Source organism: Mus musculus, chromosome 11 (assembly GCF_000001635.26).
Source record: "Mus musculus strain C57BL/6J chromosome 11, GRCm38.p6 C57BL/6J".
Taxonomy (NCBI): Eukaryota; Metazoa; Chordata; class Mammalia; order Rodentia; family Muridae; genus Mus; species Mus musculus.
The window spans coordinates 22,638,217-22,710,305 of record NC_000077.6 but is presented as its reverse complement, the minus strand read 5'-3'; the positions used below and the strand labels follow the sequence as shown (position 1 = coordinate 22,710,305).

Sequence of the window (72,089 nt, the reverse complement as noted above, 5' to 3'; positions counted from 1 at the left end):
CTTTGGATAGCTGGATAGAGCTGTAAAAGTTTTAAGTGACCAATTAGAGTTATTATCTAGTGGGTATTGGGGACAATTTAATGGGTGAATTTGGAAGCCTTTAAGACCAGGAGGTGTCCCAGTAGGGAACCTGGAAGTAGTGGTAAAGACATTCCCATTGAGTAGGAATGGCAGCCAGGCTAGATTACCAGGTTGTTATGAGGTGAACTAGGGCCTGAGCTGTGGACCAGTGCCCGAGCTGTGGGAGAATGGTTTACCTGTGCCCAGGATTTTTCAGCAATGAGAAAGAAAGCATGTCGAGGAGAGAGAAAGATCCCTCCGAAGGGAAGAGGTCCTAAGATGAGGAGTTAGTGAGAAGAACCACTCATGGAGACTGCGAATACCTCCGTCCTCAAGAACACTAGAGGGTGGTCAGCCGTCCCTTTAGACCAGGGCTGTTTACACTGACCAGTGGTGGGGAGGCTTACCAATTCACCTGTGTTTGGATGGCGAGATCTAGCACTCTGATGGCTGAAATGTCCATGCTGTGGGGAATGTGAACCTGCAAGTTTGTAAATCTGAGTCATGGCACCAAATGATGTTTTATAAGCCAATGATATGTTTTGTAGATCACGGTATGGTGTGGTAGGAGGGGTGCTTTAGTGGGCCCATGCTGAGGCATCTCTTCCCACTGAGGTACCAGCCATATGACATGTCTAGTATAGAATAGAGTTTATTTAGGGGCATGGGAGGGGGGTTGAGAAGGGAGTAGAGGCAGAGAAAGAGAGGGGACAGAGAAGGACAGAGAAAGAAAGGGAGAAAAAGAGAAGAGAAAGAGAGGGAGGGGGAAGGGAAGGGGAAAAAGAGAGAAGCTAAGAGAGGCCAAACAGTCCTTTTTATAGCAAGCCAGGTCTACCTGGCTATTGTTAGATAACTGTTAGGCAGAGCCTAGAAGGAATGCTAAGGTGCTAACATTCCTCCATTTTGGTTTAATTTTAAAATGATAAACCAGAAAGAGGTGATTGAGGCAGGAATAGGGTTGTAGAGATCTTTAGCTATTTTCTGCTGACTTTTACTTCCTCTAGATAGTCAAGTTCAGCCGTCTTCTCAGCGCTCAACCAGGGCAATGGGCCAACTCCAGTGGGGCCAATCTGAGGGCCTCACTAAACCATCAAATCTGGAGTAGTGATGAGCAGTGCGTATAAAGGGCAGGATCTTAATCAATGTAAGCTTATGACCCACACTTACTGGGAGCTCCTCATTCATGGGGAATAATCGCAATCCTTGATCCCCATCACAAATGCAGTTCAGTGGGTTACCTGTGCCTGCTGGTGTGGGGTAGGCACACACAAAGCCAGTCAATGTAGTGTGTGTGCAGCCTTGGACAACTAAGGGCATCCCAGACTCGCTGTTGCTCAATCTTGTGTGGCTGAATGCCACTCATCCCTGTCTCAGTTTCAGTCCACTGAACAGTTAATTGGTTCAGCAATCCCTGGTCTTCCTAGCCCCTACCCATCATTACCCTTCTGACTTATGGTGTGTTTTTTTTTTTCACCCCACCCCACCCAAAATTTTACTTCAAATAACATAGACAACAGTCACTCCAATGACACCTCCCCTTAAAAAAAGAAAAAGGCAGAGTTATGGAAAAACTGGGAAGGCTGACCATATTTAGAAACTCTGGAAATTCTCCTATCTGAGAACAGTATGTGTTTCATCTACTGAGCCAATTCCTGTCCTGGAGCATGTGACCACATGAGGATTGTAACAACTAGTCACATAGCATAGAGCACAGAGTCCTCCATGCTAATGAGGTACCTAGATGAGCCCTGAGGGTTTAGCCAATAGGCTTCCCTTCCCAGACATTCCTTCCTGCAAAAGGTATTTGCTGGTCCAAGCTGAGTAAGTTGTATATCCATTTCTCCACTATCAATAAACAGTTTGGACAAGTAAGAGCTGTCTCTTATCAAGATCCACCATGGGGGGAAGGCCTTTGTCATACAGAGCTGTGCCACCTAAGATTTCCACAGAAGGCCCCTCTGCCCTACAGATGGACACTCATCCCTGAGCTAAACTGGAGATCCCCCCAGCCCTGGACTTGTCCCCAGACTGTGTCCCTTCCTGTTTTCAACTCTTTGTGCCCCCCACCCCGACCCGATCCCCCGGGCTCGTCGCCAGTCTGGTTCCCGAATCCTTCCAGTTTCCAGCAGTGTCTGGGTGTCCGGGAGTTTGGGAACCTCAGCTTTGGCCCCAGTCTGCATCGTTTCTCACTCAGACTGGGGCTCCACCTTAGGCTGTGTTCTGGCCCCCAGACCCTGATGACAGTGAGGATGGAATGCAGCCTGGTGCCTCTACATTTTGTCTGCTAGAGCGGTATTAGAGCAGTATTCACACATGCCAGCTACAAGGCAAAACACAGACCCACATCAGATTCCTGGAAAACAGGCCCTCTCACTGGAGAGACACTTGCTTTCTGGGTCATGTGACCACAGATAGTCCTATGATCTGTGAAAGCTCATCCCACTATATAACAACAGTGCCTGGCAAACACAGAAGTGGATGCTCACAGTCAGCTATTGGATGGAACACAGGGCCCCCAATGGAGGAACTAGAGAAAGTACTCAAGGAGCTGAAGGGGTCTGCAACCCTCTAGGTGGAACAACAATATGAACTAACTAGTACCCCCGGAGCTCGTGTCTCTAGCTGCATATGTAGCAGAAGATGGCCTAGTCGGCCATCATTGGAAAGGGAGGCCCCTTGGTCTTGCAAACTTTATATGCCCCCGTACAGGGGAACTCCAGGGCCAAGAAGTGGGAGTGGGTGGGTAGGGGAGTGGGGGTGGGGAGGGTATAGGGGACTTTCGGGATAGTATTTGAAATGTAAATGAAGAAAATACCTAATAAAAATTGGAAAAACAAAAAACAAAAACCAAGCCGGGCGTGGTGGCGCACGCCTTTAATCCCAGCACTCGGGAGGCAGAGGCAGGCGGATTTCTGAGTTCGAGGCCAGCTTGGTCTACAAAGTGAGTGCCAGGACAGCCAGGGCTACACACAGAGAAACCCTGTCTCGAAAAACCAAAAAAACAAACAAACAAACAAAAACCAACACATCTATGCCCATGTCCACTGGCATGACAGGCTTGTCTGGCAGATGGCAGCTGAGAATCATAATATGTCTAACAACAGTTAATCTGCCAGAACTGAGAAAGAAAGTGCAGAGTGTAGACTAGGGTCAAGATGAAATAAGCTCCCTTTCAGGGATGGTCTAAGAAAGCCTTAGACTTACTTAGAAAGCACATGAAAGAAAAACAAGATACAACCGTTCTATCATGGTGGTGGAAAATTGGGAGGAGCAATAGTCTGGTTTTCCATCCTGGAGAAGGGTTTCTCAGGACGCTGAACTGCGGGGTGGGAAGTCCCAAGGAAATTCGGGTGACTGGCTTACTCCACAGGGAAAACCCAAAAACAATAGATTTGTCTTTTAAAAAAGTAGCTTGCCTTTGAGTGTTTGCCTTGACTATGACGTCTAATATCTGTGTGCATGACTGTGAAGGCACACTGAGCCTTTTTTTTTTTTCTTTTTTCTTTTTGGTTTTTCGAGACAGGGTTTCTCTGTGTAACCCTGGCTGTCCTGGAACTCACTCTGTAGACCAGGCTGGCCTCGAACTCAGAAATGCACCTGCCTCTGCCTCCCGAGTGCTGGGATTAAAGGCGAGCACCACCACGCCCGGCTCTGCACACTGAGTCTTATTAGTGAGGGTTGGAAGAAGAGTGCAGGGTTGAGGGTGAGGCAGGATTTAAAAACTGGGTTAGAGTCAAGAAGACATATATGTAATATTTGGACCCAGCAGGGGAGTAGAGGGAGGTAAGCCTGGTGCCTGAGGGGATATTTGAGAGAATGGATGAGTAGACAGCTCATGGATTATGTGAAGAGATTTGTTAGGTCTGGAATAATTAGGGTGGTAGCAGCTGGAACCTATAGGCAGGGAGTCTATCCCCACACAGCACAATGCCATTGTTTAAAAAGTGATGCCGTGGGATTGTGGGTATCTCCTGCAAGTTGGCAGAGGAGAGCTAAGGTCTGGTCCTCATTAACTAGAGGAACAGAAAAAGGGGTTTGGCGCTACCGCTCTTTAAAAAAAAAGTAGTAAAATGACTCTGAATGGTATTCTGCTATACTCAATGACTAGTTGTCATCAGAGAAGCTTCCTCCTGACAAGAATAGACACAGAGACCCATGGCCAGACATTACATGAAGACAGTCCTTGGAACACATGGTTCTAAGTGACATCGTATCCTCACCAAATCCCTCCCCTCAGAGCTTAGGGAAATCTGTGGAAGAGGAGGCAGACAGAGTGTACGAGCCAGAGGGGATTCAGGACACCAGGAGAGCAAGGCTCTCTGAATCAAAGGAGCAAGGCTCATATGAACTCACAGAGACTGAAGAAGCAAGCACGGGGCAACACCCATCTGCAGCAGATCCATATATATCTATCTCTATCTCCATCTCTATCTCTATCTCTATCTCTATCTCTATCTCTATCTCTATCTCTATCTCTATCTCTATCTCTATCTATCTATCTATCTATCTATCTATCTATCTATATCTTATAGCTTTCAGTCTAGTATTTTCATGGGATTCCTGAGTGTCTTAGTCAGGATTTCTATTCCTACACAAAACATCCTGACCAAGAAGCAAGTTGGGGAGGAAAGGGTTTATTCAGCTTACACTTCCTCATTGCTGTTCATCACCAAAGGAAGTCAGGACTGGAACTCAAGCAGGAGCTGATGCAGAGGCCATGGAGGGATGTTACTTACTGGCTTGTTTCCCCTGGTTTGCTCAGCTTGCTTTCTTATAGAACCAAGGACTATCAGCCCAGGGATGGTACCACCCACAATGGGCCCTCCTACCCTTGATCACTAATTGAGAAAATGCCTTATAGCTGGACCTTATGGAGGCATTTCCTCAAGAGAGGCTCCTTTCTGTGATAACTCCAGTTTGTGTCAAGTTGACACACAAAACCAGCCAGTACACTGAGTGTGTGAATGAGTGTGTGTCTGACTCTGGTGCCTACTCTTGGACACTTTTCTTTCTATTAGGTTACTATGATGGTTTGCATATGCTTGGCCCAGGGAGTGGCACTATTAGAAGATGTGCCCATGTTGGAGTAGGTGTGTCACTGTGGGTGTGGGTTATAAGACCTCATCTTAGCTGCCTGGAAGGCACTAGTCTGTTAGCACCCTTCAGATGAAGATGTAGAGCTCTCAGTTCATCCTGCACCATGCCTGCCTGGATTCTGCCATGGACTGAACCTCTGGATCTGTAAGCCAGCCCCAATTAAATGTTGTCTATATAACAGCTACCTTGGTCATGGTATCTGTTCTCAGCAGTAAAACCCTAACTAAGACTGTTACTATGTCCAACTTTGGTGTGATGGTTTGAATTTTCTCTCACTATATGTTATTATTTTATGTTTGATTGTTATCTTTTAGAAAACTGTTCTTTTTCCTAATAAGAGACAGAAAGGCGATTTGGAGGAGGAAAAGGGAGGAAATGGGAGTAGATGAAACTGTGATCATATATTGTATGAGAGAAGAATCTATTTTCAATAAAAAGAAAAAATGAAAAGAAAGAGGTGTTTGATAGGGTTGGGTGGTGACAGGGTAGATGCTTTAGCTAAGGCCTGCCTGAGTGACTGAATTAATGAGGAGAGATGGAGGAGAGACTCCTCCAAAGAGCTTTCAGTAACCTCCTATGGGGGTGCTGGATAGTGAGGGAAAAGTTATGTGTTCATATGTGAGAGAAGTTGAAAGGACCTAACAGGGACAGGATCACTCTTGATGGTTGACATGGGATAGTTTAAAAGGGTCTTTATTGGTGTGTGTGTGTGTTGGAGGGGGGTTGATTGGGTCTGATGTGAAAGGGAGAGGCTGACGTAGCTCACAGTAATGTGGCATATTTGGGCTTTACCTTATGAGGTCTGGTAACCCCAGATGGCCAAGGCTTTAAGGAGAGCAATTATATGTGTCACACACTATCTTTTGAAGGACTGAATAAGAGGAGATCATCTATCTACACACTGTAAGAGGTGGCAGGGTGGAAATCCAGGCTTGAGAGATCCCATTGTAGGGCTGGCCCAAGTGTAAGAAAATGCCTTAGAAGCCATGGTGTGATGGTTTGTATATGCTTGGCCCAGGGAGTAGCACTATTTGGAGGTGTGGCCTTGTTAGAGTAGGTGTGCCACTGTGGGTGTGGGCTTAAGACCCTCACCATAGCTGTCTGGAAGTCAGTCTTTCTCTAGCAGTCTTCAGATGAAGATGTAGAACTCTCAGCTCCTCCTGCACCATGCCTGTCTGGATGCTGCCATGTTCCTGCATTGATGATACTGAACTGAACCTCTGAACCTATAAGCCAGCCCCAATTAAATGTTGTCCTTTATAAGACCTGCCTTGGTCATGGTGTCTGTTCACAGCAGTAAAACCGTAACTAAGACCATGGATAAGATTGTTCAGGTTCATTGTTGAGCAGAGAGGGTATAGAGGTCTTCCTCAGGAAAAGAGGATTTGAGATCGTGGGTGGAATAAGATTGTGGAAAAGGTGTCTTTAAGGAGTAGGGCAGTAATATGGGTCACCATCAGTGGGATGGAGGAGAGGAGGGTGTAAGGATTAGGGACAATAGGGTAGGTGGGTATGGCAGCTCAGGACCTTGCAGAGGTCTTGGACAAGGTGGAAAGTTCCTTTGGGATTTTAAAATCCAAGAATGGAGAGGCTGTGATGGGAGTTGGTAGCTATTAGATGAGCTTTCAGGAGGCAGGTGATAATAGTCTGGGATAAAGGGTATTGGTTTTGAGTAACATAGGGCAAAGGGTCCTTTAGGGTAACAATAATGGGTAATGTAGGGCAATGGATCGATATTCCAAATTCCACACAGGAGAGTTTATAGGGATAAGGGTGGATGGGGGGATGAAGCAAAGGGAAGGCTCACCAAGGTTTAATTGAAGATAAAACACTGCAGTGGCATTACATGGAGGATGGTAACAGAGGCTTCTTTTGGCTAATGTCTGAGTGTCCCATGCCCTAGGAAGGGCATGGGACACTCAGACATAACTAAAATGGAGGACATGAAAATGAGGCTTCTGAATTGGCAAGGCAAGGATGGGATATTCCTGGAAATAGATGGAATTCCCAAGACCACCATGACTGTGATCTTAGATTTGGTGGTTGGTTTTTCCCAGGATGTAGACAAGAAACTGAAGACCTTTGTCCAGGATGAAAGGGAAGTTGTGCCCAGACACCGTCTTCAGTGGATGAACTGGGATTTTCAACTGGGCTTTGTGAGCCTGGGTCCCTTCATTACAATAGTTGCAGTGGAGTAGGTTAGGATTTGGTGCCAGGGTGCTTGCTCCTGAGGGCAATCTGTCCTCCAGTGTCACCACTGACTGAGACTGTGTTAGTGCCTGGGATTAGGGCAGCCCTGAACCCACTGTCTTGGTTGTATCTGAAGCAGGTCCCAGAGAGCTTAGTCCACAGATTACTCTCTCTCTCTCTCTCTCTCTCTCTCTCTCTCTCTCTCTCTCTCTCTCTCTCTCCCTCTCTCCCTCTCTTTCTCTCTCTCTCCTCATCTTCCCTACTGTTAAATACTCTAAAGGTTATATCTAGGAGGTTCTTCTGGGGAATGCCAGGGACCTTTCCCAATTGTTTGAGTTTTTGTCTCATATCTGGAGCAAACTAGCTAATAAAATAATGTGGATCCAGAGGGTCTTGACCCCAAGTAGAGGAATCCAGAATAGAATATTTGGTAATGGCTTCAGTGAGCTTGGCCAGGAACAGGATACAGTTTCCTTGTGGGCCCATCTAATTTTCCTAGCTAGGTTATAATTAATGTAAATATGGGCAGTTTCTTGTTTGTTCATTTGTTTGCATGTCTCTAAGAAACAGTTATTCATTTGGTTGAGCAGAGAACCCCCAGATTTCCCAATTGGTAAGTGAAGTTCAGTTCACTGGTGGGAACCATTATCTGCTGCTCTGTTGTTCAGGGAAGTGGTCTGCATGGGGTCAGGCTGAGCACCAGATGCACTCTTCTGTTCTGAGACTAGGGAGACATAAAGATATACTACACATCTTCCCAGTTTAAAGGGTAAGGTTGAGTAAGGTAGAGAAATTCCTCTCTGTATTTTTTCAGAAAGAGTACCCAATTTGTCTTCTACTTGTCTTCTACTTGGCTCATATCAGAGTGAAAAAAGGGGATATGAACCCCAGTAGGGCCTTCAGGACCTACTCTCAAGGGGATCTGTGATAGTTTGTATATTCTGGGACCAGGGAGTAGCACCATTTCGAGGTGTGACCTGGTTGGAGTAGGTGTTTCACTGTGGGTGTGGGCTTAAGATCCTTACCCTAGTTGCCTGGAAGTCAGTCTTCCACTAGCATCCTTTGGATGAAGATGTAGAACTCTCAGCTCCTCCTGCACCATGCCTGCCTGGATGCTGCCATGCTCCCACCTTGGTATTAATGGACTGAACCTCTGAACCTGTAAGCCAGTCCCAATTAAATGTTGTTTTTATAAGATTTGCCTTGGTCATGGTGTCTGCTCACAGCAGTAAAACCCTAACTAAGACAGAAGTTGGTACCAGGAGTGGGGTATTCCTGTGACAACCTGACCATGTTTTGTGGTGGACTGTGGAAGGACTTTGGAACTTTGGGCCAGAAGATCCATTCGGTGTTAAGAGCTCTGTCAGATGTTGTGTAGGAGCTTGGAAGATAATGTTGAGAACACTGTAGAAAATGGAGGCCTGGCTTGCAAAATTTCAGAGAGAAGATTAAAGACTCTTTTCAGGGCCATTGCTAGTTTGGATTGTGAAGATTCTGTGGCTCTGGTTAGCTGGGGCTGAAGAATCAGCTGTGATTAACAAGATACCAGAACTACTAAAGTGAAAACTTTGCATTACTGGGACTATTGATGCTGGTTAACTGGAGCTAAGAAATTAGCGGTGATTAAGAAGAGACCAGCATCATTGAGGTGACATCTTCTGGGAAGTGTTTTCTGAGAGCACAGAGGCTGTGTTCCAGAGATAGCCAAGGTTATACCTTGTGCTGTGCCTGGACTTAGTAATATGTAAGAGTTACCCAGGTGGTACTGGTTTTGAAGGCATGAAGGGGTCACACAGAACAGCTGAGGCTCGGCACTGTGAGAGACCATGGAAGGCCATTGGTGAAGGTGCAGCCTCAGTAGCAATTGATGGCCCAGGACTGAAGGGGTCATGCAAAGGAGTTGAGGCTTGGCACCATGAAGAGAGCCTATGAGAGGCTGTTGTTGAAACCAAGTTACAGTGGAAGACAGCAGCATTTTGGAGATACCAGTACCATGAGATGACTACTAAGAACAGCAGCAACAGTGGAGTACAGGCGGCTGGAGCCTAGAAAACAAAGTGTGTGCTACAAAGGGCATGGCTGGAGAAGTGACCCAAGCCCTTGGAGGAGTTCAGAAGATTGTGAGTTGGATCCCAGACATTGGATGGTTGGAGATTGATTTTTGCTTTTGATTGTGACTGTGCCCTGATATTTTTCCCTCTTGAAGGAAGTTTTTTAGTGAAGCCCACAGTTAAGAGACTTTGAATTTTAAAGTACTTTGAATTTTAAAAGATATTGGATATTTTAAAAGAATTGAACTTTTAATATGTAAAGACTGTGGGACTTTAAAGTTGTTTAGATCTTGGGGATGAATAAGAAACTAAGGGTTGAGGCTTACTAGTGATGTGTTTTTGTATCAAGTTGACAAAGGGTCAATTGTACTGGCTAGTTTTGTGTCAACTTGACACAGGCTGAAGTTATTATGAGAAAGGAGCTTCAGTTGGGGAAATGCCTCCACGAGATCCAACTGTAAGGCATTTCCTCAATTAGTGATCAAGGCAGGAGGTCCACTTGTGGGTGGTGCCATCTCTGGGCTGGTAGTCTTAGTTCTATAAGAGAGCAGGCTGAGCAAACCAGGGGAAACAAGCCAGTAAAGAACATCCCTCCATTGCCTCTGCATCAGCTCCTGCTTCCTGACCTGCTTGAGTTCCAGTCCTGACTTCCTTTGGTGATGAACAGCAGTATGGAAGTGTAAGCTGAATAAATCCTTTCCTCCCCAACTTGCTTCTCGGTCATGATGTTTGTGCAGGAATAGAAATCCTGACTAAGACAGGACCTATGGACAGGGTTGTGGGCATTGGAGGAGGACGGTGGGCTTGGGGTTCGGTAAGAGGATAATGGGAGAGGAGTAAGTGTCATAGGTGATTGATAAGTCATGGGAGGGCTGAGGAAGTTGGTGTGAGTGTGGGTGTGGGTGTGGGGTTAGAGTTGGATATGAGCTGCTGAGGAGGATAGATGGTGGGTGGGGGAAGGGGAGGAGATAGACAAGCCACTCTCATCCTGATTTTACCCATAGACACCTTCTGTCTCAATGTCAAAGTGCTAGGCTTATGGCCTTGAGCCACCACACCTGGCTAAGTCCCACTTTCTTACCTGTAAAGTCAGGATGATGGCAGCGCTTGTACCACAGATTGTTGCCAAGGGATTGCTTGCTATTTACTGAGGTGGAGACTGTTAGGGAAGCAGGCTTAGCATTGATGCAGCTGATCTCATGGTACTTGTCTCCCACAGGTTCTGAGGTCTTAGGATGCCCATTGGCTCAGTGAACATGATCTAACTCCTCCATACTTCCTCAGACTCCCCAAGGGCACTGTGATGCCACCAGAGTGTGGAGAACTGGGCATGATGATGTCTGCAGTGAGGAGAACCACTGAAATGGCTTAGCTGCCCAGGGTGTAAGGACAGAGTGCCACTAGATTAGGCGCCTCAGTTTGGGCCTCTGTGTCCTCATCTGGAAAGAGAGAGGGAACCAGTAGCTCTTGGAGTACAAGTCAGGGTTACAGGCAGCATTGTCACATGTGGGATGAGTTAGAACACCTCTCCACCTGCCTCCGGGTCTGGGCCTGGGCTCTATGGATTTTCATTTAGAACATTTAAGTAATGCTAATAGTTGAGTGTCAGGCTTGGTGAGGTTGAGAATAGCTGAGACTTCTGGCCTCAACCAGAGCAGCTCTGCTTTAATAGGCACCATGGGAACAGTGTTCCCAGCTCACCCATTAGAGTTTAGAAGCTGCTGGGCTCGGGGAGAGCCTGCTTTCTGGCTAGTGGGGTCCAGTGCAAAATGAAACTGAAGGTCTCCTGTTTAAAAAGCAATTTAGGATTATTCCTTTGTCAGGCATATAGACCCAAGCAAGGTGAGTATGGACCCCTGGGCTCGAGTTGGCTTCTGGGATCTTCCCTACACTGCATCCAGAGTCCCATTGTGAACCTGCAGCTCACAGGGGCCCTCTGAGCTGTGGCTGGATCGTTAGTGCTGGCAGCAGTCAGGGGGCACAGGCAGACACTGGCCCTTTAATGATTGTTTCTTCCTTTCTTGGCTTCAGCCTGCACCTGAGCTGTGATCCATGTGGTGGTGCCTTTCTGTCTAATCTGTTTGGACAGCTAGGAGTGGGGGAGGAACCCACAGGACTAACCCAATTACAGAAACAGCTCTTACTCCCTGCAGCCCTGGTGAACACAAGGGCTCTATGGTGCTTTGGGATCAGCAGCCTGCCAGCACAGAAATGACTCTGGCTCCAGCATCCTGGGGTATTTTTGTTTTGTGACAAATGGTGTCTGTCATTCCTGGGCTGTGTCAATTAGGGTGATGTGAAGGGAGCTGGGTAGGTTGAACTCCTCACATCTCTCTAGTTGGCTTGTGATATTTCAGCCAGGAATAAATGTGCAGTGACTCGAGCCATGCAGAGGGATCAGGAGGCTGCCAGCTAGCATCCTCTCTCACAGAATGGCCTTGAGCAGAGCAACCGGCTTCCCACAGCCTTGGCATCTTCTATAACATAAAGAGATCACATTCTGTCAACCTTCAGCCACTCTTCCCGTTCAATGTACCGCGTGGGTAGGACTTAAAAGAGGTATTTCAGCCTAGACTGTTAATTTTACAGGAAGAGCAGTAAGAACACAGAGTGAAGCCATCTAGGCTGAAGAGTGTGATGTACTTCTATCACAAAAGGCTAAGAGTCCCTCTGTGGGGTGCAGGCATCTGTGGCTGGCATCTAATGATAGAAAGGGGCTGCAGAGAAGGCTCAGCAGCCAGGAGCAGCTGTTGCTCTTGAAGAAGACCCAGGTTCTGTTCCCAGTATCCATGCCAGGTAGTTTATAACTGCCTGTAGGTACAGCACTAGGAGATCTACTGCCCTCTAAGGTACATATAGACAAGCAGACATATATACATTCACATACTTTTTTTTTTAGAGGCAGAAAAGCATGTTCAGAGCTGAACCTTAAAAGACGGAGGTTAAGAAGGAAGCCAGTTAGTACTGCCCTGAGCAGGCAGCACCAGACAGTCTTCCACATTTAACATTTAACAGCACCTGCAGCTGGGAGAACTGTTCCTTCATGACCTCAAGTGCACTGTCAGACTTCCATGTTTTGCTGATCATGCACTTAGGAGTTGGTATTTTACACAATGTTGACCATCATTTTTCTGGCTAGCACAGTTAGACATCTTTTTGCAGGTTTGTTGGGTATTTCTTTCCTCTCCTGTGACTTTTGTGTTCATTTGCTGTGGGTTGTTGCTGTCGGCTTGTTTTTGTTTTTTGATATAGGCTCTCCATTTGTGGCTTAAGCTGGCCTTGACTTCTCCGGAGTCTCTCTCTCCTGCCTCTCAAGTGCTGGGATTATAGGTGTGAGCCATTCTGTTCTGCTCCTGTTCAGATGTTTGCATCTGCCTTTTCCTTAAGAGATTTTGTTTGTTTCATTTTGGTTTTGTTTTTCAGGACTGGGCCTCATGCATGCTAGATAAATGCTCTACCATAGAACTATATATACCCTTTGCCCTCATATATCCTTTTTCTTTTGTGGTGTGTTTGTTTTTGTGTGTGTGTACATGTATGCATGTGTGTGTGTATGTGTGTGTGTGATTGGTGTATATGTGTGTGTGTGTTTAGTGTGTGTTTGGTGTGTGTGTGTGTTTGTGTTTGGTATGTGTGTATGTGTGTGTATGGTGCATGTGTGTGTGTGTGTGTGTGTGTGTGTGTGTGTAGGCCGATGGACATCCTGAAGTGTTATCTTTAGGAGTATTGAGACAAGGCCTCTTTTTGTCCTGAAGCTCATCAATTCGGATAGACTGGCCTAAGGGACCCTCCAGCCCCTGCTACCCAGCTCTCCCTGTGGTTGGCATTTTTCTGTGAGTTCTGTGGACTAAACTCAGGTCCCCATGCTTGTATGGGAATCACTTTACTAAGCAGCTATTTCTCTAGCCCCCCTCATATTTATTTTTAAAAGTTCTCCTTATCCCTACAGGATTGGATACCCACCTTTTGTCAGTCTATGCAATACAAACATTTTTTCCCCCAGTTTATATTTTGTTTTTTAACTTTGGTAATCTTAGGTAACTGGAACACAGCTTGTCAACATTTTACATATAATTTGTTTCTGGTGTCCATGGTGGTTTGAATGAAAATGACTCTCATAGGCTCATAGGGAGTGGCATTATTAGGAGGTTTGGCCTTGTTTGCTGGACGAGGTATGTCACTGAGGGTGGGCTTTGAGGTTTCAAATTCTCAATCTGGGCCTAGTGTTTCTCTTGTTGTTGCCTTCCTAAACCTCTGAATGTAAGCAGCCCCAGTGAAAGGAGTGGTCATGGTGTCTCTTTACAGCGATAAGAAGCATTAACTAAGACAGAAGTCCATATCAGGAGTGGGGTATTGTGACAGACCTGACATGTCTTTTGGTGGAATGTAGACATTGGGATGTTAGATTCATAAAGCAGTTGAACGATTTAAGTAGGGCTAGATGGGCTATACTAGAAGGAGTGTGGAAGACAGCAGTGCTGAGAGCAATGGGGATCATGATGGCCCAGCTTCAGAGGAGAAGAATATTAGTCACTGGCATAGAGATTGTTCTTGAGATATTTTGGTAAAGAATGTGGCTGGGTTTTGCCGTTATCCAAAAATATCTGCCTGAGGCTAAATTGAAGAGTTTTGGATTAACAGCATTGGCAAAGGAGATTTCAAAAGCAGTCTAGTATTGACTGTGTTGTATGGTTATTAGTGGCCAGTCTTAAAGGGAGTAAGCTGATCAAGGAAAAAGCTGAGGAGAAAAGGGTCACCAGGAAGTATAATGGAGCCCAGTCCTGTGTTCAAGGAGATTAACAGATTAAAGAAAAGCCTGATGCTAAGTGAAATAAAGGGAGCGGTGTCTTCAGGGTGAGATCCCACACAGCTAAGCTTCCAACTTGTGCAAAGGAATAAAGAAAAGCTTAGGGCTAGTTGTGGTGGCACACACCTTTAATCCCAGCATTCTGCAGACATAGGCAGGCAGATTTCTGAATACAAGGCCAGTCTGATCTACAAAGGGAATTCCAACATAGTCAAACTTAGGCAGTAAAGGAAACCATCAAAACCAGAAAGCTGGCAAAAATGTATTTGAACAATGGGACCATGTTCCAGCCTCAGCAAGCTGCAGACCTTGACAGCTTAAGCCAGTGGTCCTGGCTTTAGACTCAAAGATACAAGAAAGGAATGGTGGAGTCTCCCCCCACAGCTAAGAGAAGCTCCTGAGGCCAGGCATCTGTCAGGCATGTCTCTGCATGGAGGCCTAGAGAGGCCATTGCATGAAGCTGTGAAGGTGAAGCGTGGATTGCCTTGGAGACCCCAAGATGTGAGATACATGCTAGGAAAACTGCTAACAGTCCAAGAGACAGAGGAGTGTGTTGCAGTCAACAAAACTGAGAGGAGTTGGAAAGCTGAAGAGGGCTTTGACATCAGACATGGAGATGCAGTTTGGAGTTTGCCCAGCTGGGTCTTGGTCTTGCTTTGTCCAGCATTTCCTCAGTATACTTCCTTTTTTCCCTTTTGGAACCATGATGCATATCCTGTGATATTGTTTGTTTAAAGTATGTGGTATTTTTTTAAAAGGGGGAATTACAGTGAAGAGACTGCCTGAGTCTCAGGAGAGACTTTGCTGAACTTTGGATTTAACAGTGCTGATGCTGTGATAGACTGTGGCTGGGAACTTTGAAGTTGGACTGAACGTGGTTTTGCGTTATGATATGCTACAAGGCTGCATAAGGGTGAGGCAAGCAAACACCAGCTCTCCAGCAGGGGTGCAAGGTCATGGCCGACTGAGCATGGAACCTTCAGGAACCTTCCTAAATTTAAACTCTATTCCCCCGCCCCACCCCCCACTTCTGCAGTGCTTCTCTCTGTGAGCCCTGTCCATAGTGGGAAGGTTATTTTTGCCCCAGATAACCCCCAACAGACATGCAACTTTTGGTCTTTTGCCCAGGAATGTGGTTTCTGACACAGTCTTTGTAGAAGAGGAGGATACTGGACCCACCTTTTCAGCTCTGACTCTACATAACAGAGTACATTCATCTCAGGAGGCCAGAGAGATGCCTCTGGGAGACGGGAACCTTGTGCCCTAGCCTGCCGTGCCAGTAGAGTCTTCCCAGGACTAGAAGGATCCCGTGCTGAGCAGAAGGCTGGAACACCGTGCTGTCATGAGTGGAGCCCTCTGGCCTGGCACTTGTGGCCTCCCTTTCCTGCCTTCTTCACAGAATGTGAGAGGTCCTCAGAGATGTCTAGAAGCTTTAAGTCTTCCAAAGACACAGAATTGGATGATACAGAAAAGTTTAGCCATGCAATTCTTGAAACTGACCAAACCATGCAGATACAATCTGTTTTTTTTTTTTTTTTAATTCATTTGCTTGGTATGTAAAAGTCACATTGTGTGTCTATTTGGTTAAAGAGATGTAGAAAAGGTGCTTTTAAAATTTATTTTTTGAGTTGCTTAACATCTTTATTTTTTACAATGAACATGTTAGTTATATAATCAGAATTGCTATAATACATATATACATATCTAAGGATATATATACACATATATAGGTAAAATATATACACATATATACATATCTAAAGGAATATTAAATGAATAATAATGCAACAATTATATATTTGTCAATATCTTGACCAAAGTTAGGACACTTAACTCAGATACTGATGTCTTGTGGGATGCAGGTGCTTATATTTGGGAACCTGTGAGGAATGGGGTGAAGCCTGCTGCGCCCCCACATGGGGAAGCAGGAGAACTAACCTCATGTCCTGGGAAACTCTGGCAGTGCCCTCGGAGACAGGCCCTTGTAATTTTAGTCTTGTCCAGAAGGTTCCATTTTAGAGTCTGAGGTTTCTTTCTTTTAAACTGGGGTCATCCAATGAGCTTTGCTTAGTTTCTGTGGCATGAGGTCTTTGTGCTGTTGTGTATCCCTGACCCAGGTTGGGTAGGCAACACAGAAGGAACATCCTAGGATCTTGATGTCTCTGATTTGGGAGAGCTACAACTGAGCTGACATCCTCTCTCAGTGGACCATTGCTAGGTACCAAGTTCATGGTGCTGACTTTCCCACAGGGAGGCCGTAATTGGACAGAAGTCCTGGTGGAAAGGAGTCCTGATGTGTAGGAACCCTGGGCTCACTGTCTTCAGAAGACTTTCCCAAATCATACTCAAGTTACCTACTAACTGTAGTAGGGCCAGCCATCACTAGCAAAATTCATTTCTTTCCTTAGGGGCTGATTCACCCGCCATTCTTCACACTTTGATTCCTGTCTTGGTTGTCTGATGTGGTGCAGCAGTAGATTGGGCAACAACGTGTACCCATCATGCAGTGCTAGGGGCACAGTTCCTAAGAAGTGAGTCTGTGGTTAGGCAGTTATGAAGAGGGATATACAGAGGATCAGGCTGCCACAGCATAGGCAGAGCAGGGGTGGTGTGTGGGGGTCAGAGGCAAGTGGGAAACATTTGACTCAGACACAAGGAAACCAATTCTAGGTGACAAGAGGTAGATAAGTGGAGGGACAGTGAGCTCTGCTGAGACAGTCCTTACCTTTCATCCCTAAGGTAGCTGGAGAAGAAAGCACAGAATTGGACAGTTGCCAGACTCAGATCCTGGAGGCTCTTCCAGAACAGGGCATCTCAGTTGAGTACAATTCTGCCCTCTAGGGACATCCAGCAGAGTGTCATAAGGCTGTGTGGGGTCTGGGTGAGTCACTCTAAGGAAATAAAGTCTCAGCAATGCACAGGAAAGCCCTTGACCACAAAGGACGACCTGGCTCAGAGCATTGTCAGAGTTGAGGTTGAAAAACCCTCTTCTGAGACTTTCTTTTTTCCCTTTTCTAAAGCATGGGGGAATCATGAAGGGGCTTTACCCAGGAGAGTGTTGGGTTAGTGTTATATTTATAACCAAGTGTAGCTCCTCTGAGAAAGTTCTGTGGCTCAGCTGTGGTGTTTACAGTCATTTTCTTTCATGGTTCCAAAGCTGTGCTTCAGATGGGAGTTTCCAGCTATGATATTGCCACCCTAGTATTTACCCTTTGGCTGGCCTTATCGGGTCATCTCCCCAGGGCAGAGACCCGATTCAGAGCTAAGCAGCACAAGGGCTTTTTTTCTGAGCTACACAACAAAAGTCACCACACTAGGGCTTGGTAACTATTTCAGCATCTGAAATAGCAGGCAGAAAAATACCTTGGAGATGTCCATGATGCTAATCTCCCAGATCTGTGAATATGTCATGTTACACGCAAAGGAGGCTTTTGCAGATGTGATTAGTTATGGATTTTGAGATGTGAGAAGATTATACTGGATTACATGAGCAAACTCAGTGTCAACAAAAAGGTTCTTAGGAGAGGAAAGCAGGCTCACGCATGAGCAGAAGGGGGTGGGCACGCTGTAGGGTTGGGGTTGGGTCAGATTCAGATGATGGAAACAGGCCAGAGACAGATCGGAAAATGATATGTTGACAACTTTGAAGATGGAGGAACTGTCACTGTCACCCTGTGTTGACACCTGGCCATAGAAACTGGATTCTAAAAAGAGATGTTTGTGACCCTTCCTTCTACTTTCAAACTATTAAACCAGTTGACCACAAAGAATTAAAATTTCTCTACACTAGTAAAAGAGTTACAGCTCTTGGGTCAGGCAGGGGAAAGACTTGCCTCACATGAGGGGATTCCACACAATTCCTAGGCAAAGCTCACAGCTAACTTAGCATTAGTACATTTATAGATTTTATTTAGTCTTTTCTCTAAAATTATAACATGTACCAGAAAGGCAGGGAGAGACCAGGAGTCTGTCTACTGTTTGGACAAAGTGTAAATAAGTTCTTGTGATTATTATTTATTAATTTCCATTTTTTAAATTTATTCTGAAATGCAGAAAACTTTTGGGCTAGAGAAATGGCTCGTTGATAAAGAGTATTGGATGCTTTTTCTAGAGTACTGGGGTTCGATTCCCAGCACCTACACCATGACTCACAAACACCTAGAACTCTAGTTCCAGGGAACCTGACACCATCTTCAGGCCTCTGTGGGTACTAGGCATGCACATGGTACAAAGACATGCATGCAGACAAAACAATTAAACATAAAAAAATAGGTTAAGTAATTTTAAAAATTAAAATGCATAAATGTGTGCAATAGGTTTGTGAATCTAATTGCTCTGTCATAGGGCCCAAGTTATGAGATAATAAATCTATATAGTGCTAACCTCTGGCCAAGTTGTTATTCAGCAATGAGAACCTAACTTGAGAGGAAAACTGGAAACTAGAAGTTAATGTATGTTGTTTATTTTAAAACTTTTTAAAAATCATACTTAATAAATAAAAAAACAATAAGAATAATACATCCAGGAGTGGTATTACATGCCTGTAATACTAGCACATAAGGGAGGCAGGAGGATCATGAGTTCAAGCTCAGCCTGGCAGCATAGAGAGATCCTGGTTAAAAAACCAACGCAACAACAACAACAACAACAACAACAGAACAAAACCAAAACCAAAGAAGAATGAGCTGGGTATGGCGGCAACTTTAGTTCCAGCACTTGGGAGGCAGAGGCAGATGGATCTCCAGGTCCTATTAACAAGCTGCTGTGTTAATACAGAATTGTTGGATAGAATCATGAAAGTATTTTGGAAAGAATGTCTTAAGAACCTGATGAAACATCTGTCCCAACACTACCAGGAGTAACTTGGTCGAGAGGGATCCAGGGATGCAGGAACCCTGCCCAACCAGTCTGAGTCAGAGCCATAAGCAGACCTTGGGCATGAACTCTGCAGCCAGTCCCACAACACCCAGAGGAGGCTCCACTCCCAGGGTCTCTAACACACCCAGGATCATAGATAGGATCAGGGGTGAGGAAGGCACAACATCTATCTCAACACCACCAGAAGTAACTGGGAACAATGGGATCCAGGAATGCATGAACACCGCCCGACCAGTGGCATGGGTTCCTTCTGGTCTGGGTTAGTGCCCTGAGTAGACCTTGGGCCCTAACTCTGCAGCCAGTTCCACAACACCCAGAGGAGCTCCACTCCCAGGCGCTCTAATGCCCAGGATCATAGGATTCCAGGATCCCAGGCTCCCAGGAGCTTGGTCACATCAGGATCTCAGGGGCCCAGAGGCAGCTTTACTCCAAGGAGCTCTGACATACCCAGGATCTCAGGATCATAGGATCCCAGAATCATAGGATCAGAGAGATAGCTGGGCTCTGAGGAGTTCTGACACCACCAGGATCACAGGAAGGACAGGGTCTAGTGAGATATAGTAAGGGCAGGTAGCACTAGTGATAACGAGATGGTGGGAGGCAAGCACAAGAACATAAGCAACAGAAACCAAGGTTACCTAGCATCATCAGAACCCAATTCTCCCAACACAGCAAGTCCTGGATACACCATCACATTGGAAAAACAAGATTCAGATCTAAAATCACTTCTCATGATGATGATAGAGAACTTTAAGAAGGACATAAATAAGTCCCTTAAAGAAATACAGAAGAACACAGGTAAATGGGTAGAAACCCTTAGAGACGAAACACAAAAATCCTTAAAAGAATTACAGGAAAACACAATCAAACAGGCTAAGGAAATGAACAAAATCATCAAGATCTAAAAATGAAAATAGAAACAATAAAGAAATCACAAAGGGAGACAACCCTGGAATAAGAAAACCTAGGAAAGAGATCAGGAGTCATAGATGCAAGCATCACCAACAGAATATAAGAGATAGAAGAGAAAATCTCAGGTGCAGAAGATACCATAGAAAACATTGACACAACAGTCAAAGAAAATGCAAAAGGCAAAAAGCTCCTAGCCCAAAATATCCAGGAAATCCAGGACACAATGAGAAGACCAAACCTAAGGATAATAGGTATAGAACAGAGTGAAGATTTCCAACGAAAAGGGCCAGTAAATGTCTTCAACAAAATTATAGAAGAAAACTTCCCTAACCTAAAGAAAGAGATTCACATGAACATACAAGAAGCTTACAGAACTCCAAATAGACTGGACCAGAAAAGAAATTCCTCCCGACACATAATAATCAGAACACCAAATTCATTAAACAAAGAAAAATATTAAAAGCAGTAAGGGAAAAAGGTCAAGTAACATAAAGGCAGATCTATCAGAATTATACCAGGCTTCTCATCAGAAACTATGAAAGCTAGAAGATCCTGGGCAGATGTCATACAGACCCTAAGAGAACACAAATGCCAGCCCAGGCTACTATACCCAGCAAAACTCTCAACTACCATAGATGGAGAAAAAAGATATTCCACAACAAAACCAATTTACACAATATCTTTCTGCAAATGCAGCCCTACAAAGGATAATAGATGGAAAACACCAACACAAGGAGGGAAACAACACCCTAGAAAAAACAAGAAAATTTTCAACAAATCCAAAAGAAGATAGCCACACAAACATAATTCTACCTCTAACAACAAAAATAACAATCACTTTTTCTTAATATCTCTTAACATCAATGGACTCAACTCCTCAATAAAAAGACATAGACTAACAGACTGGCTATGTATACAGGATACAGCATTTTGCTGCATACAGGAAATGCACCTCAGTGACAAAGACAGACACTACTTTTTTCAGAGTAAAAAGTTGGAAAACAATTTTCCAAGCAAATGGTCCCAAGAAACAAGCTGGAGAAGCCATTCTAATATCGAACAAAAATAGACTTTCAACTAACACACACAACTTTATGATTTATATGAGAAGAAACTGATTTAGCAAGAGATGCATGGTTTTAACAAATAAGTATGTGTAAGAAGAAGCCAAGAAGGATGGGTTCCACATGAACACAGAACCAGTAACATAGGCAACCTGAAGAAATGAAAACAGAACCAAATACTTCAGACTATTCACCTCAGTATGTCAAATGACCCCTCCACAAAATGGTGTTCAAGTGGAAAAAACATGATATCAATCTGCATTTAGGTGCAACAGATATCAGTCAAAACATTCCAGGTCTCAAGTAATTTTGGAAACCTGAGTGTATAATGCCCTTCCCCCAGCCTTGAGCAGGCTAAACAGACCTTAATTGTTTGCCACAGTTAGTCTTCCGCTGACCCAGCCCACTTAGGGTGGAGTGTTTTGACCTAGGTGAAAGTCTTCAGACCTAGGTGGAAGTCTTCTGCCTTGCCGCACCTGTAGTTTCCTGCAGGAGCAGACTGCCTCATGAGCTTGCTTAGCAACATAATCCAGCTGAAACAAAGGATGGGGCTGTGGGTTTTTCCCTATAAAAATGCAGAGCTGAAAATTAAACTTTGAGCCTTGATCAGAAACCTTTGTCTTGGCTTCATCCTTCTCTTGCCCGCCCATCCTTTTTCATTTCCAGCCCCCCTTTCAGGTATACCCAGTTCTCCATGGCTGTTGGACAGCTACACATGTGAGCCAGGGGCCATGTTCATAGCTCTGTGTGAGCCAGGGACTGTGTATAGCTCCATGTGAGCCAGGGCCTGTGTGCATAGCTCCATGTGAGCCAGGGCCATGCACATAGTTATGTGTGTTGTTGAATATATCTATCATTGCATGCTGTGTGTTTTCTTAATGTAGCTTACCTTTTGTGTCTAATGTGCTTTGAGAATCATTTCTATTGACCCTGTGACAGCTCTACGTTACCCTTGTGTATGAACACATTACATCTCCTTCTCCCAGTGGATGACTTGGGGCTCTCGTTTGGGGGGGCGGTTCTTAAGCAATGTGTCTGTGACCACGTGTATCTTCTCACCATGTGTATCTTCTCACAAATTGCGATTTCTTGCATCTTTCTCTATAGGACTAGGTTTCTGTTTCTTACTGGTCTATAGCAAGTCTTTGTATTAGTTTAGACACTGCTCCTTTATATCTGCACGTGTTGTAAACATTTCCCATTTGTGACTTGTCTTGTCATGAAGATACAGTGTGTTGTTCAGATTTTTGCCATTTTGACTAAATACCCAGTAAAGATAGTTTTTGGAATATGAATTCAAAGGTTCAACTACACTGGTTTGGTCCTGAAAATCAGTGGCTGCAAAGCTGAGCACATCATGGGAGTAGGGGATGTTGGGGTTAAAACACACATTCCCAATGACCCACTTGCTCCACATAGGTTCCTAACAGCCCTGAAAGGAATAAAGATATTCTAGAGCATATACCTCTCTCTTTGAATATTGAATTATTCAAACAACAGATCCCAAGAAATTATAATGTCCCTAGGACTTTCACCTCCCAGAAAGAGACTTCACACTGTTTTGACATACCACCTCACAGGACCATCTAGAGTAGAGAATGGCGTGCAGGACCACACTTTGACCAGGACCTCTTAGCCATGTAGGTCGAGTGCTGCCTATTTAAATTAAAGCCTTATGTGAGAAACACAGCTATGGACTGGACCTCTCTGTTCTTCTTGACTGTTCTCTTTATGTTTTCTATTATTTGAGTTTTTAATTGTGCTCTTGAGGAGAGAGACCAAAAGAGACCAGGCTTTTAGGGCTGCCAAGGCTCAGGCTTTAACCACAACAATGCCATTATCCAAAAAGCCTATTAAGGTATGAATTTATAAGTGGATTCACATCCCAAAAGTCCTATACCTCAACACTACTGCATTGGGATCCAAGACTTCAATCCATCAATTTTGGTGAGATACTTAAGATTCAAGCCAAAGCATTTCACTTAATCCCCAAAGGCTCATGACTGTCTCAGAATACAAAATGTTTCTAGTCATCTCCAAGAACTCCTGTCATATTAACAGTTTCAGCACAGCATAAAAGTCCATGTCCAAAGTTTTGTCTGAGACTCCCAGAAAATTCAGCAGCAAGGACCTTGTAAAAACCAAGTTACATATTTCCAAGATATAAATGGTTTATAGTATTCATTCCCTCTCCAAAAGAGAAAAGCAGGAAAATACCAAGGAAAACCCAGACCAATGCAAGCCTGAAACCCCCAAACAAACTAAATCATGTAGCTGTGGCTAATAGTGGACACACAGAGCTCCATCAGGCCTGGGTGGTCCCACCCTCCAGCCTTGATGACTGAAGGCTATGAGGTCATTCTCTTGACTGACTCTCCTTGTTACTTGAGGCATGCCCACTCTCCTGAGGTCTCCATCTTGGCTTTGGCTTCACTTGGACTTTGTCAGGTATCATCCTCACAGTGGATCCTTGTAGGGAATTTGATCTTGCTGCACAGTGGCTGGCCTTCAAGCTTTTCCTTGAAACATTGGTCTTACACGCGTTCGCGCGACCGGCCAGGAAGAACGCAACAAACCGGAATCTTCTGCGGCAAAAGCTTTATTGCTTACATCTTCAGGAGCCAGAGCGCAAGAGCAAGAGCAAGAGCAAGAGCAAGAGAGCAAGAGCGAGAGCAAGAGCGCAAGAGCGCAAGAGCTTTATTGCTTACATCTTTAGGAGCCAGAGAGCAAGAGAAAGAACAAGAACAAGAAAGCAAGAGCAAGAAAAAGAACAAGAAAGCAAGAGAGAGAAAGCAAGAGAGAGAATGGCAAAACCCCGTCCCTTTTAAGGAGAATTATCCTCCGCCTAGGACGTATTACTCCCTGATTGACTGCAGCCCATCGGCCCAGTTGTCATCACGGGAAAGGCAGAACACATGGCGGGAAAACTGCCCCTGCACGTGTGCAGATTATGTTTACTACTTAGAACACAGCTGTCAGCGCCATCTTGTAATGGCAAATGTGAGGGCGGCTCCTCACACATTGGGATGCTTCTGTGACCCTATGGGTCTTGTGCATGCCTGCAAAGTCAGCACCACATGGATAGCAGAATATGGACCCTTTGATCAAGGCTAGAGTGACTTCTGAGTGTCTGAATGCAGTGGAACAAAGTCCAGGAGACAATGTGATCTTGTGGAAGCACAGGATTTAGACTGTTGTACTTTGAGGCCACAGGGCTAGAATCCTGCTAATGTTAGGTCTACTGTGTCTCATCAAGTTCAGGCTGACTCCAAACTCATTATATATCTGAGTATGATCTTACACTGCAATCCAACCTCCTTGGCTTCGCTTCCAGAGTGCTGGGGATCATACCCAGGGCCTCAAGCATGCTCTGCAAACAACCAACTGAATGGTCTTTCTAATGGCACTAATCTCTTTCACAACTATGTCCACTTTGGTCCCACTTTGCATGCATTGCTTTTTTGGGAAAAAATTCAAATCTTTCTGTTTTCATTTTTGTTTCTGGTTCCCATTGTAAATTGAATACAAGTCTGAATGTTGTTCTGCTTAAATTTTTCTCCACCAAATAATTAGACAATCAATTTTAAATTTGACCTTGCATAAAGTCTCAGACAGAATGCAGACAAGTTCTGTGGTGGTTGGTTTATGTCAACTTGACACAAACCTAGACATATTTGGGAAGAAGAAATTTTAGTTGAGAAAATGCCTCCATAAGATTGGTTATAGATAAGTTTATGAGTATTTTCTTGATTAATGATTGATATAGAAGGACCCAGTCCACTGTGGGAGGTGCCATCCTTAGAAATGTGGTCCTGAGGTATATAAGGAAGCCAGGTGTGGTGGCACATGCGTTTAATCCCAACACGCAGGAGGCAGAGGCAGGCAGAGTTTGAGGACAGCCAGGGCTACACAGAGACCCTGTCTCAAGAGAGAGAGAGAGAGAGAGAGAGAGAGAGAGGAAGAAGGAAGAAGGAAGGAAGAAAGAGAGAAAGGAAGAAAGAAAGATGGAAGGAAGAGAGAGACAGAAAGCAAGAAAGCAAGAAGGAAGGAAGGAAGGAAGGAAGGAAGGAAGGAAGGAAGGAAGGAAGGAAGGAAAGAAGGAAAAAAGAAAGTTAAGCAAGCCTGGGGAGTGAGCAAGCCAGTTTGCAGTTTTCCTCCATGGCCTCTCCTTCAGTTCCCTCTAACCAGTTCCTGCCTTGGCTTCCCTTAAAGGGCAGTGACTCAGGACATGTGAGCCAAATAAACCCTATCTTTACCAAATTGCCTTTGATGGTGGTATTTTATCCCAGCAATAGAAACTCTAATCAGGACAAGATCTTTGCCAGACTGTAACATGAATAACCTCTAGTTCTTGTCTTAACAGCCCTCATTTTTCTCTGACGCCTCGCTGGCCTGGCCTTTACTGCCCATGTTCCTGCCAGCATCTGGTCTTCTGACATTGACCTAGAATTGCCCACTGAGCTCTACTCATGACTGTATGCGCTTGTCTACTTTGCTTCTCCAAACTCTGTGAACTCTTCTGCATACTGGTTCCCAAGGCTTCTGAACACATGGCAGGCAACCTTGCTTCTCCGTGCCAGTTTTCCTAGTCACTCAGGGCCACCTTTCTGTCACTACAACAAAACTCTGGAGATGAACAATTTAAAAGAAGAAAGCTTATCTTGCCTCTTGGTTTCTTTCCTTAGGATCTTGGCCCACTGCTATTCCTAGGGTATATTTTATGATGGGGAGACTAGAGCACAAAGGCCCTCCTTTATCTCATGGTGCCAATGAAGTACTGAAGGAGAAAGGACAGGGCAATATGTTCTTCATAGGCCTACTCCATCCTAATAGACTCCACCTCATACGGTTCCCATTGGCTCCAAAGGTCCCACCAAGAAACACTGATGGTCTGGATACCATGCTTCAACTCATGAACTTTAGGGGGACATCTAAGCTCTAATCCATGGCACATACTATTTTTTACTGTTGTTACCAATTTTTGTTTGGTTGGTTTTTTTTGTTTAAACAAACAAACTCTCAGCTGGGCAGGGTTAAAAATAAACTTAGCTGGGTGGTGGTGCCACACACCTTTAATCCCAGCACTCAGGAGGCTGACAGGCAGATCTCTGGGTTTGAGGACAGCCTGGTCTACAGAGCAAGTTCCAGGATAGATAGGGCTATACAGGGAAACCCTGTCTTGATAAAAACAATAACACACAAAACCAAACAACCAATCAAGATGAACCAATCTAAGAAGACGAACCAATCAAACAAATAGCAACAACAAAAACCAAACTCTCAGTTCATAGTCAGTACACTCCAGGATGATTCTGAATTTATTATGCAGCCAGGGCTGGCCTCAAATTCTCAATCCTCCTGCCTCAACCTCTTAAGTCTGGGATTGCAAGAATGTGCTACCATGGCCAGTGTTGCCATCCACATCCCCAAAAGTATCAGCTAGCATATCATCAGAACTGCCATCTATAGTAGGCCCTCTAAGTGCCACCTGTGTTTTATGTAGGAGGCATTCTGCTAATTAATAGGCTACGGATCAGAAACGGACTTTTTTTTTCTGGTGTAATTGATGGCTTTGTGGTTAACATGATAATTGAAATGACTCTCACTGATGAAATTAAAGACAGTTGAGGCATGCAGATGGGCATATTATTTCAGAATATCTCCAAATGCACATTGGAACAGTATAGCAGAGTGTATTGAGAGCAGAGTGTGGTGGCTCTTGCTGTGATCCCAGCACTAGGGAGACTGAAACAGGAGAATGGTGAGTTCAAGGCCAGCCTGGAAACTTGGTTTTTAAAAAAGAAAGAGAGGGCTATGCACATACTTGCAAAAATGATGTTATCTCTCTCTCTTTCTCTCCCTCTCTCTCTCTCTTCCTCTCTCTCTTTTATTAGATACTTTATTTACATTTCAAATGTTATCCCCTTCCCTAGTTTCTTCTCTGAAAATCCCCTATCCCCTCCCCTCTCCCCTTGCTCCCCAACCCACCCACTCCCGCTTCCTGGCCCTGCATTCCCCTATACTGGGGCATAGAAGCTTCACAAGACCAAGGGCCTCTCCTCCCATTGATGACCAATTAGGCCATCCTTTGCTCATATGCAGCTAGAGACATGAGTCCCACCATATGTTTTTTTTGATTCATGGTTTAGTCCCAGGGAACTCTTGGGGGTACTGGTTAGTTCATATTGTTGGTCCTCCTTCAGCTCCTTGGATACTTTCTCTAGCTCCTTCATTGGGGACCCTGTGCTCCGTCCAATGTCTGACTGTGAGCATCCACTTCTGTTTTACCCAGGCACTGGCAGAGCCTCTCAGGAGACCACTGTATCAGGCTCCTGTCAGCAAGATCTTGTTGGCATCTGCAATAGTATCTAGGTTTGATGGTTGTTTATGGGATGGATCCCCAGGTGGGGCATTCTCTGGATGGTCATTCCTTCAGTCTCTGCTCCAAACTTTTTCTCTGCAACTCCTTCCATAGATATTTTGCTCCCTTTTCTAAGAAGAATCAAAGTACCCACACTTTGGTATTCCTTCTTCTTGAGTTTCATGTGTTTTGCAAATTGTATCTTGGGTATTCTGAGTTTCTGGGCTAATATCCACTTATCAGCGAGTACATATCATGTGTGTTCTTTTGTGATTGGGCTACCGAACTCAGGATGATATCCTCCAGATCCATCCATTTGCCTATGAATTTTACAAATTCATTGTTTTTAATAGTTGTGTAGTACCACATTTCCTGTATCCATTCCTCTGTTGAGGGATATTTGGGTTCTTTCCAGCTTCTGTCTATTATAAATATGGCTGCTATGAACATAGTGGAGCATGTGTCCTTATTATAAGTTGGAGCATCTTCTGGGTATATGCCCAGGAGTTGTATTGTTGGATCTTCCAGTAGTACCATGTCCAATTTTCTGAGGAACCGCCAAACTGATTTCCAGAGTGGTTGTACCAGCTTTCAATCCCACCAGCAATGGAAGAGTGTTCCTCTTTCTCCATATCCTTGCCAGCATCTGCTGTCATCTGGGTTTTTGATCTTAGCTATTCTGACTGGTGTGAGGTGGAATCTCAGGGTTGTTTTGATTTGCATTTCCCTGATGATTAAGGATGGTGAACATTTTTTTAGGTGCTTCTCCACCATTTGGTATTCTTTGTGATTCTCCATCAGGGGAGAATTCTTTGTTTAGCTCTGTACCTCATTTCTAAATAGGGTTATTTGATTTTCTGGAGTCCAACTTCTTGAGTTCTTTATATATTAGATATTAGCCCCCTGTCAGATTCCAATCTGTTGGTTGCCTTTTTGTCTTATTGACAGTGTCCTTTGCCTTATAGAAGAAGCTTTGCAGTTTTATGAGATCCCATTTGTTGATTCTTGAGCTTACAGAACAAGCCATTGGTGTTCTGTTCAGGAATTTTCCCCCTGTGCCCATATCTTCGAAGTTCTTCCCCACTTTCTCCTCTATAAGTTTCAGTGTCTCTGGTTGTATGTGGAGTTTCTTGATTCGCTTAGACTTGAGCTTTGTACAAGGAGATAAAAATTGATCAATTCACATTCTTCTACATGCTAACTGCCAGTTGAGCCAGCACCATTTGTTGAAAATGCTGTCTTTTTTCCACTGGATGGTTTTAGCTCCTTTGTCAAAGATCAAGTGGCCATAGGTATATGGGTTCATTTCTGGGTCTTCAATTCTATTCCATTGATTTACCTGTTTGTCACTGTACCAGTACCATGCAGTTTTTATCACAAATGCTCTGTAGTACAGTTTTAGGTCAGGCATGGTGATTCCACCAGAGGTTCTTTTATCCTTGAGAAGAGTTTTTGCTATCCTAGGTTTTTTGTTATTCCAGATGAATTTGCAAATTGCCATTTCTAACTCTTTGAAGAATTGAGTTGGAATTTTGATGGTGATTGCATTGAGTCTGTAGATTGCTTTTGGTAAGATAGCCATTTTTACTATATTAATCCTGCCAATCCATGAGCATGGGAAATATTTCCATGTTCAGAGATCTTCTTCAATTTCTTTCTTCAGAAACTTGAAGTTCTTATCATACAGATCTTTCACTTCCTTAGAGTCACACCAAGGTATTTATATTATTTGTGACTATTGTGAAGGGTGTTGTTTCCCTAATTTCTTTCTCAGCCTGTTTATCCTTTGTATAGAGAAAGGCCACTGATTTGTTTGACCTAATTTTATATCCAGCTACTTCACTGAAGTTGTTTATCAGGTTTAGGAGTTCTCTGGTGGAATTTTGGGGGTCACTTATGTATACTATCACTGCAAATAGTGATCTTTTGACTTCTTCCTTTCCAATTTGTATCCCCTTGATCTCCTTTTGTTGTCTAATTGCTTTGGCTAGGAATTCAAGTACTATATTGAATAGGTAGGGAGAGACTGGGCAGCCTTGTCTAGTCCCTGATTTTAGTGGGATTGCTTCAAGTTTCTCTCCATTTAGTTTGATGTTGGCTACTGGTTTACTGTATATTGCTTTTATTATGTTTAGGTATGAGCCTTGATTTCCTGATCTTTCCAAGACTTTTATCATGAATGGGTGTTGGATTTTGTCAAATGCTTTCTCTGCATCTAATGATATGATCATGTGGTTTTTGTCTTTGAGTTTGTTTATATAGTGGATTATGTTGATGGATTTCCGTATATTGAACCATCCCTGCATCCCTGGAATGAAGCCTACTTGATCGTGATGGATGATTGTTTTGATGTGTTCTTAAATTCAGTTTGTGAGAATTTGATTGAATATTTTTGCATCAATATTCATAAGGGAAATTAGCCTGAAGTTCCCTTTCTTTTTTGGGTCTTTGTGTGGTTTAGGTATTAGAGTAATTGTAGCTTCATAGAAAGAGTTGGGTAGAGTACTTTCTGTTTCTATTTTGTGAAATAGTTTGAGGAGAGTTGGAATTAGGTCTTCTTTGAAGGTCTGATAGAACTCTGCACTAAACCCATCTGGTCCTGGGATTTTTTTGGTTGAGAGACTATTAATGACTGCTTCTATTTCTTTAGGGGATATGGGACTGTTTAGATCATTAATCTGATCCTGATTTAACTTTGGTACCTGGTATCTGTCTAGGAAATTGTCCAGTTCATTCATGTTTTCAAGTTGTGTTGATTATAGTCTTTTGTAGTAGGACCTGATTATTATTATTATTATTATTATTATTATTATTATGGATTTCTTCAGATTCTGGTGTTATGTTTGCCTTTTCATTTCTGATTTTGTTAATTAGAATACTGTCTCTGTGCCCTCTAGTTAGTCTGGCTAAGGGTTTATCTATCTTGTTGATTTTCTCAAAGAACCAGCTCCTGGTTTGGTTGATTCTTTGTATAGTTCTTTCTGTTTCCACTTGGTTGATTTCAGCCCTGAGGTTGATTATTTCCTACCATCTACTCCTCTTGGGTGAATTTGCTTTCTTTTGTTCTAGAGCTTCTAGGTGTGCTGTCAGGCTCCTAGTGTATGCTCTCTCTAGTTTCTTTTTAAGGCATTCAGAGTAATGAGTTTTCCTCCTAGGACTGCTTTCATTGTGTCCCATAAGTTTGGGTATGTTGTGGCTTCATTTCATTAAACTCTAAAATCTCTTTAATTTCTTTCTTTATTTCTTCCTTGACCAAGTTATTACTGAGTAGAGTGTTGTTTAACTTCCACGTATATGTTGTCTTTCTATTATTTATGTTGTTATTGATGGTCAGCCTTAGTCTGTGGTGATCTGATAGGATGCATGGGACAATTTTGATATTTTTGTATCTGTTGAGGCCTGTTTTGCAACTGATTATATATTCAATTTTGGAGAAGGTACCATGAGGTGGTGAGAAGAAGTATATCCTTTATTTTAGGATAAAATGTTCTATAGATATCTGCTAAATCCATTTGTTTCATAACTTCTGTTAGTTTTTACTGTATCTTTGTTTAGTTTCTGTTTCCAGGATCTGTCTCATGATGAGAGTGGGGTGTTCAAGTCTCCCACTACTATTGTGTGCGATGCAATGTGTGTTTTGAGCTTTACTAAAGTTTCTTTAATGAATATGGCTGCCCTTGCATATGGAGCATAGATATTCAGAATTGAGAGTTCATCTTGGTAGATTTTTACCTTTGATGAGTATGAAGTGTCCCTCCTTGTCTTTTTTGATAACTTTAGGTTGAAACTCGATTTTATTCGATATTAGAATGGCTATTTCAGCTTATTTCTTGGGACCATTTGCTTGGAAAATTGTTTTCCAGCCTTTTACTCTGAGGTAGTGTCTGTCTTTGTCCCTGAAGTGGGTTTCCTGTATGCAGCAAAATGTTGGGTCCTGTTTATGTAACCAGTAAATTATTAGTTTATGTCTTTTATTGGGGAATTGAGTCCATTGATATTAAGAGATATTAAGGAAAAGTAATTGTTGCTTTCTGTTATTTTTGTTGTTAGAGTTGGGATTCTATTCTTGTGCCTACCTCCTTTTAGGTTTGTTGAAGGATTACTCTCTTGTTTTTTCTAGGGCGTAATTTCCCTCCTTGTGTTGCAGTTTTCCCTTTGTTATCTTTTGAAGGGCTGGATTCATGGAAAGATTTTGTGTGAATTTGTTTTTGTCGTGGAATACTTTGGTTTCTCCATCTATGGTAATTGAGAGTTTTGCTGGGTATAGTAGCCTGGGCTGGCATTTGTGTTCTCTGAGGGTCTGTATAACATCTGTCCAGGATCTTCTGGCTTTCATAGTCTCTGGTGAGAAGTCTGGTGTAATTCTAGTAGGTCTGCCTTTATTTGTTACTTGACCTTTTTTCCTTACAGCTTTTAATATTCTACCTTTATTTAGAACATTTGGTGTTTTGATTATTATGTGTTGGGAGAAATTTCTTTTCTGGTCCAGTCTATTTGGAGTTCTGTAGGCTTCTTGTACACTCATGTGGATCTCTTTCTTTAGGTTAGGGAAGTTTTCTTCTATAATTTTGTTGAAGATATTTACTGGCCTTTTAAGTTGATAATCTTCATTTTCATCTATGCCTATTATCCTTAGGTTTGGTCTTCTCATTGTGTCCTGGATTTCCTGGATGTTTGGATTAGGATCTTTTTGCATTTTGCATTTTTTTGATTGTTGTGTCCATGCTTTCTACAGAATCTTCTGCACCTGAGATTCTCTCTTCCATCGCTTGTGTTCTGTTAGTGATTCTTGTATCTATGGCTCCTGATTTCTTTCCTAGGATTTCTTTCTCCAGAGTTTTCTTCCTTTGTGATTTCTTTATTGTTTCTACTTCCATTTTTAGATCCTGGATGGTTTTTTTTTTTCCCCTTCACCTGTTTGGTTGTGGTTTCCTGTAATTCTTTAAGGGATTTTTGATTTTGTGTTTCTTTAAGGACTTCTACCTGTTTAGCTATGTTCTCCTGAATTTCTTTAAGGGAGTTATTAATGTCCTTTTTAATATCCTCTACCAGCATCATGAGATATGATTTTAAATCCAATCTTGCTTTTCTGGTATGTTGGGGTATCTAGGACTTGCTGTGTTGGGCATATTGGGCTTTGATGTTGCCAAGTAGTCTTGGTTTCTGTTGGTAACATTCTTATGTTTGCCTTTCACCATCTGGTAACCTCTGATGTTACATGTTCTAGCTGTCACTGGCTGGAGCTTGTTCCTTCTGTGAGTCTGTTAGCCTGTATCAGCACTCCTGAGAGACCAGCTCTCTCCTGGCAAGACCAGTGCACTGAGGGTTGTGGAACAGCCCCACCTCCTGGCTGCAGATGTAGGCATGTAGGACCTGTCCTAGAAGCTCTGCTGCCTGTGCTCTCCTGCACAGACCCGCCTCAGAGAGACATCAGAGAGAAAATGGCGATCTCACCTGAGTTCTAGGGTCAGAACCCTCCCTGGAGGCAAGCTCTCCTCTGGCAGGGAAGCTGCACAGAGGACTGAGGATCAGCTCCACCTCCTGGCTGAGGATGAGGGCCCCATAGGATTGTGTCCAAGAAGCTGTGTTGCTTCTTCAGCCTGAGCACTCCTGTGCAGACCTGCCTCAGAGAGACCCCGGAGAGAAAAATCAGTATGTTACTTTTAATCCTAAATTCAACTGTCACCCTGGGCATCATATCTATATAAGGTTTCTGGTGCGATGACTGACATGTTTGAATGTGCCCTCTAAGACTTCATGTGTTAGAGGCTTGGGCTTTTGTATAGCAATTTTTAAATTTTAGATTTATTTTTATTTTATGTGAATGAGTGCTTTGCATGCATACATGTATATTCACCACATGCATGCCTGGTGCCTACCGAGGACAGAAGACAGTGTTGGTTTCTCTGGAACTGGAGTTACAGTCAGTTGTGTGTCATTATGTGGGTGCTGGAAACCTATTCTAGGCCCTTGGCAATAGCTACACATGCTCTTAATCACTGAGTCATCACTTTAGCCCCTTATATAGCAATCTTGTGAGCCGGTATGGGCCTTTAAGGAGTGGAGTTTAGTAGGGGGTGTTGTCACTGGGAACATGCCCTCAGGAGAGATCACAGGACACTATGTTCCGTAGCTTCCTGTTTGGTGATATGATCTTGCCCTCCTGCATATACACGTGCCACCTGCCATGGATTCCACATCAGAGCCAAGCAGATGCCAGCATCTTAACCTGGAATTGTCTGACATATAAGTGAATCTCTCTCTCTCTCTCTCTCTCTCTCTCTCTCTCTCTCTCTCAAATAATGTCAGCCTATCACATGTATATTAATGAAGCAATAGGAGAACATACTGATACACTGATATGGACCATAAAGATAACAAAATACAGCCTCTAATATGTTGACTCCTCTTCAGTGGGCCATTCATGTTACGTAATAGTTGATCACTTAAAAGAACACAAAGTAAGACGTCACAGAGCCCACAAAGTGGATCTTTTAATTTTCTGTTCTTGACTGCTCATAAACTTTTATCTAATAAATGACAAGAATGTGTGTGTGTGTGTGTGTGTGCGCGTGTGTGTGCATGGGTGTGTGCAAGTATGAATTTTCTTTTTCTATAAAGTATGATTTATTTACTTTTTTAGTAATTCAGAAATACGTTTACAAGTTCTTTGATACTTACCACTTCAAAGTGGAACCAAATCCCCCCTAGAGAATGAGAGTGAGCTGTCTTTTTCATAGCATAGTTTGTGGAAGAATTAACAACATTTTCCTTTAGGACTCTCAAAACTGTCCTGGAAGGCTTTTTCTGCTTTCTCTTTTGCTTACTTGCTGGGGAAATGGAGCAGGGGTGGGGAAAACAGCAGTTGTCATGTGAGGATACCCAAGCAGTTCCTTGGGGAGGTCTGTGTGGCAAGGAACTGAGACCTTCTGTCAAAACCCATGTGGGTGAACCATCTTGGAAAGAAGTCTTCTGATGACAGCAACCTCAGCTGACTTTCTGGGTGCAGAAAAGATCTAGCTGAGCAGTCACTCAGCTAAATCACTGCTTGACTGGGACCATGAGGTAGCAATGCAGGGGCGTTGGTGTCCTTCTTGCTGACTTGTTACACAGTAGTAACATAATTATCCTTTGAGTAAAACCATTCTTGCTGGTGATTTGTTACAGATTATCCTTTGAGCAATGCTTACCTTTGAGGGATTTTTGAGAATTTGATAGAAATTATAGACCTCTTTAGGAAAAACATCACAAACATATCAGCATGTAACTCAATAGTTTCTGGGAAACCATAATGCTGTGTAAAGGCTCATTCAGTGGTCTTATATTTAAAGCTCCATCCTGAAATATGAGAACATTCCAAGGATGACCCCTCCCTGAGGATTACTAACAAAACATTTATATAATCCTGAGTTCGGTTTGTTTTTCTTTGACATGGAAGAAGCGGTTAAGAGGCACTGGCTTCCCCTCCTTGGCCCAGGTTCTTGCCACCAGCTCATCTCAGAGGGCAAAGGAGTCAAACTAGCTTTTCCCATGGTTCTATTTTATGACAGTTCTTGTGGAAAGAGAATCAGGGTAACTGGTGGTGTTTCCAGGGAAGACTGAAATAGTGGTTACTAGAAATACAGGAAGGAAGTGTGCTCTTAAAGATTAAAACTCCAAAGCAGACTGCGCAATGAGTTGGCTTCATTTATGTTCTCAGAGCACATGAGAAAATTTGGGGGAGCTCTGACTGAACTCAGTCTTTAGAACCCTGTGCTCTTCTGCTCTTCCCACCCAAGGTCAGCATCATAGATTCAAAGGAGAAGCGTCATTTCTCTGTTTTCTATTTGGGGGGACAAAGACTTCTGAGAGGACAGAGTCTGAAAGGGAGAGCAGTTAGATTTCCTCTCTAAGTCCAGTGTCTTCTGAATCTCTTGACACCATGATTTCCAAGCAAATCTAGAAAGTCTTATAAGGCTAGGGTCCGCTTCCTCTTCAGGAACCCCCAGGGTGATATCACAGTGTGATATCTGTTAGGACCATTACCCTGGGACTGCATCAGACAGGAAATATAACCCAGACAGAGAAACAGAGCTTAATAACAAGACAGTGGCTTCAATTTGGAGCAAATCTACTTTGAGGAAAGTCTATCTATTTATTTCCAGCCCCACACACCTCAGAGCTGTGACCTGAAGCATTGAACTTGGGCTTGGTATGTGCCAGGCGTGTGCTTTACTGCTGAGCTACGCCCCCAGCCCTGGTTTGGAGAAACTTTGAAGATCTATTGTTCTGGGATTCAGAATGAGGTTTAGATGTGGTAACATTTGAAAGCAAAAATATGAGAGTAAAAGTCCTTGTTGCTAAGGATGGTCTACTCTAAACTCAGGACTGGGGAAGTAAAGCTCATCAAAGAATGGAGGAAAATGATAGAGCTGGTGACAGATAGACAGGTGTGAGAGAAGAGCACAGGGGACAGACAGATAGGCAGGTGTGAGAGAAGAGCACAGGGGACAGACAGACAGGTGTGAGAGAAGAGCGCAGGGGACAGACAGAGAGACAGGTGTGAGGGAAGAGCACAGGGCAGATGGCTGTGAGCAAGATGAACAGTGTTTAAACACAAAGCCAGTAATTTTTACATGTGAACATAAGCAGAGGCACAGAGAACTGACAATTTGTTTGTTTTTCCAACACAGCCTTTCTCTGTGCAGCCCTGGCTGCTCTAGAGCTCACTCTCTATAGACCAGGTTGTCCTCAAAGTCAGAGGTCCGCCTGCCTCTGCCTCCCAGGTGCCGGGATTAAAGGTGATCGCCACCACAGCTGGCTGAAACCTGTCACTTATTCACTGTGGTTTGGGTGGTCTGGTAAAGAACATGTGAATGGGATAGGGCTAGCAGAAGCCTGATTCAAGCAGGCTGAGGAGTAAGCTGAAGAGATTCACACAGAAATGACTGAGCAGGGCTGGAATGGTGGCTCAACTGCATAAGCATGGGGACCTGAGGTAGCATCCCCAGCATTCATAGGAAGGCCAGGCATGGTGTGAGTGTCTGTAAAACCAGCACCGGGGAGGCAGAGGCAGCAAAGCCCTGGAGCTCAGTGATCAGTCAGTCTAGCTGAAATGGTGAGCTTCAGGCTCTGTAAGAGACTCTGCCTCACAGAATAAAGTAGAACGTAATGGAGGAAGATGCCCAGTATTGACCTCTGGCCTCCATATATGTGCACAGATCTCACACACACACACACACACACACACACACACACACATACACGTATGCACACACGCGCATATGTGTGCACATGTGCACTCCAATAAAGAAAAGATGACTGGGCTGGTGAGATGGCTCAGTGGGTAAGAGCACCCGACTGCTCTTCCAAAGGTTGGAAGTTCAAATCCCAGCAACCACATGGTGGCTCACAACCATCCAACCAACAAGATCTGACTCCCTCTTCTGAAGTGTCTGAGGACAGCTACAGTGTACTTACATATAATAAATAAATAAATAAATAAATAAATAAAAAAAAGAAAAGATGACTACACATAGCACACACAGTTGACAACAGTGTAGGGTAGAAACTCATCAGCTTCCATGGGGAACTAGGAGACAACTGGACCTGTGAGAAGAAAGCAGAATGTTCATTTTGCTACCTGCTTGCCATCTGCTTTCAGTGAATGCATGAAATAACATTAAAATTATTATGGTGTGTGTGTGTGTATACATGTGTGTTGAAGGCCAACATGATCTTTACTTTTTGCCCTCTATTACAGTGAAGGAAGTGTTCTTGCTTTTATCCAACCCATGCATCAGACCTCTATCTCTGGTCTATCCACAGGCTCGTCTCCCTCTGCTCTCTGAACCAGGTGCTACTGTGGGCACCTAAGTCATCACATAGGGTCAGGGGTTGAACTCGGGTTGTTAGCCTTTATCTGTTAGGCTATCTTGCAGGCCCAAGTAACATTTAACTTTTTTTTTTTTTTTTTTTTTTTTTTTTTTTTTTTTTTTTTTTTTTGAGGCAAGATCTCACTATATAGTTCTTGTTGGCCTGGAGCTTGCTATGCAGAGCAGCCTGGTCTTGAACTCAAGAGAGATCTGCCTGCCATCTTCCTAGTGCTGAGATTAAAGGTGTATACCACTAGAAACAGCACCTCCCCTCCCCAGGAAATTCTTATAGAGATGTGTCCTTGGCGTGTAGAAGTTAACATAAAGAGAGCATGCATAATCTAGAGGTCGTGGCAGCAGATGTGTAGAATATGCCCTCTGTGTGTCTAAATAGGTGTGGCCACAGAGACCATAAGCTCCCAATGGCAGGTGTATTAGAAAAGATGAAATGTAACTGACAATTCTAGGACTTAGATTCTGAACCTTGGAAAACATAACTCGCAAAGTTTCATTTGAAATAAATTGATTTCTTGTGGATTTTCAAGAATAATTTTCTGTACATTTAATATTAGCCTTTTTGACACAAAATAGTGAATACAGACAGTATTTTCCAAGAAGGATCGCAGGCTGCCAGCAGGTACTGTTTTTATAGTTCCTGCTGAGTCCCCTGTGCTCCACATTTGTGGATAGCCTGCCACCTGCCTCTAATACTGTGTTACTATGACAACCTGCCTGGTGATTCTGTCCCTGGGAGACATGTGATCCTCAGGCCTGTGGCAGAGCCTATAGGCTGCACCCACTAGGCCCTCATTTAGGCTTGGATTCTATTTATTTTTAGTGCTAGGGCTTTTTCCCATTTTCCCATTAAAGTACAGAAAGAATAGAAGAGATGTGTTTCCTGTTGATAGAGGAAGAGAACACAAAGAGGAACTAAAAATAAGCACATATCAGCTATATGCACTGGATGCCTTTCCTATGGGAAAAACTGGCTTGAAGGAAGCAACAGAGAACTTGGTCATGTGGCTGTGTTCTCAGGGACGTGGCATAAGACATCCCCTTGGTTGGGGACCAAGAAACGTGTGCTCAACCTCCTGTTGTGAGTGTGCTGGCTGCTTTTATGTAACAGTAAAGCTAATGCTGGACTAGACTCAAGTTATACAGGCTCTGACGCATTCTGCTGACCTGGGGGCCATCTGGCTTCTTCAGGGATTGAGTGTGACTGGGTAAAGTTGTTAATACGTGTAGTGGCACCTGCATTTGAGGGAGTTTTCTGCCACAACAGTGTGAAGCCTCCCACAGGGAAAGGTCTTCATGGATCACACATTTACATTGTATCAGCTCTCGGTGAGGTCTGCTCACCGCATCAGCTGGCATTTCACAGCACCAGAACCAGCGTTTTGACTTTTGATGCTGCGGAGTCACAGTAATCCTTCACTGATGCATCATGTTCCTTATGTTTCTGTTTATCACCAAGGATCTTATTTTAATTTGTGTGGGTGACTTCCAATCAATCAGCTCTAGTGTAGTCCAGAAGAGAACATGTAATCTAATAAAAACTTGGCTAACTGATACTAGCCATTTGTCTTGTCATGATTACATTGTGATTTTCCCAATTAAATATTTATTCAGAGAAGTCAAATCAATAAGACTGTGGATTTGATCTAAGAGATTAAGCACATCTATTGTTCTCCATAAAAAAATTTCTATTTGCTATTACACGTCTTTTGTTTGATCTAAGAAGCCCCCAATTATTCTCTTCCACAAGCTTTGAAAGCAAATAACTTAAAATTAATTATAATCATATCATTGATAGTAATATGCATCCTTGGGTTCTCAGTTGATAAAATTACTTTAATTCAATTATTTCCCTTCCATTTTATTTTTCCACTCATCAACAGCAGTCCTAGAAATTCTTCACCCTTTATGTCTTTATGAAACAGACTCAAGCAACACATAGGAATGTATTTAGTTTCAGACAAAGTTCCATGTCTCTCCTACAATTCAACTACAGATCTTTTTGATCTCCTGTGTTTGATCCTCATTCTTTCTCTACTAGTATTCTTTCCTGCACCCAGGAGAGCCAGGCGGTCTTGAGAAATCCCCTTCACATGCTACCCCACGGTAGGCTATGTCATCATTGCCTAAGCATTTTTGCCCTTATATTTCCTATTAATATCCTACCATCTTACCATCTCACCTACCTCGTGTTTCCAGACACTTCTGATATTCTGACTGCTCAGCCAATGCCTGGCCTGATGCCTAGCAGGTGATCGCCACCCTGACATGGATAGAGGCCAGTCATCAAACTGACCTTCATCGCCAGTGGACACATTGCCTCAGCCTTCTGCTTCCCCCTGTTTCCATCCTAATTCTTCTTCTAAATTCTCTAAAATACCTAATTGATGATCCCTCATAGCACAGCAAACACATGGGTCTTGTAAGCCAAAAAACGGAGACTCAGTCTTGCTGGGACAAACAGGAGAAGCATCAATCCTGCCATCAGAACCCAAGCTGATATTCTAGTTTAAACCAGTTCCTGATTTCTGTTCTTGAGATCCATATTTATTTCTTTTTTAAAAAAAAATATTTGCCGGGCATAGTGGCACATGCCTTTAGTCCCAGCACTTGGGAGGCAGAGGCAGGTGGATTTCTGAGTTCGAGGCCAGCCTGGTCTACAGAGTGAGTTCCAGGACAGCCAGGGCTATACAGAGAAACCCTGTCTCGAAAAACCAAAAGAAAACAAAAAAAAAAAAAAACCAAAACAAACAGAAAACATCTTTTACATTTATATTTTAAAAATATTTTTGTTTAATTTTTATCTTATGTGTGTGCATGTTTTGTCTACATGTATGTCTGTACACCGTGTGCTGTATGTGTAGTGCCTGCAAAGGCCAGGAAAGGGGTGTCAGGTCCCCTAGAACTGGAGTTAGAGACAACTGTGAGATGCTGTGTGGATGCTGGGAATTGAACCCAGATTGTCTGTTAGAGCAGCCAGTGCTCTGATGAGCCTTCTCGAGCCCCTGGTTTTTATTTCTCAAGTGCAATGTCAGTATCTAAAAAAGTATTTCCTAAACTGTATTAACATACATATGTTGTACTTTGTGTGCTTGATCCCAATTATGTAATATTTACATTACATTGTACATTGAACATATGCACATATTAACATGCATTAAGTGCATGACCCTATGTAAATAAACAAGTACAGTAAACTTTATTATATAAAGCCTTACTGTATTAATCTTCAAAAATTACTTACAACATGAATATCCCTTTCAAATTAAACCTTTGATTTTACCCATGGCATATTAGCCACTCATACATGGTATGATCAACAAAATCAACATCAGCATATTACCTCAGCTCGGCCTGCTCCTCGGGAGAAAAGCTTGTCAATGTGAACACTGCCTTCCAGATTTGTCTTTTGATTTTGTCTCTAGAAATTGTAGCTGTCTCGTGAAATCCTCTCGTTTCATTCCAAGCCTCTGGTACTTGGGGATTTCTGATATGAAACTGTACCTGACACCTGGTTCTTGCCTCAGGACTGTGGCATTAGAGTTGCTTATTTGTTCAAGATGTCTTGTGACCACACATGACTCAATATTTGGTTTTAGTATATGACTCAACATGGCACTTAAGGCTCTGACACAGTTATCATGTGGCTGGGCCTTTAATATTGTTTTCACATATAAATCAGGAGGTGCTAATTTTTTTCATGTTGTTGGCCATAATAAATATGAACACACATTTATGAAAAAGCCAGTGTAGGTGTGTGTACATCTGCTTCTGGGTAATACATCCCATGACTGTGTAGACAAGCCCACCTCCCGTATCTCCTCTTTCACCTCAATTATTTGTCTCTAGTAAAATCAGATCACACATAGCCTAACTCTTGTTAATCCCCGACAGTCCACATACAAAGAGTTTAACCCTTACCCAGCTGTGTTTAGTGTGCCTCTCAATTAGATGACTGCGTAATGTTCTATTAAGATTCTTTGCTTGCTGAATTAAAGCTTCATTTCTTTATAAGGTGCTGAATTATGCCCCCAACACCAGCATAGCACTTCAGATCAGCCGATTCCTCAAGAGAAAGGCTTTTGTTTTAAATTCCTAACACAACTACCAACTCAACAGTCATTCGTGTAACTTACTGAATTTCTAAATCAAATCCCTGGAAGTGCTTAGCTGGGCCATACAGTCTTATAAGTGCCAAAGGTTCCATCCTGGATCCTTTATTAACATTTGAAAAATGTATACACTCAAGTATCCTCACTCCAGAGAGCACATGCTCTAGATCATAATTATTATTTTTAATTTCATTGCATGTACTTGATTATTTTGTATGTGAGAGTTGTGCATGATATGATGGCTTGTGAAGGCCAGAGTACAACTTGTGGGAGTTGGTTCTTCCTTTTACCATGTGGGTCTGGGGGATCAAATGTAGGCTTGGGGACAAGTGCCTTTATCTGCTGAGCATTTCACAGTCCCTGAGTCTTTATTCCTTTAAAACATTTACACATACTTGCTTATCTATCTATTTGTTTGATGTGTGTGCATGCTCACTGGAGTAGAGGTCAAAGGAAAGTCGAGGAAGCTGGTTCTCCATTCCATCACGTGGGTCCCAGGGATGGAGTCAGGGCACCAGGCTTAGAGGCATGCACCTCCTCCTGCTGAGTCATCTTGAGGGTTGTACATCATAATTCTTAAGAGGATCAGAGGAGCAGCCATCAATTTCACTAATATGTACCTTGAAATGCTTTGCCACAGCCACAGGTAAAAAATCAAGCAATATGCTCCAGCAAGATGCTCAGCTGGTAAAGGTGCTTGCTGACTGATGCACAGAACCACACAAAGGTGGAAGGAAAGAACCCACCTAGAGTCGTCCTCTGGCCTCCCCATGTGAACCTCACCCCCACGTCATGTATATTCGTGTGCTCAATACACGCATGTACTCAGACACAAGAAGTCTTTTAATTAAAAAAAATCAAGCAATAAGCAAAAGTTTACTTTATTTATTATAACTTTCATAAGTTATATTTGTAGTTGGTAAATGTCATTCCAGCCACTATAGCAACATGAGTAGCTATAATGAATGATGCTCCTGGCACCCTTCCACTCACTGTAAAGTATGTTTAAGGACAAATTTCAACAAGATTAAAATTCAACTAAGCTGTAAAACAATGAAAGTAATTTAAGATTGTCTAAATATGTGGCATCTCAGACTCAAACTTTGATCAGATATCACAGTATGCATAGAAAATTATACAGTAAAATTGTGCACAGAACACCACTAGCTACTGTTCAAAACACCAAAGGCCTGATAGTGCTTTAGTTAGACTCTCCAACAGGATTCTGTTCTGTGTGAATAAACCCTGTCCGCCTCACCATTCCTGCACACTTAGCCGGTATACGCCATCCTCAGCAATGCTAGCAAGGGCAGAGAGAAAGCCCAAGTCTAAATTTTATAATGTTAAGCTAAGGCGTGCCCAGGGGATAGGAAACCATGAGCTAGACTCTTCTTTATTTTTTTTAAACATACATTTATTTTGGGGCATTTGGAGAGAGGTACACCACAATTTACATGTAGAGGTCAGAGGACAACTTATGGGAATCAGTTCTCTTTTACCAGGTGGGTCCTGGGGACTGAACTCAGGTCTCCACACTTTGCAGCAAGTGCCTTAATCCCTTGAGCCATCTCATCAGCCCCAGATTTTCCTGATGAAGAGTATTCATGATGGTGCTTATGAAACTTAAGAGTAAAAGGATTCTAGTAAATTAAGATCAGAGAAGCTAATTGAATTGGTCAATGCAGTATGTTTATAAGTCATTACCAGAAGTAATAACCACATATGGCAGGATAGGATGCTAGAGAAAGAAAGCCTTTCCAGGTAAAGGGCTAAACAAACTGTTCATCTAAGGGAAAAACACACCCAAAGAGTGCTTCCTGTATTATACCATTTAATAGCATCTTGTTATGTTTTTTATTTAGATATGACATTCTTGAAATAAAATTAACCAAAAGCAGATTCATATAGTTGGGAAGATGGGTCAGTGGGCAAGAATGCCCCCTTTGCAACCACAAAGACTTGAGTTTAAATACCCAGCTCCCATGTAAATAGGAGCTCATAACCTCAGCACTGGGGCCAGAGTGGGCAGATCTGGAGAGCTTGCTGGCCAGCCAGTCTAGCCAAATGGTGAGCTTCTTGTTCAGTGAGACAGTGTCTCAAAGCAATCAGATAGGGGCAGAGGTGCAGTAAACACAAAAGCCTACTCTGGAGTACCACATGGGCCTCTCTGTACACCCACTTGTATCTCTCATATGGGCATGTGCACCCACACCCATATCAAACAATAACATCTCTCTCCTAAAACCAACAATCACAGTACTGGTTACAAGAGGTAAGGCATCGATGGGAGCAGGATGAAATGGTTGTGGCTGTGAAAGTGTGACAAGAGGGCTCTGGTGGGGGCGCTATCTGTGTACTGACTACAATGTGCATATCTTGGTTTTTTGGTTTTTTTTTTTTTTTTTTTGTGATCTTTCGTGGCGTTTACAGTTCTGGAGATTGAACCCAGAGCCACGAGACTGTTAAGCATGTGCACACCTGTAGACCCAGTCTCTCCCAGCCAACAGGAAGGGCTTGCCCATGTTAGGAACCTGTTCTTGGGCAGCCCTCCCTGGCATTGCTTCTCTGCTCATCCCCTTAACCCTGAGTCCACGTCTCCTGTCAGAACGGCCTGTATGTGAGGTTACAAAGGTTGAAGGGAAGTCCCGGCAACAGATTTCAGGAAGTAGAGATCTAAAGCCACATCATTCTGTAGTGTGCTCAGCTTTATGCAATCCAGCTGTCTGCATGCTGGGCTCAAAAACTCCTGCTTCCTGGCAAAATGACAGGAAGAGAAGTAACCATATATGTATTTCCTGCCCACTACCTGGAACAGACAGACAAGAAAAGAGGAACTGTAAAATTTGAACACTATAACCATTATGTAGCCACGTGCCTCTTCCCTTCACTCCTCTTCCCTGTCCTCCTCCCCTTTCCTCTCCCTCTCCCCCCCTTCCTTCATCTTTCATTCCTTCCCTCCCCTCTCCTATTCTCTCCTCCCCTCTCCTCCTCTCCCCTTTCCTCCTCTTCCCTTTCCCTTCCTTCTTCCTCTCCCCTCCCTTCTTCCCCCCTTTCCGTCTTCCCATTCCCTCCCCTCCTTTTCCCTCTCCCCTCCCCTCCCCTTTCCACACCTTCCCTTCCTTCCCTCCTCTCTCTTATTCTCTCCTCCCCTCTCCTCCTCCTCTCCCCTCTCCCTCTTCTCTTTCCCTCCCTGCCCCTCTTCCCTTCCCCTTCCCTCTTTCCCTTCCCTCTTCCTCTTTCCTCCCCTTTTCTTTCCCCTTTTCTCACCATCTCCTTTTCTTTCTAGCTTCTCATGTAGCTCAGGATACTCTCACACTCACTATGTAATGCAGGAAGACCTTAAAATTCTAATCCTCCTGTCTCAACCTCAATCTCCTAGATGCTGGGAAGACAGTATGTTTCACCATGTCTGGCTTATACTAAATTTTCTCAAAAGTTAGCAACTCTGCCTCTTTCTTCTGACCTTGGAGACTGTGTGGATCTTCAGGGGTCAAGTGTGACTGTTATTGAGTGGATGAGGTGACACCTGTAGTTAAAGGACACTTCTGTCACAACTTGGTGGGATAGAAGCCTGGTGAGAACATTCTCCTGACAATGCTGACGTCTTTTGTTTGCTGCCACAGCATCCCCAACCCTGCCTCCAACCCCTGGACTGGCTCCCTTATAGTACCGAATGTGCCTCCTAATGAGAGGGGATAGATAGGGGAAGGGGGCAGGGGGAAGGGGAGGGAAAGGGGAAGAGGGAAAGGGAGAGAGAGAGAGAATGGATTTTTTGTAGGTGTGTTCGAAGCAACAAAGGGTTCAAGTATACAGAATTGTATAACAAAGTTGAAAAACCCTCTCCTCTAAGTCCCCGTGCCCCCAGGTAACCCTGGTCGGTGTTTGAAGCAGGACGTAGGACTCCATAGGTAGGAGAAATACAAGTTTGCAAAACTAGGATCATATTCTGAATGTCGATTTCCATGAAAAAAGCAGTATTTTTTTTACTTGAATAGAACAGTAGAAAAAGAATCAAAGCAAAACTTAGAATTATCAAGCCTGCTGCCTCTTCAAATCAAGATATAATTGCTCTTTAAAGATGAATTATTCTAGAATTAAGACCAGTGACAGTTTAAAATATCCACTAGGAAGTTTAATTTGCTATTTTTCCAAACTCAGCTTCAATGTGAAGCTGTTTTCCACATTTCTCTTGTCACAATGCCTCACTGTGCTGACCAGGCTCCACTGCTGATGCCTAAGCCTTGCCTCAGTTTTCTGTTGTTGTTGTTGCTTTTTTTTTTTTTTTTAAGATTTATTTATTTATTATATGTAAATACACTGTAGCTGTCTTCAGACATTCCAGAAGAGGGAGTCAGATCTCATTACAGATGGTTGTGAGCCACCATGTGGTTGCTGGGATTTGAACTCTGGACCTTCGGAAGAGCAGTCGGGTGCTCTTACCCACTGAGCCATCTCACCAGCCCTGTTGTTGCTTTTTTAACTGTGCTTCCTGCTGCTATGTTCTGGACTCAGTGTATCTGTGTTATCTCAGAATTATGGATTGAATTGTATCTTTCTCTGGAGGGGAGAGAAAGAGTGTGTTGTTCTCAAAATAGGTCTTACTTGGAAATAAGATTGTTAAAGAGGTAATCAAGTTAAAATGAGGTAATTCGAGTGGGCCCTATTATAAATAATATTATTAAAAGGGGATATCTGGACACAGGCATGTAAAGAGCAAGAGAGGGTGAAGTCTGTTAGCATTTTGTCTAGGCTCCGCCCCACAGCTACCTGGCAATAGCCAGGTTGGCCTGCCTCACTATAAAATGGGCTGCTTGACCCCTCCTCTTTCTCCTGCCTTCTTGCTCTCCCTCAGTCCTCTCCCTCCTGCTTCGCCTCTCTCCCCATTCCCTTCTCCCTTCTCTCTCCATGTGCTCATGGCCTGCCTCTATTCCTTCTCTCTCTCTCTCTCTCTCTCTCTCTTTCTCTCTCTCTCTCTCTTTCTCTGTTTGCCTCTCTGTCTCTACTACCCTCTCAACTCCACTCCCCATCCCTGAATAAACTCTGTACTATACCATCATGTGGCTGGTCCCTGGGGGGGAGGGGGGGAAGGGATGCCTCAGCATGGGCTGGTTGAAGCATCCCTTTCTTTCCCCATACCCGACTGCACATCCACCAAACATATTCCTCCCCTTTCTAACTTTTTATAAAACACAACATTTGGTGCTGTAACTCAGACTTAGAAATTCTGCAGGTTCATATCCCCCCTGCTACCACATGAAGAGCCATCACCCACTAGCCCACTTTGGAAAACAGGTAAGCTCCACTCCCCCACTGGTCAGAGTAAATGTCCCCATGGTCCCAGGGGAGAGTTCTTGAGCTCAAAGCCACTTCTGTGCTGCCCTTGAGGATGGAGACATTCAGTCTTTATGATTGGTCTTTTCACTGACCCTCATTCTAGGACTTCTAATCCTTGAGTGACTCCTTCCCCCTCCCCACCCCCACACCCCCCCACCCCCCCCACCCCCCCACCCCCACCCCGGCTTGGAGACCATTTTCTCCTGCTGCCATAGACAAATTCCTAAGCTTAGGTGGGTCACTTTCTCCACTGAGTCCGGATCAACATAGCATCCAAGTTCAGCACATGACGACCTGGTGATCTGGCCTGGCTGCACATTTATATTTTGCTATTAAATTTCATTCTTGGGATGCCGGTAGGAATATTTTTAATAACTTCCACATCCATTGGGTTGGTCTTTGCCACCTTGTCCCTACTTACTGGGGTGTTTCTAGGTCTAATTCACAGTACCCAGCAAGCAATATCTCTACATGGCTACTAAACTAGCATTTTAAAACAACTCTCTCACTAGTGATCCGTAGTGTAGGCTTCCTCCTCCCTGGTCCATCATACTCTCACCATTTGCTCTGCTCCCAGTTCACTTCCAGGTGCGGGGAGGGGGAGCAGCTCTCACCCCAACCTTTGCATCTAGCCTGGGACACTGTTTGCTGAGACACTGCACTTCCCTGTGGCCACCTGCCCCTGTGCTCTTTCACGTGTGCTTTCTCTTTCTCTCCCTCTCCCTCTCCCTCTCCCTCTCCCTCTCCCTCTCCCTCTCCCTCTCCCTCTCCCTCTCCCTCTCCCTCTCCCTCTCCCTCTCCCCCCCTGCTCCCCCCCCACAGCTGATACTGCCCCTGCCCAAATATTTTGTGGCATGGGCACAAGCTCTGCATCACAGCAGGGGGGAAAAAAAGTTATTACCCTGCTCCTCCCTTGCTTTTGTTCTGGTGTCTTCCCCTGCCTCTATCCCTGCCTGGGCATGAATTTTGCTGATGATCACCCTGCCCTGCTTGCTTGCCACTCTTACTGCCTTTCCTTGATCCTGCCACAGCACTCCAAGGCCACCAGCTTCGCCCATGACCCGAAGCAGGCCCCGTGCACGCCACAGCATTACCCTGACCCCTTGAATCTGTTGCAGCAGAGGGCAGCAGGTGGGGGTGGTGGTGAACAAAGCCAGGGGCCCTGCCTTGCCCAGGACTACTGCGGGCACGCTTTCAAGTCCAGTGTCTCTCACTTCAGTTCTCAGCCCCTGCCCACTGTACTCCACCATACGTTTGGCATTTAGTGACAGAGATCTGTCACACCACTTGGGTGAAGTTGCTAGGAGACAGAAATCTACTGGTGCTTCTGGCTGCTAGGAGGAAGCCCCACCCTGCTTGCTGGTTCCACAAGGCCTGGTGTGTGTCTGTCTCTATCTCCTGCTCTCCCTTCCTTGTGCAACTCTGCTGCTACCATCCAGTCCTTCCCCCCCCGCCACCCCCCCCCCCCCGCTACCACTGCACAGGTGCGCCTGGTGTCTCCACAGTGCACTGTCTCCCAGAGCAGACATCTCCCCAGTCCCCCTGTCGGATGTTCTCTGTTACATTCTCAGTTCTTCCCCCCACCCAGGGGGTGGTCAGCACTACTTGTCCATAGTATGAAGCCCAGAGCCAGTGCCACTTGGTACTCCCATGCCCCTGTCCTGTTCCCACAATTTACATCCCCTACCCCCACTAGCTCAGTTCGTGGTACATGGATATACTCACTTTCTGTTGCCATGGTCTCATGCCACTGCTGTCAGCTTTCTGGTTTCTGTCCATTCTGGTCCACATTAACTCTAAGCCAAGGGTACACTAGACAATTTTGTCTCTATGTGTGTCTCTCTTCATGTAATTTTCTCTGCTAATACAGCCTGTCAAAGTTATCTAACAATTAAGATTTCTGTTCCATCATGCCTTGACAAATAATGATTTTTGCTACTGCCACTAAGTTATAGTGTACTCTATTGTCTAACTCAAATATGACAAATAGATACTACTTGTCAGAAGTCTGCTAATATATTAGTATTCAAACTTATGACAGAGATTTGCAAAGCCTAACAGTTAACCCCCAAGGTCTCAGAAAATAATGGAGACAGCTACAATAGACTGCCTGGATTGTGGTATAAAAACCACTGAAAAACGTTGCCATTGCCCTGCCCAGGTTTGGTCTACACTGTGGACAAAACTGGATACACTGAGAGTCAAATGCCTCATATTGTGTAAGTAAAGGTGAGTCATTTCTCATTTCACACGAATCTATTCCACAGAGGAAAAGCTCTTCATCTTCTGGGCTTGACAACTTGGGTCTGACTCTGCCCACGTTGCCATGGAGACCACAGCAACCTGGGAACTGTTTAGGTAGTGGACTATAGACGAACCCTGTTATTTTTTAATTAATACATGACTCATAGATTATAATTTACTCTTCCCCAGATTTCTGACTACATTGATAGCTAAGGTAACTTTAGCTGTTTGACAGGAAGAAAACAGACTTAGCGCCTTAACCCTAAGGTAATCCACCACTATATTTGCTTATTAATAAATTTGTTAACTAAGACTGCCAGATTTCTTACAGACTTCATGATAAATGAGACACAAGTTCAGATATAAGCTTTCACAGATGTAATCTGCTACTTCCTTACCTAAACTGTTTCCAGCAACTAAATGTTTCATATTTCCTTTTCTTGCTATGCCACTGTCCTAACATTATTCCAGTTCTTATAAATTTGCCTAACCCTCATAAAATATTTCATTATATGATCCAATTGTACAGTCACAAATTAAATTTTAAGTTTTCTTTGATTGTCTTTTAACTAAATTTAAAGTGTTTCTAGTGCTGAATCTACACTATAAGCTATCATACTCAAATACACGTTTCATTTGATTGTACTTTAACTATAGACTTAAGGTCTTTCTCTTGCTATATATATGTTCAACTATATTCGTAAGGTCAAGCTTTTAAGTTTCCCTTGACTCTCAATTATAAACTTAAAATTGTTTCTCATTATGTATACTCAGTCTCCTAGACAGAAGGAAAAAGCTCTTCTTGTTCCTCTGCTCTATGAAAGGCTCATCTTTTTTAAAATATATTTTTATTAGGTATTTTCCTCATTTACATTTTCAATGCTATCCCAAAAGTCCCCCATACTCCCCTACCCACCCACTCCCCCTTTTTATGCCCTGTACTGGTGCATATAATGTTTGCATGTCCAATGGGCCTCTCTTTCCAGTGATGGCCGACTAGGCCATCTTTTGATACATATGCAGCTAGAGTCAAGAGCTCCGGGGTACTGGTTAGTTCATAATGTTGTTCCACCTATAGGGTTGCAGATCCCTTTAGCTCCTTGGGTACTTTCTCTAGCTCTTCCATTGGGGGCCCTGTGATCCATCCAATAGCTGACTGTGAGCTTCTATTTCTGTATTTGCTAGGCCCCGGCATAGTCTCACAAGAGACAGCTATATCAGGGTTGAAAGGCTCATCTTAAAGGCTGTTCATGTAGTTAACTCATGTTATCACTTTTGTAAACTTATAAGCTACAGGAAACCCACTCAGATCTACCTCTCATGGACCAAATAGACTCCATCCAGATAAGTACATCTGCTAATCAATAGCCAAAAGTTCCCACTCACTACCTATCCCAGAGGGTGGGATTCCTCTTCCTGTTCCTGGGATTGGGACTCACCTCTCCCCCAACCACCAAGACCTAAGGGTTTCAAATGTATTTTCAAATGCACACCTAAACTTCCAAATGTACACCTAAGAAAAACTTTTCTCCCAAATGTACTTTAACCTTATTCTCTACCTAGTGTGTGTGTGTGTGTGTGTGTGTGTGTGTGTGTGTGTGTGTGTGTGTGTGTGTTTCAGCATCTTACCAAGTCCAGGCATTTACTACACCCAAGACTCCAGAGAAGCAACCCCCAGCTGCTCTAATCGACTCTCACAGGCACAGATGGTTCTACGGACCTGTTATTTCTGATCTATCCACGGATGGTTTACAGACCCTGAACAGCAAGCAAACAGCCAACTCTCTTAAAATTGGACCAGCATCCCCATACCCATTTTCTTAGGTTTCCTAGAGACACATTACCCCAAGTCTGCAGGAAGTAGTTAGAGATCACAATGACCCTATTCCTGCTCCACCATCACCCCTTTCTAATTTTTCTTTTTTAATTAAACCAAAATGAGGAAATGCTAGCATTTAGTCTAGGCTCCACCCCAGTTACCTGGCAACAGATATAGTGAGTGTGCCTGACTCACTATAAAAGGGGCTGCTTGCCCCCTCTTCACTCTCTTGCTTCTTGCTCTCCCTCTGTCCTCTTGTCCCATTTCCCCTCTCCGTACTCCCCTCCTACCTCTCTCCCTATGCTAATGGCCAGCCTCTCTCCCTCTCCCTCCCCCCTCTTTTTCTCTCTGTTTCTCTCTGTCTCTCTCTGCCTCTGCCTCTGTCTCTGTCTCTCTCTGTCTGGCTGTCTGTCTCTCTCTCTCTCTCTCTCTCTCTGTCTCTACTACCCTCTCAACTCCCCTCCCCATGCCCTGAATAAACTCTATTCCATGGTCCCTCATAGGGAAGGGATGTCTCAGCAGGGCCTCTGGAGGCACCTTCCCCCCCCCACCACCACCACCTTACCGCACTTCCACCAAACATATTCTCTCACCCCTTTATCTTTTTATAAAACACAACATTCTGAAAACTGGAGGTATCCTGATGCAATCAAACAGCATCTGAGCCCATGAGAGTTGGGAGAGGCATAAAGTCCTTCCCAGAGCCTTCTAAGGGAGCTCGGCCCTGATTCATACTTCTAGGTCCATGACGGACACAGTACATTTATTTTGTTTCGAGCTATTGTGACTTGACATGAAATGTTCCCCTGGGGCTCATGTTTTGAACACTGACCTCCTGGCTGGTTGTCCTGTTTTGGAAGATGTAGAGCCTGTAGGAGGCAGGGTTTGGTTGATGGAAGTGATCACTGGGGCTGGGCATTTGAAGGTTGTAGACAAGCTCCAGTCTGGATCTACTTTCAGCATCCAGGTTTGCTGTGATATGAGCCATTTTTCTTATCTTTGGCATTACATAACTTTGTAGGAATACATCGTTGTTGAATTTCTTATGCATATTTTCCTAGAATAAATATGATTTTTTGATTAGCAGATTCAAATCATCTTTATTTCAGTAAAGCTCTCTCATGTTTATTCTTTAAATTATTGTATTTGTCTTGCACAAGGAGGTAGAATATGCATAGTTAGTATAACAAAAGTTATATTTTATTATGCTGTGAGTCATCACACAAGGTTCACACTCTACATTCCCACCTACCATCCTAAGCCTATTTTCCCAAGCTGCTCACCTGTGGGACATATCTTAGCTGGAGGTCAGGTCCAGTCTCTAACAGAAGTCTCTGAATTGAGGGTCAGGATCTTGAGGGAGATTCTCCATCCACAGGGTTTATCTAGGTGTTTTCTTTCCAGATGTGCAGAGCATTGCTTTTAGTTTCTGCTTATGCACTGTCCAGTGGGTGACTATGTCTGGTTCTCCTGAGTGAGGGATATCTCTGGGTTCTGGTACAGCCTTGTCTGTAGTGGGGTTCCTGACTAAGCTGTTTTTCCAGGTCTGAAAGGCATTTCTTCCTATGCTCATACAGTATTCCTTAGTTCCCCTCCCACGTGGCTATTCTTCAGAAAAGCTGGGGGTCTTTTTTTTTTTTTTAAACATTTTTTCCAGGCTTATCAGTGAGTCCTGGGACTGTTGTTTGTTTCCTGCTGTGTGATTTCCTGGTCTGCTGGTCATGTGCTGAGTTAGTGTTGTTTATATCCTGTGTTCAGCTAGAATCAGTAGATTCCAGCCATACATGGATGTTTTTTTCTGTTTTTATCCTAGCTTTCTTTCTACCTTTTTCTGCCCTCTGAAAACTTATCTATAATTTCTTATTTTTTGTCTTTGGGATTATTTTCTAGAAAGAGTGTTGTATGAAAATTAATTAACAACACAGTATCTTGAACATCTCTTCTGTAGGTAATTCCTTCTTTGTGGTTGATTATTTTTAATCGGTGTGTGTGTATATGTGTGTGTGTATGTGTGTGTGTGTGTGTGTGTGTGTGTGTGTGTGTGTGTGTGTTCTTCATATCTAAGCTTCAATCCCAGCTGAATCTTTTGACTTATTACTTACCTTCCATGGGCTCTCCTGACAGGTGCAGTGTGGAGAAGGAGGTGAGATGGGAGAGAATCTGTGATCTCCTTCAGTTTTCATGAGCTCCATTGTCCCAAATACCCTTGCTGCTGTTTCCTTTGCTTTGGGGATCCCCCACCCCTACACTATTCAGTGTCTAGAAGGCCAATGTGACCTAGAGTCTTACTCCCTCCTGGCAGCCCGTTCTTACATCCCCCTTTTTGGGAGGGGGATAAGCAATTGATTTTGAAAGCCCCCCTTTCCCTGATACCCTGTATTGCCGATGATCTCTAAAGGATTCTCGGTCTCTGGGAGATGAGCCTGTGCCACCACAATATCTAGATGAAGAGGAAGATGAAGCACCATGATCTAAATTTCAGACTGTATTGGGCTGATCTTATCCTAGGTCCAGGATAGCAGCTGGTAACTCTGGCTGCTTCTAGTTCCCACCTTGTGGTACCCAGCAGGTTTGTTTCTGGGGTGCTGGTGGGGACTCTAGCAGCTTCTTCACCTCATTGAAAATAAAGCCCTCATATTTTTCATTTGAGCTACTATAATCTGTAGTTTTCATAACAGGAGAAGGAAGTAAGTATTTTAACAGGAAGTATTTTGTTTTCAAAAAATCCTCTAGTGTTATATAATAAGCTATTTATAGCTTGGGGGAATTTGTCTTTTATTATATTTATATGCAAATGTACTATAAATTATAAATAGGAACATGGTCTATTTTCCATGTGTTTATTTTCTATTTCTTATAACTTAGCAATGGCTTGGAGGTCTGGAGCTGGAAATTGAGCCTGGGCCTTATGGGCACTGATTCTGCCACTAAGCCTGGTTTTAAAATATCCTCAGCTCCTAACTTAGATGTAAAAGTGTCCTTATCATCATGGCAACATTCCTTAGATTCCATTTCTATTCAAACTAAAGATATCTTTATTACCTTTTAGTTAGAAAATAGTGCTTATTATAAAACATTAAACAATGCTAAAAAAAGAAAATCACCTGAAATCCTGGCATCTTTATAAATCTGCTATGAGGCTTATGCAATTACCTTGTGAGTTATTTTCTACACATAAACAAATATATCTGCAAGTAAGCACAATGGGAGTGCACGTGCAGGGTTGTAAAGTTTTCTTACATCCTTCATGCAGTGCCCAAACAGAGATTTCCACCTCCCTCTCTCACCTCCCTCTGCTCTTCTAGGAAAGCACAAAAGCCCATATTTCTGGGGCATTTTCTATTGATTACATGAGTAACTATAAGTGCATAGACTTTTAAAGACACTAATTAACAAAGAATATGACCGAAATGTTCATTCCATGTCTTTTTTCCAGTTGCTAGTATGAAAGGAACCTTCTTTTTATTTAAAAGTTCTTATCAGTTTAAAGGAATCATGCTGCATTTTGAATGCACACTGAATCATATATCCACTTACTTTACCCAACTGTTTTATGTTTTACCAGCTTTTGTAAATTATGGTTCATGCTTATGGATTTCTTCGCTTATTGAGTTATTTGAGAGGTGAGAGAGGGTCTCACCTGTTGCTCTGGCTGCCTTGTAACGACTCACTGTGTAGAACATATTGGCCTTGAACTTGTGATGATCTTTCTGCCTCTGTCTCCCAAATTCTGGCAATACAACACCATGCCCTACTTTTTCAGGCGTTGTTGCTTGTTTTTGTTTTATTTTAATATATTTATTTTGAGACAGGGTCTAACAGTGTAGTCCTGGATGTTCCAGAACTCAGTGTATAGACCAGGCTAGACTGGAACTCAAAGAAATCCACTTGTCTCACCTCCTGTGTGTTGTGATTAGACATTTCATGTAACCTTCTAGGACTTCAAACTCACTATGTAGCCAAGAATGACCTTGAACTCTTGGTCTGCCTGTCTTCACCTTTCAAATGCTGGGATTATAGGTATATGTTACCATGCTGACTTGCTTTTCGTTTTTCTAAGTTCTTGATTATGTTTGTAGTGTATATTTGTGTACTTAGAGTAACAGCTCTCCAGTCCCATTTTAAGCAATGGAGGCAATGTAGAGAAAGAGTTCTTAACTTTCCAACTCCTACAGCATTTGCTGTGGCTACATCTAAAAAAAAAGGTTTTAATATATATACACACATGCATATATATATATATACATACACATATATATATGTATATATATGCATGTGTGTGTAATATTTATAATGTATAGGGTACATATAACACACACATATATAAAACATACACATATATATGGGATATGCAAGTAAAGCATATATACATATATATATGGAACAAAGCTGGAGGCTAATAGACCTGACTTCACACTTTCATACAATGACACAAATCAAGATACTATTGCCCTGATGTAAAGAGAGATGGATATCTCTGCAGCCAAGGTCATTGATATTTGGTGGAGCATTCAAGGCCATTCTGCTAGAGAAAGGATACTCTTTCAGCAAAGGGTGCTGGAACAACTGGCAATTCATATGAGAGAACAAAACTGAAAAAGATCTTGCTGTTTACCTCACAGTGTATATAAAATGAAGGTGTCAGGACTGCCATAGACTATAGGAGACAGAGGAGACCCAACAGTTGGAGGCAAATTGTTCCAGAGCAGAAGTACATTAAGAAGAAATATGGTAAATTTTATTTATTTATTATATGTGTGAACTCAAGTAGTCATACTTATTGGCAAGTGCCTTACCTGATGAACTATATACCTGTTCCCCAAACTGGTAGACTTAAATAAGGTCTATAACTTCGTAAATTTTCTAGTTGTGTATGTTAACCAGATTAGCCTTGAACTCATGATACTTCTCTCTCTGAAATTACAGGCATGGTCCACCAAACTTACTGGATTCTACTACTACTACTACTGCTGCTACTACTACTACTACTACTAATTTAAACTGGATGATATTTTAGAAGAAGCGGTAATGGAAAAATCTCAGTAGTCTTAGGCTTGACAGGTTTCTAAAGTATGATGAATAATCATAAGCATTAAAAGAAAGCACCAGTAAACAGGACTTCATCAAGTACTGCTGCAAAAATTAAAAGATAAGGCAAACATTGTGAGAAAATATTTGCAGAACATATATCTGATGAAAGACTTGTATCTAGAATACATGGCTAGCTCACAACTCAATGAGATAAGTAGCTTAACAAAAAGTGGGTCCCGTGTCCAAACAGATAACTTACCAGAAAAGGTGTGCAGATGGCAAATGAGCACAGAAGATACTAGGGTTTTAGGCATTAGGGATATACAAATGAAGGCTATACTTTCCACAGCATATCCATTAGAATGGCTATGATCCCGACGCTGACAAAGACATGAACAGGAATTGGAGGGCTGCAACACAGAACAGTGGCTTTGGAAAACCAAGACTTTGGCTCAAGACTGAAGAGTTGTCTCAGGAGTTAAAAGCACTTGCCGCTCTTGCAGAAGACCCAGGTTCAGTTCTCAGCACACACATGGTGGCTCACAACTGTCTCAGGGCTCTAGCGGATCCAGTGACCTCTTTGGGCACAGCATACACATGATGCACATACATACTTGCAGGCAAAACACTCATACACATAAAATAGAAACAAGCAAATGCTTTTAAAAGATATTAACTTTATTGTATGTATATATGTGTATGCCTGTGTTGTGTTGATTTTTTTTTGGCCGCTCTGCTTTGAGCTCCTGGGGAATTAAAAGCATGCACTTGCCTAGGAGCTATCTTAGATCCACGAATGGAAACCATACACACACGCCAATTAATCTTAAAATGCCTTGGCTAACTCAATGACTGGGCACTCCTAAACCTTCCCCTGCTACTCCAGGCTTAATTGGGGAAGTGGCCAGTAGCCACTTACCTGAAAACTCACACGGCTGGCTGACTTTATCAACTTCATTCCCTTCTTCTCCTAGAGTCCTGGCGATTCTCTCTGTGTCTTACCCTCACAACTCTAAGTGTCCCACCCAGTCCCAGCCATTGGCTGCTGGCATCTTTATTGATAAATCAAAACCAATTGGGGACAATGAACTTCAGTGTTAGTACACACAGATTCCCAATTAAGTCAAAACATCAGAACAACTCCCCTACATGCCTGCGTGTATGTTTTTGCATCCTGTGTCTCATGCAGGAGCCCACTAAGGTCAGATGAGAACTGGACTTACAGGCAGTTGTGAGCCGACATATGGGTTCTGAGAACTGAACCTGGGTCTTCTGCAAGAGCAGCAAGTGCTTTTAACTGCTGAGTCATCTGTCCAGATCCTAAAATAGAAATAGAAGCCAAAAAGGAAACAGAGTTTTCAGTTTCTCTCAAAGATAAACTTGTACTCACCACTGGCTCTGCTTCTGTTTAGCAAACAGAAATGGAAACATGTGAACAAAGACTTGTGCACAAATGCTGGCTGCTTCTTTATTTCTAATATCCTCTAGTGGGAAATAATCCGAGGGTATGGGAATAGTTAAAAACAAATATTTATGTCTATATCATGGAACACTGGCTATGAAAATATCACTAACATGAGATTTATTATTCTCACGTGTAGAAGACTGCAAAGTATAAAAGTTGTAAACTGCACTATAGTGCTCAATCAATGTTCCCAGTGTTCCCTTGGAGTGTGGGAGAGAAGGAGAGACAGATGATGAAGGAGGGAGGGGACAGGGGAAACTCAAGGAATGATGAACATCTGCATCATCTTGACTATGCGGTGATTTCACAGCGGTATATTATACACATACTAAAGGTAACCAAATTGTATACTTTAAATGTTGTAGCGTTGTTTTGAGCTGTACAAAAGAAAAAATACAAAGACAAAGAACCCCTTCAGCCCCCATCACCCAGCTTGTTGCAAAGCCCACTGGGTCAGCAACCGTGGTTTTTTGGTAGGTCTGGGTAGGGTCGATAATTTACACTGCTAAGATCTCTAGAGGATATGGACAGTGTGTCCCACACACTGAAGACCATTGGTGCACAGGATGTGGCAAACAGCTCTGTCATGAGTTTCTTCTGTCTATGTGGCACCCCAATACCTGCCTTCCCATGATGGACTCACATACTGTACAGCGGGTGTCCACCTCCCACCCAAGGCTATAGTTCTGCTATATTCTGGTTGCTGGCAATTCACTGGGGGTCTGTGACTCAAGGTTGAAGAGACACCTCTGTTTCTATTTTCACTGTGGATGACTGTATAGGTGTTCAGACCTAAAGGGGTCTTGGGGCGTACCGCAGAGTAGACAGGTGTGACAATCCACCACCGGGGGCTCATTGTGGGTGTGGGACATGTTCTTTCTCTGTTGATGACCTCTGGAAGGGTGAGGTTGGCAGTTCCCCAGACATCGTCTTGGCTGAGTTTCCTCCCTTGGTCTTTTCTCCTGGCCCTGCTACTGATGCTGTGAGCTGTTGCTAGGTTACCTGTCAGGAGCTGACTTCTGTGCCCAGATAATTGTATGTTAAAACCTCAAGTCTCAGTACTTAAGAATGTGACCTCATTTGGAAACAAGGCCATTGCAGATGAGATTGGATTCAGAGACCCAGAAGATTACTGAGCTCTGAATGTGTGTGCTCCATTCCAGTCCCTATGCTGAAATCCTAGCCTCGAATCTGACTGTACTGAGACTGACTGTAAGGCCTTTTCAAAGCAATAGGGTCAAAGGGTAGAGGAAGCCCCGAGTGCGTGAAGGCCTGAGAGGAGGTGTGTTATTGATGTGAGCTGGTCATGCCAAGGACTGTCACCTCAGAAATGGCAAAGCCTTCTGGTCCATGTGCAGATGTTGGTAGTGTTTTCAGAAAATGTCTACCATAGCTTTCTCCTCTTGGATGCTTATGGGTTAGAGATTACTCCTACTGGGATTGGCCAAACATGCCCTCTTGTGTGGGGCAGTGAGCTGTGCACAGACAGCCTGGTCCCCAGTCCAGCACAGGCCTGGAACCTCTTAAGGGATGGTAGGTGTTTGGCCACACCTCCTGGGACCCTGGCTCCTGTCACAGCTACAGCCTCCCACGTCCCCCTGAAGAGAAGTGTGTGGCTATCAGTCATGTAGGTAATGCCCAAGCTCCTGGTATTTTGTCTGGACTCCACCATTACCTGCCAACAGCCAGCATGGCACAGCCCACTCTAAAAGGAGCTGCTTGCCCCCTCCTCACTCTCTTACCTCTTATTCTGTTCTTACACTTCCTCCCTTCCTCCCCTTCTCTCTGCCTTCCCTTCCCACCTCCCCCGCCGCACCCCCCCCCCCCCCACCCATGGCCATGGCTGGCTTCTACCTCCCTCTTCTCTTTCTCTCTCTGCCTTTCTACAATAAATGCCTTAAAACCATGGACTGCCTCTTCTCATCGGACCCGCTGTGCTGGAGCAATGGAGCAGGTTTCCCTCCAAAGAGCCGTGTGTCTAACCTCCCGCCAGGAAGCCTCCCTGCACTCCAGCCACTGCCACCACCAACCCAAGCCGCCTGCCTGAGCAAGCCAAAGACTCTTGCCCCCGTGGTAACCCGCCAGAGCTCTCGTCTCCTACCCTCTGCCCATGGGTCCCCACCCATTCTCAGCTCTTCCATGACATACAGCAGCATCTGGGATGTCCTAGAGAGAGAGAACCTGACGTCCCTGGCCTCAGTGCAGCCCAGAGACCCCAGAACCAGGTCTTCCACGGTACCCAGCGGAGTCTTTGATGCCTGGGAGAAGTCATGGATGGAATCGTTGTCTGTATTGGTTTCTCTTCTTTCACTACAACCAAAGACTTGACAGCAACAACTGGCAGGAGCAAAGGCCTGTTTTATTTAGTTTTGGAGGGCTCAGTCCATTGTGGCAGGAGGGCCTGGAGAAACAGACAGGAAGAGGCCAGGATGAGATAAAGCTCCTGGAGTGTATACCCACAGTAGCCCAATTCCTCCAAACAAGGTTCCCATTCCACAGTCCTACCACTTCCCAATAGTCTATTGAAAGGTTGAAAGCATTGGCAGAGCAAACCATTTATTATGATGAAGCCCTGGTGATCAGATCCTCTCTGTAAATTCTCTCACAGACTCCAACACGGGGTTTATTACTTTTGTATGCTGTTCTCAATCCAGTTAATTTAACCATCAAGATTAACCATCAATGTCCTTAGAAAAGGTCCTAGGGGCTTCCTTACATTTTCTGACATCCCAGAACACAACAAGAAGTGATCTGCAAGCTGGAAGAAGACTTTTAAGACACAATCCACTGGCACCTTGATCTCTGTCTCTTCAGCTTCTAGAAGTAATAGAAACATGCTATTTCAACAACTCATTCTACTCTATTTCAGCAGAGTGGCCTGATGGAGACACTTGGAATGCTTGGCTTCTGGGATTCAGTAGCTGTGCACAAGATGCCCCTATTAACGTGGACCTTGCTCACTGCACACAAGGAGAGTAGAAGGCTGTCTATTGTGGAGCAGGAGAATGAGGCCTCCCCACAGCTGCAGGGGCCCCTGAGCTTGTCAAGAGGGCAGGGAAGAAGTAGCTGGCCTATTGGTCTTGCTATGTTCCTGTCTTAAATGACTGTGTATGCTTTGTATAAAGGTAAACAATGTTTTTAAGACATTCTAGTTGGCTACTATATCTCAATCTCTTTTTTAAATATGAGAAATGGCTTGTCCATCCCCTATAGAAGCCATCTCATTGTCATTTTTAAATTCAGTGATGGGGGTGATATTTCGTTACTATTAACTGTTGTCTTTGTGTTAACCCCTTCAGTCATTCTCTCTGTTCTTGGAACAGTGCATCCTGGCATGTGAAATCCATCTTGTGTATTCTGGTAAGAGGTTTGAAAGTGGCTTATTATGTACATATGTAAGGATTCCCCAGATCAGTGGTTTTAAATCTTTTAAAAAATATTGCCTCTCTAACAAACCTTTTTTTTCTTTTTCTCCCCCTCCTGCCCCCTGGTATTTTTGAGAAAGGATCTCATATAACCTGACATTAAAATAATTATGTAGCTGAGGTTGGTCTTGAACTCCTAATCTTCCCACTGGAATTACAGGTATGTACCACACAACCAGCTCCCCAATAGGTCTTTTTTCTCAGTTGTTCCTCAATTTAGTTTCTCTCTCTCTCTCTCTCTCTCTCTCTCTCTCTCTCTCTCTCTCTCTCTCTCTCTCTCTCTCTCTCCATATACATATATATGTACACACACACATATATGTGTGTGTGTGTGTGTGTGAGCAAGCATGTGTGCCTGCACATATCCTTGGAAGCTCGAAGAGGAGGGCTCTGGATCCCCTGAAGCCAAAGCTGTCAGTTGGGTGCTGAGAACTGAGCCCAGGTGCACTGTAAGAGTGGTAAGTGCTCTTGATTGTGGAGCCATCTCTCCATTTAGTTTTAGCAACTCAGAGATGCTACATTGTATCTGTGTGCTATGTGTGCAGCTTCCCTTTCTATACACCTTGAGTGTTTTAGCCCCTTCAAAAGCCAAATTTGACTCCTTGGAAGCGTTATCTCTTTATGGAGAACATGTGGCTTGGAATATTCTTCTTTTTTTTCTTTTTCTTTCTTTTTTTTTTTTCTGACACAGGGTTTCTCTGTGTAGCCCTGGCTATCCTGGAACTCATGCTGTAGACCAGGCTGGCCTCAAACTCAGAAATCTGCCTGCCTCTGACTCCCAAGTGCTGGGATTAAAGGCATGTGCCACCACTGCCCAGCTTAGAATATTCTTTATTTGTGTATTCCTGATATTAATCTATAGGGTCAAGGCATAATTTACATTTTAGAATGAACTGTTTGACAGGCCATTCCTTTCAAAGTTTGGAAACGATTCATAGAAATGTATAGATTTAATCAAACAAGAATTTGTTTTCTTGGCTCCTCTCTGGCCACCCTCTAAAATGCACCAACATTTGACCTTCTAGTTCCTGTTCACTGCTTCTCCAGAACTTTGCCCAGGTTGTTCCCCTCTCTGGCCAACCATGGTAGTGATTAACTCAAACACATGAGCCCCACCCCAGCTCACTCCACCCCCTATAGATTCTTCGCAGTTTCTGCTTTGGCCTCTAAGCCTGTCCCAGCCTCAAAGAGCACTTTAGAGACAGAATGGGTGGCTACCTTACATACGTGAAAGTTTCATTGGTGCATGGCAGTGAACCCCATGGTCTCACATATTACTTGCTAAGTCGCTAACATAATTACGGTCAGTTCTAAAAGGGGACATAGTGTGCTACATTCTCCGAGGAACATAGGATGTGGAATAAAATCACAACAAAACAAAAATAAACCAGCTACTTGGAAATTTAAAAGCACTCATTGAATCAACAAGTGATCTGGGAGGGAAATCCAGAGCAGAGAAGTTTACTCAGAAAATAACGATGGTTAGAACACACTGCCATGGCCTCCGGAACGTCCGCGTGAATAGCGACCACAGTGGACTGGACATGTAACCCCACCTCCTACAAAGTGAGCATTCATCAAGGGATGGAACATTTAGATCAAGTCAACCTTCCCCACGCCATACTCAAGGCAGCCGCAGCAACCACTGCACTGCCTGGGCTGGACTTCTGCTTCTACATTATTCTGCATATCTCAACTTCACTGCCTCTCACTGTTTTGGGGAGCTGTAGGGGTGGCTGGGGGTGGGACCGTGAAAGGTAGCTTGGTTCCCCCGTTGAGCTAAGGCTTGAAACCCCGGAGACCCTGAAGGGCCGATAGGTGCTTCACCTGTTCCAGGCACCAGGCCCCTGTCACTAGCCTCAACTCTCCCATAGATTTGTGGCCATCAGACATGCAAGGGCAACACCCCAAGCCCCTCCATATGTAGAGGGTGTGACCTGTGGTCACATGGGCTTAAGACAGATCTCCATACTAATGAGATAACTACCTGGAGGCATTAGCCAGATAAGCTTCCCTTCCCAGACACTCCTCCCTGCAAAAGGTATTGAACCTCAGGCCCGCCCTGAGAAGTGGGGTTTGGTTTTATTCACCCACTTTCCACCATGACAATAAATATCTTAAAAACATGGACTGTCCCTTTTCACTGGGATCTGCCATGGGGACCCATGGAGACCTTTGTCTATAGAGCTACAGTCTAACCTCCTGTAGAAGGTCTCTCTGTGCTCCCAGCCACGGCCACCATCCCCACCCCACTTCTTCCCCTGTCCCCAGGGCTAGATCCAGCCTGCAGGCCTCCACTCAGTCCTCAGCTCTTCCAAGGCTCCCAGCGGCCCCTGGATGTCCGAGAGTCTGAGAACCAGACCGCCCGGCCTAGTCAAAGGCCTAGGGAACCCCAGACCAGATCCAGCTGTCCCGCACCTCAGGTTGTGCTTCCCTGCCCCCCGGAATGGTGTTCGGGGCTTCCTTACAGCCTGACACCCGCCTGATGACAGGGCGGGGTAAGCGTGGTCAACTCTCTGCGTCCTGCCTTCCCGAGTGGCAGAGCCCTGTAGCAGAGCAGATGCGGGACCCATAACCTTACAGTTGGGGGGATGGAGGTTGTTCCTGGCTGATTTTTCTTAGTCTGCTCTAACATGTAGGCAAAGATGGGGTTGAACAATGGACATTTATTTCTCCCTGGTTTTTACAGGGTGTGAAGACCAATGTTAAGGTGCTGGCTGATGTGGGAATTTGTGTAGAGTCCCACCTCCTGGCTTGGGGGTTTGTGTAGGGCCTCACTTTCTGACTTGTGAGGTTTGTATAGGGTCTCACTTCCTGGCTTGTGGGGTTGTGGAGGATCCCACTTCCTGGCTTGTGGGGTTGTTGAGGGTTCCACTTCCTGGCTTGTGGGGTTGTGGAGGATCCCACTTTCTGGCTTTGTGGGGTTGTGGAGGGTCCTTCTTCCTGGCTTATCAACAGCTACTTTCTTGCTATGCATGTTTATGTGGCACGCTCATAAAGAAAGATCTCTTTCTTTTCCTCTTAATAATGCCACCAAACCCAACATGAGAATCCTACCCATGTGTCCCCAAGTAAACCCAGTTTCCTCTAAAAGGCCCCATCTCCAAATGGCATCACATGAGGATTAGGGAGGGCTTCCATAGGAAGGTGGTAGGCGGCAGGAGGCATCGAGCCACAGCGTTAGCTTACTGACCTGTGGGGGGAGGGGCTGCTCAGTTACCTCTTATAGTCAGGCGGTTTCTAATTTTGTGCAGGATGGATATGCACTCAGCTAAAACCAAATAAGCAAACATCTTACAGCCATGAGTGGCCATAAGGCATAGCTGAGGCCTAACAAGACCTGAAAGGGAGGAGGATATTGGGTGGCGTTTCCTGAAATGCTGTTGCATGTGAGTTCTTTCAGCATTTTGCTTGTGCCTAGAATGCAAAATGAATGCTTGGGAACATAGCAGCCATCTGGTGAAAAGAGACTAAGGAGAGCACCGCTCGCTCTAGGAGTCTGAGCCCCTGTTGTCCTCTGCAGCCCTCCCCTGGAGGCCTCCTGCTAGACTTCCTGTGGTGCAGGAGAGACTCTTCAGACTCACCTTCTGTATTTGGGTTTCTGTTACCATGCAGATGAATACTAGCTGCAATGAGGAAGGGACATTAACATTTCTTACTATGGGGTCCAGCTAGACGGCTCAGCTTGTAGGATGCTTTCATACAAGCTTGAAACAATAGGAGTTTGATCCCAAGATGGAAAGAGAGAACCAGGTTCTGAAATTTGACCTCTGACCTCCATACATTCTTTATGGTACACACACACACACACACACACACACACACACACACACACAGGTCATAGATGCACACTAACAAAAAGTTTTATATTTTGTTCTTCTAAAATGTAAACCTCCTTGTGATTGTACCCCACCTCCTCTTTCTCAGTTCAAAGGATGAGCCGAAGGCCTTGAGCATGCTAGGACACTGCTGTACCACTGAACTACCTCACCCTCCAGTGGACTGTGTGCATTTTGCAGCTATATGAAAGGTGGTATATGTTTAAAGTTCTTAATACTTACTTTTAATAATAATGTATTTTCCATGATCTTTTAACATTCATTTGAATATTCTTAGCCTTTTTTGGGTAGACAGGGCAACACCCTTTCTCCTCCTAGAAGAGAACTGATTGTTATTATTCAGGGCTAAATATAGAAAAAAAAAGTCTGTTGCTTGTTTTAGGATAATTGTGTGTTAGTGCTGAAAATACAAGATATGAATAAGCAAAAGGGACAATGGAAAAGATGCCAAAACATGAAAATTAAAATAAAACACAAAATCAGGAAATGATTAACAAAATAACAAACAAATATAGTAAAAGTTGTTCTGCTAAAAACATATGCCCCCCAGTTTAGTCAAACATACACTCCCAGTTCAAATGAACATTCACCCCCAGTTCAGAATGAAACTTGAAATCTGTTACAAGTTAACCAGGAGCTTTACCCAGCATCTTTTCTCTTTTGTAAAGGACAAACCCAGAATGTCAACTCTCTATCCCTGTGTTAGCCATTCAGAGAACCCAGTGACATGTTCTGGACTGAGTAGATAGCTCAGCAGGAAAAGGCACAAGCCATCCAGGATGTGAACCTGTCAACTGAGCTTGAATGTGCACACCCACACGTGGAAGGAGAGAACTGACTTCCACATTATTCTCTGACCTCCATACATGAACACAGCAACCCTACCAAACAAATGAATGCAATTAAACACACAGAACCTTAAGAGCTCCCGACTTTACAAAGGAAATGATGAATCTGGGCTTTGGTTTAAGATAACAGGGACCAGAGAAGTGGTGGGCACAATGAGAAAATTGGCTCTTGTGGATCATGTTGAAACATCGGGACCAGGTATCAAGAGGTTCCTTATATATACCCTGCTTATTTTTAAACATGTTTTATGCTTTCCATAACACTATTTTAAAAGAGAGCTTCCAAATAAAATTTCATTGGGTCTTTTGTGAAGGATTCAAAAACATTAGGCCATATTGCAATAACCAGCTGAGAGGTGCTCCTGTCAGGCCTGACTGAGTGGGTGTCCATAGGTTGTAGCCTGGCTTGCCCTTGACCCTGTGTGTACCTGCCTCAGCCCTCCTGACAGAGCTTTTCCTGCTTCTCACATCCTCCATCATCCAGCTGGCCATGGTTATACAAGCAGGGCTAGGCAAAGGGAGCTGCCTGCTCTTCGTTTCTTATGGATGATGCTTTTCTTCTAGACCCTTTTCTATACTGTAAATCCTTTTTGGTTCCAGTCCAGGATTTTGAAATTCAAGAGCTAGAAAGAATCACATTTCCCGAGTCTTGTTTCTGCTGCTGTACTGATTCTCAGAAGGCAGTGAGAGCAGGACACACTGACACCATTGTGTACATATGTGTGACCTAATGAGTCATGAGTAAGAGTCTGTTGGCAGGAGCACAGGCCTATTACCATGGCTACACCATATACAACGGAAAAAAAGAAAGCATCATCAATAAATGTTGCTGGTCTAACTGGCAGTCTGTATGTAGAAAAATGAAAATAGATCCATATTTGTCACCTTGCACAAAGCTCAAGTCCAAGTGGATCAAGGACCTCAACATAAAAGCAGAAACACTGGATGTAATAGAAGTGAAAGTAGGAAAGAGCCTTGAACTCATTGTCAAAGGCAGGGGGGTGGGGATATTTTCCTAAACAGAACTCCAATGGCTCAGGCTCTAAGATCAAGAATTGATAAATGGGACCTCGTGAGAGTAGAAAGCTTTTGTAAGGCAAAGGACATAGTCAATAGGACAAATTGACAACCTACAGATTGGGAAAGAAAAAATCTTTACTAACCCCAAATCTGATAGAGGGCTACCATCCAAAATATATAAAGAACTTAAGAAGCTAACCACCAAAAACCACCCTAATTTTTTTAAAAAAAATGGAATATAGAACTAAATAGAGACTTTATAACAGAGGAATGTTGAAGGCCTGAGAGGCACTTAAAGAAATGTTTAAAGACCTTAGTGATCAGGGAAATGGAAATTAAAATGACCCTGACACCAATCAGAATGGCTAAGATTAAAAACTCAGGTGACAGCAATACTGGCAAGGATGTGGAGAAAGAAGAACACTCCTCTATTGCTGGTGGTATTGCAAACTGGTATAACCACTCTGGAAATCAATCTGGAGGTTCCTCAGAAAATTGGAAGTAGATCTACCTGAAGACCCAGCTATTCCATCTTGGGTATATACCCAAAAGATGCCCCACCATGCCACAGGGGCATGTGTTCACGGTGTTCATAGTGGCTTATTTGTGATAGCCAGAAGCTGGAAACAACCCAGATATTCCACAATAGAAGAATGTGGTTCATTTATACAATGGAATACTTTACTACTCAGCTATTAAGAAGGAGGACATCATGAGTTTTGCAGGCAAATGGATGGAAATAGAAAAATATCATCCTGAGTGAGGTAACTCAGACCCAAAAGAACTTGCATGGTATGTACTTACTAATAAGTGGATATTAGCCAAAAAAGTATAGAATACATAGGACACAACCTAAATACATAGGACTTTAAACATTTCTTTAAGTGCCTCTCAGGCCTTCAACATTCCTCTGTTGTGAAGTTTCTATTTAGTACTATATTCCATTTCTTGACCCATTCCATTTGTCAAGAAGGTTAACAAGCTGAAGGACTCAATTGAGGATGCCTCAATCCTACTTGGGAAGGAGAAGAAAGCAGTCACGGTGCGGGAGTTGGGGGGGCAGAGGGAAGAAAGGTCCTGGGTGGGAGAGGGTACAGGGAGGGGAAGGAGGGAACATGATGAGGTATTGGTAGGGAGGTGACAGGACTGAAGCCCTGAGGGCCAGGAGAAAAAAAAATGGAAACAGGCAACCTCAAGAGGTAGAAGGTGAGGGACCTTCTAGAATATACCAGAGACCTGTGAGGTGAGAAACTCTCAGGTTTCAAAGGGAGGGACCTTAGATGAAATGCCCAACAGTGGGGAGAGGGAACTTGTAGAGTCTGCCTCCAGTGGAAGGACAGGATATCAAGTGGAGGGATGGGGTTGCTATCCCACAGCCAAAACTGACCCAGAATTGCTCCTGTCTGAAGGAACTACAGGGACAAAATGGAGAAGAGCATGAGAGAAAGGAGGTCCAGTGACAGGCCCAAATTGGGATCCAGCTCAAGCAGAGGCTCAGGGCCCTGACACTGTTACTGATGCTGTGGTGTGCTTGCAGACAGAAGCCTAGCATGGCTGCCCTCTGAGAAGCTCAACAAACAGCTGAAATAGTCAGAGGCAGATACTTACACCGAACCAATGGACAGAAGCCCAGGACTCCAGTGGTTGAATTGGGGAAAAGCTGGAAGAAGCTGAGGAGGAGGGTAGTCCCATGGGAAGACGAGCAGTCTCAACTAACCTAGACCCCCCAAATCAGACACTGGACCACCAATCAGGCAGGATCCACCAGCTAATATGAGGTTCCCAACACATATACACAGAGGACTACATTCAGTGAGAGAAGATTCACTAACCCTCAAGAGACTGGAGGCCCCAGCGAATGGGGAGGGATGGAGGGGTGGGGGTGGGGACATCCTCATGGATGGGAGCCAGGTATAGGATGGGGAGTGGTTGGGGGCAGCCTATGAAGGGAATGACATCTGGACTGTAAGAAAGGATTAAAGATTAAAAAAAAAAAAAAAAAAAAAAGAGTTGCCTTGGTCATGGTGTCTGTTCACAGCAGTAAAACCCTAACGAAGACAGGCACATCATATCCATTTGACAGCACAAAAGCAGTAACTTCTCCACTAGGATCTATGATCTCTCCAACTGCAGAGCTGCAGGTTGACCCTGTGTGCAGTAATACCAACCAGCTAGGCAAGAAGAACATACTGGTGTAATAGTGGTGTAATACTGGTGTAATAGTGGTGTAATACTGGTGTAATAGTGGTGTAATACTGGTGTAATAGTGGTTGGTGTGCTGAGGGGTAACTTCTTCCTGATTGGATTTGAGGCCTGCCTCACTGTAGAGAATTCATATCTGAGAATGCAAACCTGATTAAAAGCCTACAACCAAGACCAACACACCAACACTATGAACCAGGAAGTCACCAGCAGGAAGAATGGAGAGAACTCAGGAGCATTTGTTTAAGATGTGGGTGCAGTTATATTCCACTGGCAGATGCTTAAAAGCTGACCAAAATCCCTGGAAGAGATGAAGATCACATCCTCTCTGGGAACTAATGATATAGCCACATCTCACTCCACTGCACTTGTGCCATCCCTGAGACTTGGCCAGGCTCAACAAGACGAGGGGAGTCTGTAACGCAGAGTCATTGTAGTGTGAATGGAAACATCTAGAAACATATTAATAGGAGCGTGGGTGGATAAAATGCTATCTAAAAACGATGAAAGTCACACTTCTTCTTACATGATGTTGGAGCAATTGGAAAGCATGAACTGTACTGGGGAGAGCTAAGAGACAGTAAGAAGGTCCCCCAAAGGCCCCTTATGTACTTGTTTAAGCCTGTAACTCATAATACCCATATTAAGCTTGGATGCCAATAGCAAAGCAGGTTGGTAGGACACAAAAGATCATAGGAATGACATCTGTGGGAAGAAGAGGAATATGACATCAGGCCTTGAGTGGAGGGAGAGAAAAGTGAGTCCTGTCATTTCAAATAAGGCTAGGATGCCCTGAGTCCAGTGGGCAGGTTAATTATGCTGAGCATAAACAGAACACTAAACCAAAACAAAACCTGAGTTAATATTTAATGCCTGTGGCAAGAGGAGAAAGCTCCACCCAGGGCCTGATCAGAGGAGACAGAAACAGTCACTCTGGGAGAAGCCATGAGGGTACTGGGTCTGGGGGAGGCAGCCTTGGGCAGCTCCAGAGGAAGCCGGTGCCTCAGTCCTGTAACCTTTAACCTTGTTCTGTCTGAATAACTGGTCTCATTTTGGGGCCTCTCTGTGCCACAGCCTTGACCTGCTTTAATCACAGATGTCTGGCTTCCTTGAAGCCCTGCCCAGTGTTCTTGGAGAAACTGATGGGTGACAAGATTTTCCCACAGATACTGTCACTAGCAGATGCTTTGACCTATCTTTAACTGGAACGCCCTCTAGCAGGGTCAAGAGACCTGGGGACAAATACTTCATCACCACGTTGATAGGTGCCTCAGTGCCAAAGCCATTCTCAGACAGCATGTGGCACTATCATGCATCAACTATCTCGCTGATCTTTCCCATGGAAGAATGGAAGGGAGATGTTTAGGCTGATAGCTCTCTTCCTCTTCTCCTTTTCCTTTCCCTTCTCCTCCTCCCCCTCCCCCTCCCCTTTCTCCTCCTTCCCCTCCCCCTTCTCCTCCTCCCCCTCCCCCTTCTCCTCCTCTTCCTCCTCCTTCTCCTTCTTTTTTCTTTTTTCTTTTGTGGACATAAACACTTTCTTTATTTTTTAAAGGAAATTCAATACTTGTAAGCAAAAAAAAATATTAAACATTACTAAATGAAATGCTACATTATTTTTTTAATCTTAAGAAATTATTATATGTAGTTTTTTGTTGTTGTTTGTTAACCAATCTTAAAAATCTATTTGGAACATTAAACATGATAGAAGTAACAAAAAAAATCTCTTATGAAGTCCTCTATGAAAGGAAATTGTGACAAGTTTCTGATTAGACAGAAACCATTCCATCTCCAAGGGAGAATACGCAGTGTAACAGTGGCTTCATAGAACAAATTGGGTAGAGTTCCTTCTGTTTCAATTTTTCTTTGAAGGTCTGATAGAATTCTGCACTAAATCCATCTGTTCCTGGGCTTTTTTGGTTGGGACACTTTTAATGAGTGATTCTGTTTCTTTAGGGCTTATGGGACTATTCAGATGGATTTAACTTTGGTACCTGTATCTGTCTAGAAAATTGTCCATTTCATCCAGATTTTCCAGTTTTGTTGAATGTAGGCTTTTGTAGTAAGATTTTTCCCATGGAAGAACGGAAGGGAGATGTTTAGGCTGATAGCTCTCCTCCTCCTCCTCCTTCTCCTCCTCCTCCTCCTCCTCCTCCTCCTCCTCCTCCTGCTCCTCCTCCTTCTCCTCCTCCTCCTCCTTCTCCTCCTCCTCCCCCTCTCCCTCCTCCTCCTTCTCCTCCTCCTCCCCCTCTCCCTCCTCCTCCTTCTCCTCCTCCTCCCCCTCTCCCTCCTCCTCCTTCTACTCCTCCTCCCCCTCTCCCTCCTCCTCCTCCTCCTTCTCCTCCTCCTCCCCCTCTCCCTCCTCCTCCTGCTCCTGCTCCTGCTCCTGCTCCTCCTTCTCCTCCTCCTCCCCCTCTCCCTCCTCCTCCTCTTCCTTCTCTTCAATTTATTTGTGTAATTTTTTTTAATGTATGTGAGTGAGTATACTCTTACCCTCTCAGTTTCTTCTTTTGGGCATTGGATATCATTATAGATGGTTGTGAGCCACCATGTGGTTGGTGGGAATTGAACTCAGGACCTTTGGAAGAGCTGTCATTGCTCTTACCTGCTGTGCCATCTCTCCAGCCTTCTCAGTCCAGCCTCTCCACTTTCCACCCCCATATGCCAACATGTTGCTCTCAGTGCTGAGCTCATGCTGGGCCCTGCAGCCACTGGCCCTTAAGGGTGTTCTCTTGAGGAAAAGGCACACACGTGTGAGGCACAGTGGGGCTTTGTAGAGGGTAAGAACACCTTGAGATGAGATAAGATTAAATGGAAAACATCAGAGGTGCTTCCTGGACTGAAGGGTGCAGGACTGAATCTGAAAGACTCTTGCGGGGCAGGACAGGAACAACAGGTATGGCTCCACTGCAAGAAGAGCAGATTCCAGCTGGGGCCAGAATAACATGGGGACTGGATGCCAGAAGTCAGTCACACATCTGCATTTGGGATCAAGAGGGACCTAGGGGAAATGTTGACTAATACTTTCAACCTGTCATTAACAGAGAGGAGACAGAAGCTGGCAGAATCACCCCGGTTCCCTCAGAAAGCAGGGGCCACGTTTTCTGACTGGTCTGGTTTTGGGGTGGAAGCCTCATGTCCCAGTCTTGATTTGGAGACGGGACAATGCAACAAACCCTCCTCTTTATTTTTATTTTTTTATTTTTTTCTGAGACAGTGTCTCCTGTTGTCCAGGTGTAAGGAATGCATGGCCCCCAAAAGCATTTTTCCGGGCACTGCAAAGCTGCCTGCAGCAGCTACACTCATTGCAGCCTCCCTGCACTGCCCCCACGGTCCCATGTAACTATGGAAACCAAGCCATAGAGTATGTGTTCATGAGTATGATAAGGCTGGAGTAAGGGCAGATTGATGAAGCAATGTGTAAACACCTTAGTTATGATTAGCTGAAATTAGCTTTAAAATTC

The 72,089-nt window shown here is 43.9% G+C and overlaps 1 long non-coding RNA gene across 3 annotated transcripts; it reads right to left on the bottom strand.

Annotated features, from left to right (window-relative positions):
- Positions 1–43,781: 43,781 nt before the first annotated feature.
- On the bottom strand, positions 43,782–56,234 carry Gm40816. Of its 3 annotated transcripts, none has more exons than XR_872306.2 (3): positions 56,089–56,234; positions 51,631–51,855; positions 43,782–44,207 (listed from the first exon to the last, which is right to left on the bottom strand). It is a non-coding gene; the product is annotated as a predicted gene, 40816 (long non-coding RNA). The 3 variants fall into 3 exon arrangements; XR_872305.1 differs by lacking the exon at positions 56,089–56,234 and adding an exon at positions 52,082–52,382; XR_001780168.1 differs by lacking the exons at positions 43,782–44,207; positions 56,089–56,234 and adding exons at positions 44,855–44,927; positions 52,082–52,382.
- Positions 56,235–72,089: the final 15,855 nt, after the last annotated feature.